Raw genomic sequence first — 71,694 nt, 5'->3', positions numbered from 1 at the left:
GGCTAGTGTCTCTGCGATTAGGGTAGCTTGTCCTTCAATCTCCTTTCTTTTTGCGTGTTTAGGAGGGTTATTGGGGGTTTTCCCTCATCTTGAGAACTTTGTTTTTTAGGGTAATAGTCTGAGCGTCGCATTGGCTAATTTGCTGCCTTTGCTTTGTCAATCCGTTGATTGGTTTAAGGGTTTGGTGAGAGAACAAGGGATTATGTCTGAGGTAAGGTCGAGTGAATTAGAGATTGGGTTGTCCTCTAATGACGGTCCTGTGGAGGTTAGGGGCGATACTGCAATTTCTGCTCCCTGGGGGTTAGGGCTTTTTATGCCCTTGAAAAGGTGTGTGGTTTAGATGCCGAAACGCTGTCTAGATTTAAGGATATGTTTCAATTTCCTGATAGGGTTAGGGTTCATCTACCCAGTGAAGAGGAACGGGCATGCCATTTTTTCCCGGGGGAGGTATGCTTCTACGAGGCTGCCTTCCTGTGTGGCCCTAGGCTCCCAGTCCATCCTTTTATCATGGAGCTGTTAAGCCATTTCGGCATTGCTTCTAGGCAACTTATGCCCAACTCGTGGAGGATAGTAGTCAGCCTAATGGGAATATGGTTGGCTGTTATGGACGGAGACATGATCAGAGTGGACGAGCTCGTCTACCTGTATTGTCTAAAGGAGTCTAAGGAGCATGGGTACTATAAGCTAGTACCATGGGAGAGGAGAGCTAGGATCGTCCGAGACCTGCCTTTGTCCTTTAGATACTAGAAGTCCTGGTTCTTCTTTGTGTCCGGGATGATTGGGAGATGCCCTCTAATGAACTTTGGGGTGATCTCCCAAGGCTGCTCCGTCGGTGGGGTACCCCGACTTTAGGTGCGTCTTTATTCTTCCTCGTCTTTAATTTTCGTTGTGTTTAATGATCGTCACTAACTCTCCTGCTCGTTGTCTGATGCAGTTAAGAGACGGCCTAAGTTCAAAAGCAGGTACGTGAGTTGTGTTGAGAAGGCGGTTGAGCACGCGAAGACGATTGAGGACTGGGATGATCTGGTGGATCCACGGACTCTCGCCTTCTATTGTCTGGGCCCAAAACCGTCTGCCTATGTCCTGCGAAACATTAATATTGAGGAAAAAAAGAGTAAGTGTTAGCCTCGTCATTATTAACTCCTCTATTTTTTTATATTTTCTTGCTTATGAGTGGTTTTTTTTTTTTTAGGAATGACGACGAAATTTAACCAGAGTCTGTATGCCTGGATGAGGGCAAAAAAGAACGAGCCCTTGTCCAATCTTGGGGCAAAAAATGTGAAGGTGACGGATAAGGGTGCCTCTATTACACTTGCAACTCCGGTTACTCCTGGTGTAGAGACGACAAGGATGGCCTCCCCAACCACCTCAATTGAAGAAATCCCTCCTCAACGGAAGAGGTAGCAGACAGGTGAAAAGGAGAAGGAGAAGGCCGACTCTTATTCGTCCAACGTCTGGGATGATGCTGGGGTTGCGATGGCTAGGGCTCAGGAGGTTTTTACTATGGACGAGATAAAGATATTCTCGGGATCATCTCCAGCGCACTTGTGGGTCGTCACCTCCACAAGCTTGTCTAGGTAATGTCCTTGTGCAAATTCCATTTTCCCTTTTCTTTTTTTTCTTTTATTTATTTTATTCAATTTTTTTTTTTAAAGGTGTTAGGGGAGAGCCTCCATCTTTCTTCTAAGTATCTTGCTCAGGAAGCTAAGGTCAAGCCTGCACTGTCTTGAGTGGCGGTCTTGGAGACGGAAAATTCAAAGTTGAAGAAAGAGTTGATAACCGTCATGGGAGAAGCCAACCTTGCCAAGGAAAAGGCCAAGACTCTTAGTGACGACCTCAGGGCTGAACGACAGTTGACTGTGGAGAAAGACGAGCAACTCCTTCAGATTGTCCAAATGAGCAAGTTCTTCTCTACTCTTGACAAGCATATCATCCATATACACCTCCATATTCCTGCCAATTTGCTTGTTGAACATCTTGTTCACTAGCCTCTAGTAGGTTGCCCCTGCATTCTTCAGCCTGAAGGGCATCACCTTATAACAATAGAGTCCCTGACTTGTGATGAAAGCGGTTTTCTCCTGATCTTCTTCAGCCATTTTTATCTGGTTGTATCTTGAGAAAGCATCCATGAACATCAGTAACTTATGCCTGGTCATAGAATTCATTAACTGATCTATTCTCGGTAGAGGGAAACTGTCTTTCGGGTAGGCTTTATTTAGGTCTGTGAAGTCCACGCACATTCTCCATTTCCCATTTGCTTTCTTCACTAGGACGACATTCGTGAGCCAATCAAGATAGTAGACCTCTCGGATGAAGCCTGTTGATAATAGTTTGTCAACCTCATCTGTAATTGCTTGGTTCCGTTTTGGGGCAAAAACCCATCGTCTTTGCTGGACGGGCTTTCTCTCTGGGTCTACGTTCAGCTTATGCTGAATAACTTTTGGAGATATACCTAGCATGTCTTTGTGAGTCTAGGCGAAGACGTCCAGGTTTTCTTTAAGGAACTGGATGAGCCTTGCTTTCATCTCGGGACATAGTGTTGTCCCTATTCTTGTCATCTTTGTTACCTCCCCTTCAACCAATTCTACTGTCTCCAGGGTTTCCACTTTATTCTCTTCTTTCTCCTCGATCATCCATGTATGGCTCTCCTTTGTGGCCAACACGACCTGGTAGCACTCTCTGGTTAGGACCTGATCTCTTTTTACCTCGCCGACAATAGGTGGACGTGGCTGACTTCCACCAGTTGAACATGGCCCTCCCAATGATCACATTGTAGGATGAGGGGCAGTCTACCACTAAAAAGTTTAACTGACGTGTCAACTGCTTTGGGTAGGTCCCCACCGTCACTGTTAAAGTTACTATACCCTTAGGATATACTCTGTCACCACTGAAATTGACGAGGGGGGAATCAAATGGGCGTAATCTCTCTGGATCGAGCTTCAACTGCTGGAAAGCGGGAAGGTAGATGATGAACCAAGGGGTTGTTGTGAGGCTACTTCACTCCCTTAGCATTTTCTTCATTGAAAGACATGTCCTGGTTCATCCGTCTCTATTTAAACGGGGGTGTCATGTGCACGCTGTTCACCTGCCTCTGACATGCTTTCTTGAGAGACCTGAATGACCCACCTGTGGATGGCCCACCTGTGATCGTCCTTATCTCCCCTATCATGGTTTGTGGTCGTTGAGATACGTGATCCTCATCTTTGAGCGAAAACTCGCGCTGGTTTTTATCATCGTCTCTGAACCTGCTGGATTCTCTCTTCTTGATATACTTCTGCAGTTTTCCTTTCCGTATCAATTCCTTTATCTGTTCCTTCAGGTCCCGGCAATCTTCTATGTAGTGACTATGGTCCTTGTGGAACTAGCAGTACTTCTTCTTGTCTCGGACATTAGAGGACGAATGTGATGGCCTTGGACCATTTGAGGTAATGCTCATCCTTAATCTGTGCCAAAATCTTGTCAACTAGCATAACTAAAGGAGTGAATTTTGCTTTTTGAGGAGTTTTTTCGTCTCTCCGTTTACTCCCGTCACTGGTTCGGCGATCTGGACGCTTCCTTTTTTGTCCTTTACGATCGTCCTCCTTCTTTCCCTTGTCTGTTGGCTTCTCTATGTCTCTTATGGTGGCTAGTGCTTCTTCATCATTCATGTACTTCTGTGCCTTCAAGAGCATCTTTGCCATCGTCGTAGGAGGATTCTTCGCGAGTGACATCATGAATTCTCTAGACTTCAACCCTACCTTAAAGGTCGTCAGCTGCACTTTATCGTCAGCTTCGTCTACCTCCAAGGTCTCCCTCGTGAATCATTTCACGTATGACCTAAGAGTTTCTTTCTCCCCTTGTCTAATAGTAAGCAAGTGGTCTGTTGGCCTCTTGGGGTGTTGTCCCCCGATGAAGTGGCGCAAAAAGGTGTTGCTCAACTGCTCGAAGCTATCGATGGACGAAGTTGGCAACTTTGTGAACCACTCCCTTACAGCTCCTTTGAGAGTGGTAGGGAAGGAACGACACAATATTTTATCAGGAGGCTGTTGAAGGCCTAGTGTCGTCTTGAAGGTGTTGAGGTGGTTCTGGGGGTTTTTAAGTCCGTCAAATGGTTCAAGCTGGGGCAATCGAAATTTTGATGGCATTGGGCACTCCAAGACGGTAGTGGTGAAGGGAGAGTCTGTTGCCCTAACCATTCTATCCAGGCTCCGGTTTGTCTTCTCCTTAATGGCGTTCCTCAACTCGTCCACCTCCTTCCTCATCTCTCGAAGAAGATCTGAGTTCTGTTTATCTGGAGTAGCAGACCCTCGACGGTCACTTCTTCTACAGCTATCTCCCTCATCCTCCTAATTGGCTTTGGACCGATTCTCCTCCTGTTGAAGCCGCAGCCTCATTTCCTGATTCTGCCTAGTGAGATCTTCAATGGTGGCCACTAGAGCTTGGACTTGTTGAACCAATGCTGCTGAGTCCTGATTAGATTCCATCTGAATATATAAAAGTTGGTAGAAACTACGTTTTCGAATCAGAGCACGAAAATGTCACAATTCCCATAGACAGCGCCAGACTGATGAAGTGTAGATTCGTCTAGATGGAGTTGGATATTTGTTTGCGTTACCATGGAAGTAGAAATTCCTTTCAATGGTCACTGGTGTAATGCCTACCACAATAGTACTTAATAGTTTCAAAATAAAGAGATTGTACTATATTTTTTACAAAATAAGGGCAGCCCATTTTCCCCTGCAAATCATTGAGTAATTGAGTATCAAGCCCGCCCATTATGGCAGATTTCCTCCTCCTCCTCCTCCTTCTTCTTTTCTTTTCTTTTCTTTTCTTTTTTTTTTTTTTTTTTTTTTTTTTTTTTTTTTTTGAGAAGCATTATGGCAGCTTTCCTAGCCTCCTAGGTCCACACACGTCATAATATATTATCTGCACGCGTCATAATTGAATTGGTACCAAGCCTGCACAATCAAGGCAAACGTGGTGATCTCCAAGGCCCACACACGTCATAAATTAACCCACTTTTGATTCTTCTTCTCTTCCTTTTGTTTTATTTATTTAAATGGTTTTAAGACATTGATAAAATATATTACATTCTAGTTATATATATATATATATATATATATATATATATATATCTTAAAAATCGTGTTTGCTTAAATGTCACGTTTGAAAGTAAGTGTTTGCTTGTGTTCAACTTATTTAGATAATTTTTAACTTTTATGTACTTGTTAAAATGTCAAATTTCTCACTTTATCTTACTTTAATTTTCAAAGTATAAGTATATTTTAAATTATTTTAAAAAAGTATATTTTAATTTTTAACACGCTTTTAACCAAAAAAAAAAAAATCAATAATAAGCTAAATGAGAAGAAGCTAAATAAAAAGATGCTAAATGCATACTAAAGGTCCGTTTGGATACAACTTATTTTGCTGAAAACTGACAACACTATAGCAAAATAATTTTTAAATGTGTAACTAATACCGTGGGACCCATTTAAAAATTTTTTTTTGAACAAAGAAGTTGTGAGTCCCGTGAACTGTGCGTGAATAATGCACAATGTCTATTGTACAGTGTAATCCGCGTGCATGAATAATGTGGGTTATTGTTCATAAGCCTAAATGCATTGTTCATGTCCCATGAATAGTGCCAGAGGCGCTAAAAAAAAAAAAAAAAAAAAAAAAACGCAAACGTAGGGGGAGAAAACGCAAATCCAAATGCTCATTAAGTGTCTATTTGGGAACCTATCTAGCTTTTTTTAATTTTTTTTTACTGAAAGTGTGCTAAAATATACTTGTACGTTGAAAAAATAAGAAAATGCGGGAAAAGCGAAGTTTTAAAAAATTGTACATAATTATTTTTTTTAAAGAACTAAAAATTGAGCTTATAAATTGATGTCAATCAGACACTAAATATGTTTATTATACAACTATGATAACCGCTTATTAACAATGTAAACAACAAAATAGATTCATACTTACCAAAAAGGTAATATACTAATAAATTGAGAATGCAAATTTTATTGGTAATAGGTAGCATGCTAGCTAGGCATACATTTTGCCTTTTACGTAAAACAATACATATACCACAAAATCGTGTAAGGTAACTATAAAACCGCATCAATAGCCACACTTGAAATAGCAAACCATTGGCAGGAAGAGAAGTAATAGCAATTGCCCCCCTTAATCCCTTTGTCTCCAGCCGTGTTTCAAATAGTCAAACCCTGCACATTAAATAAAAATTTCAAAGTCAAGAATAATTCAGTATCCCCCTTTGACAAAGCTTGCATTTGGATGGAGCGTTTTGCCTAATCGGTGCATTTTGTGTTTTTTAGTGGTTCTTATGGGTATTATTTACTTTTTCACCAAATTCAGCAAAATATAGATTTTTAAGTAAATTTAGGTCCTATAGCACTGTTCATATATTTAAAAATTATTTTGTTATAGTGTTTTCCTAACACACCCAAAGTTTGGTTACAAAGGAAAACTTAAAACCAGAAAGATGAGAACTAATGAGGAAAAAGAGTAAATGAAGAAAAGGTATTAATAGAGACTCACTGCTGAAATTCTATGTTAATACATGAGGCTGAAGGTTTGGCAATCATCCCAAATGCAGTTTTAGAAAGAACAATGGTAGCACCATGCCGGGAAGGCCTAGAAACTGAACTGAGTGCACGATCAACGATCCTTATTTGAATTGTTTGGCCTGGAATGCAAGTTCTAGGGTGAGCCGCGCTTATGCACCGCACCAAATACTGCCTCCCACATGCAGCACCATTGTCCCATATCCCCTCGCCGGCCGACGCGAAGAGGTTGCTTGAAGGGAACTGTGCTGCATTGTTTCCATAGCAGGCTGTGGCTGTGTAAAAGGAACAAAAAAAACATAGTTCAAAGTTTTGAAAAACTGTTATGGAAGTTATTTTTGAAGCCACATTTATCGAATGCTACTTACGTAAATATGGGGTTCTGTAGTGGGCAGATGTGCCAACATCAGCAAGAGAGAGTTGAGAGAGATAAATCAGCACTGCCAGAATTACAAATAGGCTTTGAGAGAAAAGTTGAACCTTGTGCATGCTGTGGATCTAATTTGGTTTTAGGACAACAATGAACACTAGTTAAGATGTGATTCAACAGTTGGTAACTGGTTACAAATGTAATGACAAATAATATTATATATATATATATATATATATATAAAATAAACAGTAGTTAAGATGTGATTCAACAGTTAAGATGTGATTCAACAGCTGGTAACAGGATTTTTTTTTTTAAGGGCTACAAGTAAATTATTGTGTACTCCTGAAGTACCATAAATGTGTTCTCTCTTTTCTTACATGAATGGTGACTCCTAGTAATTAAATTCATGATGAGATTTCATGTGAGAGGGAGGACCATATATTTATGATATTCTAAAAGTATCTAATAATTTCCTTTACAAATGTAATGACAAAATAATATATATATATATATATATATATATATATATATAATAGGGTCCGTTTGGATTGAACTTATTTTTGTTAAAACTGAAAATACTGTAATAAAATAATTTTTAAATGTTTGAATAGTATTATGGAACCCATTTTTAATAAAGTAGTTATGGATCCCAAGTGAACAGTACTATTACAGTGAGTGCATGAACAGTACACATACCGTTCATTGAATTTTGTCTCTAAAAACGGATACAAGTGCAGGAAAAAGGAAAAAAAAAAAAAACACGCAAACTTGTAAACGCAGCCCAATCCAAACCGCACATTATGAACAGTAGTTAAGATATATATATATAAATATATATATATATATATATATATGTATATTGAGATAACTATTTGCCTTATATAAGAGAAATTATTGCGTTAATTAAGGAGAATATTTCGTGCAATGGGCCAACGACTCGTTGACCCGTAGGTCTTCATGACTCCTGCGCCGCTGGACAGTCCATTTCCTCTGCCCTACCACCAACCCTAACAATAAGACAACCGAAAATCATGGCGTGAAAACGTATAAAAGTTCTAACTGATTTTTCTTTTACACAATTTGATATCAACTAATGAGTCATATATTATTTTATAATATTTTTAATAATACAATTTGAAATTTTTTTATTAGTTTTTATTTGAATCTACTATTAATATCATTTTTGTATTTATCAATAATCAAGGATGACATGATGCATTTTGGAGCTAAATTCAGATCTTATATATATATATATATATATATATATATATAGAGGCCCCGTTTGGATTGGCGTCTGCGTCCAAGATTGTGAAATATATAGGCTCCGGTCATCGGAAATGATTTTTTTATTGTTTTCAGTTTTCAGTTTTCAATTTTGAACAAAATAAGCGATATCCAAATGCGCACATATATAATTTAAACTCTAATCTCTTGCGTTTAGATGCAAAATTACTAATTAACCACATAGATTTTTTTTTTTTTTGAAGAAAGTTTATGAACACAAAAAATTTGACAAGACTTTTCACATCTATTGATGAGGCAGATTTATAGTAGTAAATAAAAATTAATGTAATGTTAGTGGTAGATGAGAACTAGTAAAAGATTCTCAACTCAATGGTTGTGAAAAATGTTATAAAGTTTTTTGTGTATTGCTTTTTTTTTTTTAGAAGTGTTACATGTACAACATTTTCACAACAAATCTTATATGTTAATTAAGTTATTACTGATTCTAATTTGAACCCACCATTGAAATTATTTTCTATCTACCAATAATAGTTAACAATAACCTACCAAATAAAATTTATTGTGAAAATATTGTGGACATAGAAGAAGGCTTACAGCTTATCGCCAGCGAGATCGAAATAAGAGAAAAGGGAAAGACAAAAATAGATAGGAATACAAAGTTACAGACAGTTTATAGTCTATAGATGGATGCTGTGCTGAACGTGAATGAGGAGGAACCTCCCGTGTCAGATACCACCAATGGTAACGACAAAATCTTTTAGTAACATGCACTCAAATTGTTTGGTAAATTTTCCAAGTGTTTTACAATGTTCAAATGGCAGGCTAAATAAATCATATATATTTATATATATATATATATATATATAGAGGTATGTATAGATGTAAATTAATAATTTCTTTATGTTGTTAAGCATTTAACAACTACAAATAATTAAATAGTCATAAGACGAGATCCATTGATGCAATTATCTCGAGATTCAATAAATAGTAATTCTATGTAGTATTGGTTTCTCTCTTTTGACTCTTTTGATGTATACTTCTAGTTCAGTTAAAATGACTAGATTTCTAATTTACTTTAATCTTTACTTGTTCATTAAAGTAGGAGTCACATTAAAAAACTACTTATCTAATTGACCAATTTGATAAAACACTTAAAGATATGCAATTATATCCCCGTTAAACCTCTAACTTATGACATGCGCCTTATCATCAAATTAATTTACTCTTACATATAATTCACCCTATATAGTACTTATATGGGTTGACTATCTAAGGAGTTCAAATATCTACATTGGTCATTGCAATGTATTAGATCGTTGACTTCTTTCTCCTTCGAATTTGTATCAATTAATTTTATATTTTCTTCTTGTTTGTGGCTAATCAGTAATGTACCTACTATATAATTGTTTTCTTAAATTTAATTTTTGTGTGAAGGAGCTTGGGCAAGCCAAAGCTTTCACCAATGAGATTCTATTCACCTTTTATTTCTGGTCGCCGTAAGTTTCTTTCCATTTTGATGTGTTGGCTATCTTGGTAATGATTCTCTTCATATCAAAATAGTCAATTTTGTACTGGAGATTGTACCAGTTTAGTCAGTAAAATGAAATATTTCGGTACCAGTGTACCGTCTTGAGATTACCATTATTTTATAAAGAGCTCAAATTTAGTTATAATGATGAAGTGTAAAACTCATGTTAGTAAAAGTTGAAGTGCACACAATTTATTAAATGTATTTATAAATTATAAGACATCTCATTTAAATATCTTTTTTTTTTTTGAAAAACTCATTTAAATATCTTTGATCCTTAAATTTTAGTTAAAATGCTATCTTTTAAAATTCATTATACATTGATATTATTTTTAATTATTATTGTTAATAATACAAAGTTTTTTTTAGATGACACATGGTAGTAGGTTTGCTTAATAATAATAATTATTATAATGATAAATCCATTAGATATTTATGTATTTGGTGTACTATAGTTGAAGCTAAAAATAAAAGGCGAAAAACCCATTTTCGTCCCTACTTTTTCACGTGATTCCCACTTTGGTCTCTATATTTTATTTTCACCGCTTTTAGTCCCTAAAATAAAAAAAGTGATCTCGTTTTTGTCCTTACAATTAGTGCCTAATGGCAAAGTCCTAGGTGGCAGATGGAACACCCTATTAGCTGACGTGACGCTGATGTGACGATTAAAATATTATTTGGCATTTTTATATGCCACATCAGCATTTTAATTTTTTTATAAAAAGCCATGTCAGACAATTTAAACCAAAAAAGAGAATAAATTTAAAAACAAAACTTAAAATATATATATATATATATATTTTTTTTTTACTTTCATTATTTTATCGTAAGAATTGAAGTTGTTCTTCGTGTTCTTCCTAAATCCATGAAATAAACCAATCTCTAGCAAACCCCAAATCCAAATCCAGCAACCAAATCTACTCCATCAAATCTAGAAAAACAAGAAATAAATCGAAGAAACCAAACCAAACCATAAATAACTTGAAGAAATAAACCCATAAACCCAGTAACCAATTCAATCTCTAGCAAACCCAAAAACCCAAAATTTTTCTTCAAAAACAAAAAACTCCACGTTCTGAATCTAACCCAACTGGTTTGTGCTTCAGAAGCCACATCCTGCTTACTCTATACACAACAATTGTCCAAAAGGAGCGTAGTTTTTAAACACACACTCTCTCTCTCTAACCTGCCTCTATAAAAACCCACACCCTCACTTCCTTCCTTTCCTTAAACACTATTTTTGACTCTTTCACTTCTTATTCCAAACAAATCCAAATCTCCAAAACTTTTACAAACCCAAATGGCTCCCAAAGACAGATTCGGCTCCGTCAACCTGGATCTGAACTCTAAGGAGATCCGATACAAAGGCGTGAGGAAGCGTCCATGGGGTTGCTACGCAGTTGAGATTCGCGACTCGGGGAAGAAGACCTGAGTCTGGCTCGGCACTTTTGACACAGCCGAAGAGGTGGCGCGTGCCTACGACGCCGCAACTCGCGAGTTCCGCAATGCTAAGGCCAAAACAAACTTCTCGAACCCTTCCCCAAACAATTCCTCCACCCGTAGTCCTCGCCAGTGTAGCATTGTTGACTCCTCTTCCCTGCCACCTCCGCCACACAAACTTTGGGTTTGTTTGTGTTTTTGTTTTTTTTTTTTGGAGAGAATGTTGAGTTGTTTGTTTTTATGGGTTTTTTTTGTATGTTTCTTTCTGAAGAAAAATTTTGGTTTTATGGGTTTGCTAGAGATTGAATTGGTTATTGGGTTTATGAGTTTATTTTTGCGATTTATTTATGGTTTGGTTTAGTTTCTTGGATTTATTTCTTGTTTTTCTGGATTTGATGGAGTAGATTTTGTTGTTGGATTTGGATTTAGGGTTTGCTAGAGATTGGTTTATTTCATGGATTTAGGAAGAACACGAAGAACAACTTTAGTTCTTACGAAAACATAATGAAAGTAAAAAAAAAAAAAAAAAGTTTTGTTTTTAACTTATTTTCTTTTTTGGTTTAAATTGTTTGACATGGCTTTTTATAAAAAATTAAAGGTGAAAACCTCATTTTCGTCCTTATATTTTCATGTAATTCCCACTTTGGTCCCTAACTTTTATTTTCATCTCTTTTAATCCCTATATTGAAAAACACATCTCGTTTTTGTCCCTGCTGTTACATTAGAGATGGAAAATGCATACGTGGCAAAGGGAGTGTACTGTTGGCACACTAAAAGTTGACGTAGCCATTAAAATAATAATAAAAAATGTTATTTGCCACATTAGCATCTAAATTTAGAAAATTAATTTGTTAATTTTAACTAAATAAAAAAAAATCAAAACAAAAATAAAAATAAAAATAAAAATTCACATGAATTAAGATCTAAAAGAATCTTGAACAAGAACACCAAGAACACCAACCCATACTTAAGATCTCAAAATTGAAAACCAAAAACCATAAACCCAGCAACAGATCAACCAAAAGTAAAATCTCCCCTATTAAAAAGGAGGCCTAGGGTTTGATACCTTCTTCTTCATCCTCTACTTCTGCAACAACAAATCACCATGAAAGCAAAGCCTCCTTCAAAACCAAAAACCCATCTTCATCTTCATCAAGAAGAACCCCAAAACCCATCAGAGTTCTCATTCGCCATACCCAAAATAGCAGTCTCGCAGATCTGCCAGTCAGTGGGGTACAAGGCCACCCAGCTCTCCGCACTCAACGCTTTGACCATGGTGGCCACCAAGTACCTCAAGGCCATAGCCAAGTCGGCCTCTTCCTTGGCCAACACCTCCAACCGCACGCAGTCGAACCTGCTGGACCTCATACTTGCCCTCCACCACCTCGTTACTCTCCATACCTCCACTCTCTTCTTCATCTCTTCCTCCAGAGGAGGAATCATCAGAGACCTCGCTGACTTCGTCTCCTTCAATGACGAAATCCCATTTGCCAAGCCAATCCCATGCCTACAAATTACTTCCATTCCTTCCTGGGCTTCTTCTTCTTCTTCCCATGTGCCCAAATGGCTGCCCAAGTTTCCTGATAGTGTTATTAGTTGCTCAGTGAATGAGAGGAAGTGTGGGAAGAGGTTGTGGGAGGATTCAGTTTTGGGTGGTGAAGGATTCGGTTTGGTTGATCTGTTGCTGGGTTTGTGTTTATGTTTCTGGGTTTGTGATTTTTGGTTTTTAATTTTGAGATCTTAAGTCTGGATTGGTGTTCTTGGTCAAGATACTTTTAGATCTTTTTTCTTGTGAATTTTGATTTTTATTTCTGTTTTGATTTTTTTTATTTAGTTAAAATTAATAAATTAATTTTTTTAAATTAAGATGCTGACGTGGCATTTTTTAATGCCAAATAACATTTTTTATTATTATTTTAATGGCCACGGCAGCTTTTAGTGTGCCAACAGTGCACTCTGTTTGCCATGTGTGCATTTTTTGTATCTGATGTAATGGCAGGGACAAAAACGAGACGCGTTTTTCAGGATAAGGACTAAAAGCGGTGGTCATAAAAGTTAGGGACCAAAGTGGAATTGCGTGAAAATGTAGGGACAAAAATGTAGTTTTCGCCAAAATTAAAATGTTGATGTGGCATATAAAAATGCCAAATAATATTTTGATCGCCATATCAGTGTCACATCAGCGTCACATCAGTTAATAGGGTGTTCTGTCTACCACCTAGGACTTTGCTATTAGGACACTGACGGTAGGGACAAAAACGAGATTGCTTTTTTGATTTTAGGGACTAAAAGCAGTGAAAATAAAAAATAGGGATCAAAGTGAGAATCGTGTGAAAATATAGGGATGAAAATGAGATTTTTGCCAAAAAAAAATTCATAAAAAAATTAAAAACTTAATAAAAGGAAGTTAAGTTTGAATTTATCTTCACGTGACTAGGTGTTAGACACACAAAACAATAAAAAAAAAATATAAACTTATTTTATTCAAATAAATTAATAATAAAAGGGCTGAAGTTGGAACTTGGAATTTATTAGTAGTAAAAGTTGGGTAAAAGTTGTCAAGCACATAAATGAAAAGAGAAATGATATGTCTATAACATTTTTACAACAAATCCTAAATGGCAGGTTATTACTGGTTGTTATTGTTGGGACAAAAAAGTAATCTTAGTGTTAGGTTCAAATTTGAACCAATAACAACTAACCACCTGTAATTTGTTGTAAAAATGTTGTAAACGTAGCTTCCCTCAAACAAAAAAAAGACAAAACAAAAGAAATTGAAAAGCCAAGCTAACGCAAAACAAAAGCCAAGAAAGAGGTTCTGGGTTATTTAACGAAGAAGAAGTGGGAGGAGAAGGAGATCAACGAAATGGGACTCCGGTAACGTGGCGGTGATTTTCTGGCGACGGCAGTAGCATAGTGAGAGACTGGAAGTTAATATGTACCTGAAAGAGGGAAGAGATATTGGATCTAAAAATTTTTCTTTCCTTTTGATCTGAAAGTCATGTTCTGGTCTAGTACAATTTTTCTGGCCGAAATATGCTATTTCATCCGATATAGCCGGAACAACCTGGTATAACCGGTATTTGAACTGGAACGAAACACATGTGTTTCGGTACTGTTTTAAGCTTTGGTAGGGAAAATACCGGCCATACCAGCCAATACGGTACAATATTGAGTAGCATCTTTGACTAGCTACTATAAGGTTGGCTTTTTTTTTTTTTTTTTCATTGTTATTAATACCGTTCCGTTCCGGCCAGAACAGCAGAAATTTTTCGTACCGGTATGCAAACCGGTACCAGAATACCCCCCGTTCCACCTTGGGTTAGATTTCGGGTAGTTTCAGGCCATTCCGGTAAATTTCGACAAATTTCGGCCGGTACGCAAATTTCGGCCTATTATTATATATAAAAATAAATAAATAAAAAAATAAAACAGTAAAGGTCCAAACAACACCATTTTGGACTTTACTAAAAGACCTAATCTCAGATTCTTAAATCTATTCTTTTCTTTCATTCTTTCACTCTGAAATACCTCATTCACTGCCGCCGTCGTGTTCTCTGTGGTGTCTCTGTGCTCAGTGTGCTCTCTCATTTCATTGGCTCTGTGCTGTGCTCTCTCAGTCTCTGTCTCTGACTCTCTCACTCTCTCTAATTAAAGTATTGAACAGCCAAATCAGGTATTCTTTCTCTACTCTCACTCTCTCAGATTCAAGCTTCAGCCAAATCATAAATTTTTTTTTCTTATGATTTGTTTTGTGGTTAAGATTTAAGAACTTACTAAGATATGTGATTTGTTTGTTAAGATATGTGATTGAAAAAATTGTGTAAGCTTCATAAATTTTACTCTCACTCTCTCGGATTCAAGCTTCAGCCAAATCGTGTTTTTTTTTTTTTTTTTCTTAAGATATGTGATTTGTTTGTTCATTAACTTCATGCATTTGATTGAATTTCATTTCATTTCATTGAACAGTAAACTATGGCTCATCATAGTTCAGAGGATCCCGCATGGCCTCATGCCCGTGCAGGTACTTCTTTTGCTTCTGTGGGCTTTGCCCCTGCAAGATCAGAGGATCCTGCATGGGCTCATGCCCGTGCAGTGCCTAACGCAAAAAATAACACTATATGTTTGCATTGTAATAAGTTGATTAAAGAGGGTGGTATTACTAGACTTAAGTATCATCTTGCTGGGATTAGGGGTCAAGTTGAACCATGTAAAAAGGTTTCATATGATATTAGGTTTCAAATGAAACAAATGATTGAAGACTTGAAAAAATCTAAACAAACTAAAAAGAGGATTCAATAAGAAATTGGGAACCCATATGATGTTGATGAGGAGGAGGAGGAGGAGGATGATGAGGTTAGGGTTGTTGAAAAGAGTCCCACTCAAACATTAGGTAAACAAAAATCTAGGGCAAAGGATGTTGACACTGATATGGGTCAATTAAGAGGAAAGAAGAAAATTAAGAGTTATTTTGCTCCTAGAACAACCCTTGGTGCTCAACCTTCTATAAGAAGTGCTTTGGCTACAAAAGCAATGACTGATAATGCAAAAATGAATGTGGCAAGATGGTGGTATCATTCTAATGTACCCTTTTATGCATCTCAGTCACCCTATTATCAACTTATGATAGATTGCATTGCTGCTATTGGGCCGAGATTTAAGGGGCCTTCTTTTTATGAGTTGAGGGGACCACTTTTGAAAAATGCTGTCCATGAAGTTAATGATTTTTTGTTAGATATAAAAAATGATTGAAAAGTATATGGCTGTTCAGTGATGATGTCTGATGGGTGGACAAATCAAAAACAACAACCAATAATGAATTTTTTGGTGTATTGTCCAAGGGGTGCCATTTTCTTGAAATCTATTGACACTTCAGGCCTTACAAAGGATGCTGAAACTTTATTCAATATATTTGATTATGTTGTTCAAGAAATTGGTGTGGAATATATTGTGCAATTGATTACAGATAATGCTTTTGCCTATAAAAAACTTGGAAAAAAATTACAGCAGAAGTATGGTACTTTATTTTGGTCTCCTTGTGCAGCTCATTGCATAGACTTGATGTTGGAGAATATTGCTAATCCTAGGTGGTTCCCTTTTGTTGATGAAGCAATTAAGAAGGCAAAAAAGATAACAAAGTTCATTTACAACCATGGAGTTGTTTTAGACTTGATGAGGCAAGATTTTACAAATGGAAGGGAGTTATGTCGTCCTGCAATTACAAGGTTTGCCACTAACTTCTTAAGTCTATAGAGCATGCTAAGGTTCAAAAAAGAGCTTAGACAAATGTTCACTTGGGATAAATGGCTTTCATGCCCCCATGCTAAGATTGCCGTTGGGAAGGAGATAAGTAAAATTGTTTTGGAAGATTATTCGTTTTGGTCTCAATGCAAGAACATAGTGAAAGTTGGTGGGCCTTTAGTTAGAGTACTTCGTCTTGTTGATGGGGATGAGAAACCTGCTATGGGGTACTTGTATGAAGCAATGGACAAAGCAAAAGAGGAAATAAAAAGAAGGTTGAAGAACAAAGTTTCTTTGTATGGACATTATATTAGAGTTATTGATGCTAGATGGAACAAACAACTTCATAGTCCTCTGCATGCAGCAGGTTGCTTTCTTAACCCTGCAATTTACTTTAGGTCTTCATTTAAAAGGCAAAATGAAGTTCAAAGAGGGTTGCTAAGCACTCTAATGAGGCTGGTTCCCGATCCTGACATTCAAGACAAAATAAGTTCACAACTTGATGAGTACAAAAAGTTAATTGGTGACTTTGACACATCACTAGCAATCCGCCAACGAGAGAGACTAAATCCAGGTAAACATTAATAATTTAATAGTATTTCCTTTTAATATGTCTATTTATCCTTTATAGTTGTTATTGTAAGATTACATGAGTAATGCTTATTTTACATTTTTATTTGTTATTGTAGTTTCATGGTGGGAGCAATTTGGACTTGGAGCTCCAGACTTACAATCATTTGCCATTCGTGTGCTAAGTCAATGTTGTAGTGCAACTGGTTCTGAGAGAAATTGGAGCACATTTGAATATGTTCACTCAAAGAAGAGAAAAGGATTGGAACATAAACGAGTAAATGATTTGGTCTTTGTCCATTATAATTTGAGGCTTCAAGAAAGGTAAATTTATAATCGTTATTCATATGTAAATGAAATGTACTTTCAAATAATTATAATTTATAAAATGTTACTAATGTTTAATATTCTCATTGGTAGGAACATTCAAAGGAATAAGTATGCATTGGATCTTATAAGCTTGTATAACATTGACTTGATGGGAGATTGGGTGGCTGAAGAACCTGCACTTCTTAATCCAGATGACATAAATTGGGACTGTCTTAATGAACCAGCACCCCTAGTGAATGTGGAAGAGGATGCTGAACTTGAAACTATTGATGTTGATGATGATGATGATGATGATGACAACAACAATGAACATGGCCTGACAAATCTTCCAATGGGTGCTAGTAGTTCTTGTGGAAGTTCTTTTGATGATGAATTTGATCCTTTTCTCATGGATGATGATGAGGAGGAGGAGTAATATTATGTTAAATGTTCTTATTGCATGATGTTAAATTGATGTTATATTAATGTTTAAGACTTAAGAGTTAAGACTAAATGATTTGTATTATTTGATATTTAGTTATTTATTTATTAGAATTGACAATTTTATGTTCTACAAGAATATATATAAATTATTTTTTCAGAAACCCCAAAACACCCTGAAACGGTATGCCGAAATCGGCCGATACCGAAATATTCCATTCCACTGGATGAACCGAAACAGGCTCCGAAACGTTATTAATAACATTGTTTTTTTTTTTTTTTTTTTTTTCATCTCAGTTTTTACTCAAACTTGCCCATATCCTCCTTCCTCAACTAAGACGTTGATGTTGCCACTATTGATAACGTATGGAATGAGAGGGAAAACGTACGTACATTAACATTTTTCACCCATTGTTTTTGGATCTTTTGAATTTCTAATTAGACTTTATATATTTTTGTTTTCCAATTTGAATGCTAAATAGAAATCAAAACTCACAAGTATAATGCTTTTACTGTGAGGTATGGCCATATATGTCTGTTTTTGTTTTTCTTCTAAAAATTAAACCAGCGATAATATTTTTCATAAATAAATTACTGATCATATTTTTTATTAGTAAAATTACTGATAATATTTTTCAATATTAATCATATGACTCAGATTGTATACATTCATGAAAATGAGCATGAAGTAGAATCTCGTTACTATAAAGTGAAATTTTCGCTTTTCATAATTTGAAAGAACGGTGTTGATTTTGTAATTTGTGCAATATAATTTTGTTTAGTTATGAATATAAGAGTTTTGAAGAAATTCCAGTGAAAAATGTGATGTTATGAATAACCAAATTAATTTTGTTGTCTTCTCAACCAAAAAAAAAAAAAATTGTTGGGCTTAATGAATTTTAGTAAATTGATATTTGGAGAATTTTTTTTTTTGGTCACAATCTTGCATTCTCATTGGAGCAAGCCATTGTAAAGTATAACCTCATCTATATATTATATTGTATTATATATATATATATATATAGGCAAAACTGAAAGAAAATGTATTTAGATTTTAAATTGGAATTTAATTAGAATTTAATTTTGCATTATGTGTCCTATCTAATCTAACGTTTTAAATTTTTGTGCCAAATTAATTAATTCAGTGTAAAAATTAGAATTCAATTAAAGTTTAATTTCGCGTCACTTGTCTTATCTAATATATATTTTTTAATTTTTGTGCAAACTGAGTTAATTCAATATAAAAAATGAGGAGTTCAATATAAATAAACCATAAAAAACCTAATCTCACACACACACACACACACATATAACCAATACTTAGAGAAAATTCAATTAGATTCAAAATTGAATCTTGTTTTTGTTAGCTTTCCAAACAAATTAAATTGTATAAATTTTTGCTGTTCTCTGAACTAATGAGCATATTTTTTATACTATTTCTATTCAGATATTTTGTATTCCTGGATCTTGAATGTAACAAATTGTAATTAAGCTGAACGATCTCATGCACTTATCCCTATTAATTTAGGAGATGTTTTTGGACCAGTTTATTCTTTTATTTTGTGTTGTATTTAGAAGAATTTCACGGACAATAATTGTGAATTGATGTTGTATATGTAATATCTAATAATGATTTTCAATATTATATACATAATAGCAATATAATGAGAAATTTGGCATAATCAATATCATGAAAATTGCAAGAAAAGACTATTATAGTATCTCCAAATGTCCTGGTCAAACTAATATCTTATATGTTTTATAACCCAAGCTAATATCAATAGCACTGTTGCAATTCATCATTCCCGTGCATAAGCACGAGTTACATGCTAGTTTCTTATAATTATGCCTTAATTCTAATTGCATGTGGCTATAGCTATCGTTTCTTTCCCTCTCACCTTTTACTTAGCCTTACATCGATCCCAAATTTCACCTTTCAAAAAATAGTGATTTTTTTGTTGAGAAAATTGCACTATTCAGTTTTGTGAAGATCTCACTCACCGCTTGAACAAGCCACTAAAACCTAGTTTTTGATTTATTTTTTATAGCGATTAAAGTAAGATCAAACATATTACAAACTACACTGTTATATAATTATATATATACATGTTTATACTTTTATACAATAATTCCTAGCTTCACAAACAAGATAATAACCTTTTGAACTTAGAGCACTTATATTAGCCTATCTAAAATACAAAAAGTGGCCAATCACTACAAGAAAAACGGGCTATTGCGGCGGGCTAGAACCGCCGCTAAAGCCCCAAAAAGCGCCGCTAAAGGTACATTCGACTTATAGCGGCGGGCTGTCCCCACCAGTGTTGCAGTGCCGCTATAGGTCGATTGCGGCAGTCACAAAAAGCGCCGCTATAGATGTATCTTTTAGCGGCGGGTGAAGGTTTATTGCGGCGGGTATAAAACCGCTGCTATATGTGTTCAAAATTTGTGGAATTGACTTTTAGCAGCGGGCAAAAGGCGCCGCTATAGTCAATCAACCGAAATAGATTAATTGTACTTTTTAACCTTTAGCGGCGCTTTTTGACCGCCGCTATAGTCGTTTTTTTTTCAAGGTGGGTTTTAAAACCGCAGTTTGCTAATAAATAAATAATTCACAAACCTATTACAAAGAATCTGTAATAGTTTTAATTCTACTAACATAATACCACAAATGTAACTAATTAACAACACCACAAATGTCTTGAAACTAACATAATATTAACATAAAAATATATTATCAAATATATAACATTGTCTATAATCACCATCTTAAAATTAACAAAAAAAAAGATGTGGTCATTTGAATAAAACAACCGCTGAAATTAATCTAATACTATAATCAAAGTTTCAAAGTGTTTAAAAATATCCTTCAAGACTTGAAAAAATGTGGTTCTTCTTCTATAGTTCTTTGTACACAAAAAAGTCCAAGAACTCCAAGATAAAACTTATAAGCTTCTTGGTTGATGAGATGCGGCTGATGATTTGGGGAGAGCTGGAGATTGTTCGATCAGAGGAGCATCCTACATACAAAGTATGATTACTTAATAAGTGCGTATAAATGAAATAGAATGACAAGAAAATATTACCAAGGTAAAAAATGGGAACAAGTTAAATGAAGAGATAGTTTCTTGATCTTTTAGATTGACCATTATAGTTTGTCTTGATCTTTTATGGGAGGACCACCTCTCTTTGTAGCTTCCTAGTTTTGAAAATTTGAAATTACAAAGCAGAGGCATAACAAGAAAGAATATCTTTACACTAATTAATATCTTTACACTTTATGTCAATATATAAGATTGATAAATTGCCTAATTGTCAAGATGATATGGTGCCACTAGAAAGAAAGAAAAATTACATTATGATTATTGTTTCATATAGTACGATATCACTTTAAAATTTCGTTATCTTTCAATTTTTTGACGGTAGAACAATAAATTCTCCATTGGGAATCTTGTAAAGGAGACAATCTTAAAACCCAGAATGATGCAAAAATTATGCACACAAAGCTAGTGTCCCCCTCACCATAACCAAAGGCAACAGTGCCAAAATTGTTGGTGCTACTTTGCCACAACAACCAGTAACCCTCAAGAGAAAATTGGCATTCTACAAGCAACTCATCACATGAACCTCTCCAAAAAAAAAAAAAAAAAAAGGAAGTCATATCAATCCACTAGGTATGCTATAATATAACAAAGGAACTGAACATAAAGGCCTCAACTCAGTAAGAATAACATTTCCACAATAAAATGGAGTTTGCTATGTAATCCAACAATCAAATGACCCCACAATAAAAAGAAATGCGTATTAGCTAACATCAAATTGAAATATATCAATTTAAAAATGTGATTTCATGAAAACACAAACCAAGAGTTAACATACATTTCATTTACACAATTTCACTTTCATTTAAGAAACAAATCATCTTTAATAATTCACTTTTAGCTATGTTCCTAATCAAACAATGAATTTAAATGCATAGAGAAGTTATCAATACATTTGGTAACTATAACATCATTACTAGCAATATTCTTTAGGAATGGACATCTCTTTAAATATGCAATTCCATTTTAGCGTTCCACGTATGAAAAAGATAGAGAGAAGCCCTTAAAATGAATTAAAACTCAAAAACAAAAAAACAACTCAACAACAATCATCTAATATTACACAAAACAGTCAACACTCCCAATATCAGCTAAAACCACCTTATTACTCCATGCAAGCCACCAACTTGTCCCAATTCAACAACCCACCACAAACAGAGAGAGAGAGAGAGAGAGAGAGAACCTTAAGTCTTTCACCAAATTCATTTGCTTTGATTATACAAACTTGTAGTGCCTCTTCTTTTTGCAATCTGCCAACAAGAAAAGAATATATATAAACCTTAGTTAATCTTCAAACAAGACTCACTTCAAAGCAATTCAGCTAAGAGTGAGTCACAAAGGAAGCATATCTAGAAACAACACACAAGTTTGTGTTATGCAAGATGAAATATAAAACAGCTTCAACTACAAACTCATGAGTGCAAACAGAATAATATATATATATATATATATATATATATAATTTTATTGAAAGGAGACAAGGCGTTACAAAGAGAAGCACACCCAACTTACCTGGAGTCTGGTCTTAACAGCACACAATGGATTTGTTGTGATGGAAGTGGTAGCCCTCGCACCCACAGCAGCTAGTATATTTGCACCAAAATGATAAATAAATTAATAAAAGAATTTGGTATGAAATTACAGCATAATCTCTTTGAATGAAATTACTAATAATCTCATTAATAGCATCCAAAATGAAATTACAGAATAAGGACATGCAGTGTTACTTGTATTTCTCTTTATATTCCTTGTATTCTTTCAATTTCTAATAATGAACTGAATGTTACAGATTGACATGCAGTGTTACTTGTATTTCTCTTTATAAACCCTTTTACATTTTTCTCATCCTTTTTTTTCCAATTTCAAAGTTGAAAGTTGAAAGAGCCAGCTCTTGGGGTATTATGAGAGAAATATTAGGCTTACCCATGAAAGAAGGTACTTTCTTGTTGCTGTTTCTCTCTCTTTCCCTCTTCAAACATAAATAATAGCAGTCAAAGTGTCAATCTTTACTACAAAAGCCAAACCACCGCCTTCTTCCTATGCTGGTTTGCAGAGTCTAGCAGCAGCAGTTGGAGCAGAGAAGAACCATTCAATCGCTTCACTACTGCTGCTTTGTTTCTTGGGGTCAGGGCTATTAAGTGAGCAGTGAAGAAGCTGAAAGCTAGTTACCTAAGCACTCTCTCTCTCTAGATTCTCTCTCTTTCTAAACACTACCTCACACAGACACACACTCTCTCCTCTCTCTTTCCTTTGAAAGTATAAAAACAAAAGACCGGTAAGAGTGGCAGTGAGTGAGAGAAGTGTTGGTGTGTTGTGATGTATTGTGTATATTGTACTGATTTTGTGTTGTTTAATTTGAGTTTGGTGCTTTGAGTGGATCCAGATCTATGCTTCAAATATTGCACGTTCACTTGACCCTAACCTCTGACACTCTTTTATTTAAAAAAACTCTATACTATACTATATTATGCATTTTTTTTTTTTTTTTGCTTCTTCTATCTTTTCCCAAGCCAATTTGTAAGAAAATTCCACTCTCAACCATGTGTTTGTGTACCACACGCACCAATGAGAATCAAGGTGAAGGTTTGGGACCCATAATACAGAATACAATGTTTTGTGATTGGAGGAAGTTTCACTCGCTTATATTATAGTCCTTGGCTGGATTGGCTCATCATGTGTTGTTGAGGGAGAGAGTCAATGCCTCCCAATCAAATTCTCTCTCAAAAAAAAGAAGAAAAAAAAAAAAAAGAGAATTCTATTTGGTTTCTTTCTTAAAGGGGAAAAGATTTATAAAAATTTGTTTCTCCATCTAAATGAGCACTAATAAATAAAAAACCTAAATAAAGAAGAATGAAATATATTAAAAACATATAAATTATGCATACAACTAATAGTAATAGCATTTTCAATGTATTTTAGAAAAAAAAACTAAGACCTAAGCTTATCCCAATTCCCAAACCCTCCCCAATAGAAAACTAGTTTAAAGCTTAACTACATCAACCTTCATGATTAGGAAGCTAAAATTTGAAGCTTTTATTGAAAAAACTCTACAATTCACTAATCATGCTTTATAAATCTACCACTTTAAAGCATTGTTTAACGCAATTTGTCAAACACTCAAAAGCCAAAAAAGCTAGAGAGCTTCTCAGTTAAAAAGAGGTTAACTTTTTAGAAAAAAATTCCAAAAAAATCAGTGAATAGAAAAATCCAAAAAAATAAAACCACTGTGAATGATCCAAATGCACAATACCAATTGTAACTATCAGCTAAAACTGTAGTTCCTAAGAATTTTGTTTGAATGTTCACGAGTTTTGGGTCACAGTGAGATAAGTTCCATTGTAGATTTTATTGATTATTTTCCATTTCAATTGTAACTATCAATTTTACTTACTTCAGGACTTCAGGCCTAAAGACACCATCATTTTTTAAAAGATAATAAAATTATTTTTAAACAAACAAAAAAACAGGACAGAGTTCCCCATATATGAGAACTAGACCTGGGTGTCACTCACACAAATAAACACAAGCCTTATCAATGCACAGTCAAGATACAAAAGGTAACACTGCACATAACAGCAATCATGTTATCCCTGCCTGACTAAAAGGCTAAACAAAAAGAGAAAGTTCCTATTCTACTTTTCAATATTTATCCACCAAAAAACTCAAAGTTCATTGCTTGACAACAGATTTATTAACCCAGTTGGTCCTTATTCTCAACAAGAAGGGATGAAGGCATATATGACCTCAGGTTCCGCTGAAACAGACTGCCAATCATTGGCTCATCCCTACTTTTAGACTAAAAACACATATCAGTAGCTTCAAATCCCCATCAAGATAAGATGCCAAAAATAAATTTTGATATGTCAATGTAAAGTTTAAACAATACCAAACAATAACCATTATACCACGGTCTCCATTTCAGCTAAGTAAAACCCCATTTCATTTTCGCACCAATTAATTATGGTAAACAAATACACATCTTGGAGGGGGCCGCCCATGATAAGCCCACCATTATCATGTTTGTTTAGCTTATCATGGTTGTTTCTTTTATGAGCTTATGATAAGCAGAAGGTTTTGGAATCTAGTTTTATACTTTACCAAATGACAGAGATCATAGTACAACCGAAATTCTATACAAATACAGCCAGTAAGTCAGCTGCAGCACAGGATCCTCTCCATTTCATTCAAGAAAGTCCATTTCACGGTTAAAGTTTTATTTCCTTAATCTAATGGTGTACGAACTACAAATTGCAAATTTAAATGACACGACACTAGATACACCTATAGATTTGCACATTTAATATGAATCATGAAATGGATTTCAAATGGAGAGGATCCTTATACCAGCAGGACACTCCAAAATCACAATAATAGTTTTAATAATTATAAATTTGACCATTACTTCAACTCACATCTCAAGTAAAAAAAAAAGAAAAAAAAGAGCAACAACCAAAAAAAATCACATATGCACAGTAAAACACACAAACATGGACAAAAGAAACAGAAAACATAATCACTTAATAAAACAAAAAAAAGATATCAATCCCCATTGATGCAAACCAAATAAACCTATAAACTTTAATTTTTGGGACCCACAAAAATAAAAAAACTCTACTCTAACTATGCCACCAACTATTACTGCTTTGCTCATTCCTTTTTTAGTAAGTTCTTCAACCTATTGCCATAAACCAACCTAAATATACAACAAATTTAACAAATTCAAACACAATCACTTTAATGCATGGCAAAAAGTAAGTCATTTAGGGAAAGTCAAACTGGCAGAGCAAAATGACAGCCTCGATGAAAATCCATAAAAAGTAAGTACTTTAATTGAGAGTTCATAATACAGCTGCATGTGTACAAAAATTATATAAAAAAACCCCTCAAATTCTATTGTGTTCTATAATATTATTCTAACCAACATTTTTATGTACAAATGTTATAAGGAATAGGTAGAAAAGAATAGCTAATAATCAATGGTAAAAATAGACTACAGAGGTAGTTAGATTTAACAAAGTGGAGGTTTAAAAAAGCACCTTTGGTTCCTTCACGAAGTGCCTTGGCAACACGAAAAGGAGTCTTCTTGAGACCTTCTCTATTAATATCCTCCCCTAAACCATGCAATAGAACTCTGACAGCATCTTCAATAGCTATAGTCTCTGGTTAATGGAACCCAGTTTCACTTCACAATCACCAATCCAAGGAAATAAAAACAACATAAATCAATAGTTATATAGATACCAGCTAAAAAATTGAAAGTAAAGTAGTCCACCATTTCAACATTAAACAGCAAGAACTCAGAGGTTGTTATGACATGCTCCCACCATCCCCAAAAAAAAGGACAGCAGTTTCAATTTAACAAATATAGTGCATAGATCCTTCTATAAGGAATTGTTTTGTTCTAATATTTATACAATAAGAAAGACAGAGAGAGAAGGATATTGACGCAATATATATATATATATATATTAATGATATGCCTAAGTGATATCACACCATTCTATACCAACATATAGTTAGTTTACCACTAGATATAATGACATAGACTTCATGCTTTCATCAGACACATAAATATGCATGAAAGAGATACGCAGATTTTCCAAGTGAATGGGCTATTCTAAATTTGAAACTACGACATAAAATTTTAGTTATTTTATTGGTAAGTTACACAAACAGCCAATGGATCTTAAAGCTAGGACCTCACCCTTCACCTTTCTCTTTTCTTTTTTAAGAGGTAAATAATAATTCTATTGACAAAAGACTACTTCAGGTGCACTGAACACCAATAAGTATAAAGAATTACAATGAAATAGTATGTAGAAAAAGGCAAAGACTTTATAAACTCTCCAATGGAGTTACTATTAAACGTTGCTATCAATTGAGTCCCTGTGCTTTCTACGTCCTTAAAAGTACAACAATTCCGTTCCCTCCATAATGTCCACATCAAAATCTAAGCACTTAGCTCCCAACACCCAACTACTTGAGCTCAACAACACAATCATTCATTCACACAACAAAACCCAACAACATGTAAAAAAGGAAACATCAAAACACACTAAAGAAGTGAAATTTTAATTAGCAATTCTCACAACCCAATACTAGAAAAAGAGAAACAATCACAAACCCACATCCAAATTGCATAATAAAACAAAACCTATATAGTCAAACTGCATCCACACAAACAAAAACAGCTAAAATTTTCTCAAACTGAAAAGCTTACACAAATCAATAGTACAAACAAATTCAATGTTATAATACCTTAAAAAATTGAAAGAAAAGTAGAGAGAGAGATACTTGAAGAAGGTATTTTTGGGATTGTGAAGAAATTGGTCTGAGGCTGAACAAACTTTTTCTCTCTATAACCCTAAAGCAAAAAAATGGAAATAAAAAAAATTTGAAAGTGATTTTTAATTGATTTTGATTCGAAATCAGAGCTGTGAAAGCAGACAAGAGAAAAGAAACTTTTACTTATCTCTCGCAGCACATACAATAATGCAAGGCATCTCTTGGGATTATATTATAATCTATTCAACATTAATAAGCACAAATAATAACAAAAAAACCCTCACAAACATTAATAACAATAAGGTCCCCAATAGGACTACAAATCATAGTCACCAATCAACAATCTAAGCAACAAGTTTCCAAATACTTCTCACAAAAATTATATTGAGCTCAATAATATCATACACACCCCATAATTTACGAAAGAATAAATAACAACATCAAAATAGGCCAACCCATCATAGAATCACCACTCAACAATCTAAAAAAGCAAGCTTCCAACAGCCTCTCACAACAATTATATCGATATCGATAATATTATACACACACCAAAATTTACGAAAGAATAAATAGCAATATCAAATAGGCCAACCCATCATAGAATCACAGATCAACAATCTAAAAAAACCAAGCTTCATATACCCTCTCACAACAATTATATATTGGTTTCAATAATATTACACACCCCCCAAAATTTTATATATATTTTTATCAAACAAAAAGGGTAACTTCGGACATATATAATATATTATTATACAACATAGTTTTGTCCACAACATGAGAACACAAACAAAAGAACACTTTTTTTATAAGATTCACACACAGAGACAAATTTATATAATATATAATATAAGAACAATATTCCAAACAACAATATAAATCATTATAAAACGCTAAAACAAAATGTGGGTTTTGTCAATCTGAGGCTAAAAGACATGACAAACATGCATATTTGTTAAGAATCATTAACAAGACATTATCGTTTCAGATCTTTAACAAAAAGAACACATGAAAAACACAAAAAACAATACATACAGAAAATTCTGGCTCTGTTTGGAAGAGCACACGAAAAGGAAAAAAATCAAACATGCAAAAATGAAATTTCTCTTTCAACTTCAAAAGAAACGCAGCTTTTAAAGCTTTTTCTATATTATCTTTGTGAAAGCTTTTCTGTTTCTTTTTTTTTTTTTTTTTTTTTTTTTTTTTCAGAAAATATTTAGAGATATGGATCGGACATGAAAGTATACCTAGCGGAGCTGAGAGAGAAGCGTTTGTGGGGTTGTTTGTGGCCCTCTCTTGCTCGTTTTCTCTCTCCCTCTCACCGATTTCCCATGGGTGCGAGTCACAGTGCTTCGGCGGTCACTGTGGGTCACTTGGTCATGGTGGGTCTGGGTCGTGGGTCACAGTTTGGTGGTGGATCGGATTTGGTGGTGGGTGAAATTTTGTGATGGCTAGATTTTGTCTTTGTGATGGTGGTTGTTTTGTGATTTGTGATTTGTGATGGTTGGGTTTTGTGATTTGGTCGTTGTTTTCTAGTGGTGGTGGCTAGTGGTGGGTTGATTTTGGGTTGGGGTTTATGGTGGTGGCAGGTGGGTGGGTGATGGTGGATGGTGGTGACTGAGTTTGCTGGGTTGGGTTTACAGAGGTTTGTTTTTGTTTGTGATTTGGTGGTTGTGGGTTGGGTGGTGGTGGTGGTGGTGGGTGGTGATGGCTGTGGTTGTGGGTACTGGTAGACACGAGACAGTGAGGAGATTCTCGAAGTGTCTGAGAAAGAGAGAGAGTGTGTGTGTGTGGGGGAGAAATGAAAAGGCGCTAAAAATGAAAAGGGGCAAAAAAACTGAGGGAAAATTTAGGTCGAAGTGGGGGAAATGTAAGGGTCTATTGCGGCGGGTCAATGACCCGCCGCTATATCTAAACTTGGGCCGCTAAAACAGGTCTGTTACGGCGGCTCATTGGCCCGCCGTAACAGTACGCCGCAAATACTAGAACTATTGTGGTGGGACAACTGGCCCGCCGCAATAGATCTCTTCTACAGCGGCAGGCCCAAAACGTGCCGCAATAAACGACTTATAGCGGCAGATTTTGCACCCGCCGCAATAGGTCCGCCGCAACAGCTCATTTTTCTTGTAGTGAATTTTACACATTCAACCCAAAAAATCACCCACATCAGCTCAGGGGCGGCTTGATGCATTTGGGGGCCTAAGGCGAAAATTGATCATCTTATTTAGATGCAAAATTACTACTAATTAACATGAACTACATAGAATTTTTTTTTTTTTTTGAATTTTTAAGACAAAAAAATTTGACAAAAATTTTCATACTTGTTGATGTGGTAGATTGATAGTGGTAAGTAAAACAGTGGTGTTAATGGTAGATTTAGATGAAAACTAGTAAAAGTTTGCTAATTAAACTCTTATTATTATTCTTTTTTTTTTAGAAGTGCAACATTCACAATATTTTTTACAACAAATCCTAGATTTTAAACTGTTTTTTGTTTTTTATTTGAAAATATCATTATAATTATTTTTTTGCCATCAACAATAGGCTGTAATAACTTGCTACTTAGCATTAGTTGTACAAGTGTTGTGAAAAATATTGTGGGCGACGTTGCATTTTTCTCTATTTTTTTATTTTTTTTTCATCTAATAAAAAAATTTATTTTATTTATTGATTATAAATAATCCTATTGGTTAAAATTTAGGGGCCTTTTTTTTACTTGGGGCCTTAGGCAGTTGCATTTTTTGCTCCACCATAGAGCCGGCCCTGCATCAGCTTGTTTAAAATTGTGTAAATTTACATTTGAGTTACAGTAATCGTGTAAATATACACGGTTACCAGTCATTTGGATATCATTATTTATTAATTTCTCTCTCTCTCTCTCTCTCCTAGTAACCAATGTCCCAGATCATAACTATGGCTCTTCAATGGCTAACCACTTTGAGTTCCTCAGACCACAGAAGAAGAGACTTTGTTGTTTGAAGAACAATAATTGAGTCTTTCAAAAGCAGTTGCACCAGGAATTTCCTGGATGTGAATTTCATGATCGTTGTTTTCCTCATTTGTAGTTGCAACCAATTTCTGCAAGCATGCACTCTTGGACAGAAGGCTTTAGAGATTTTACAAATTTTAGGGTGATATGGTCTGAGTACATAAAATTTGAGTTAAAAAAAAAAAAAAAAAAAAAAAAAAAAAAAAAAAAAAAACTAACGTGGTTGTATAGTTTTCAGTTGATGTGGCATGGAAAATCATTTTTTATTATTCCGTTTCATACGTCAGATTTTTCCATCTAGGGGATAATGATAAGTACCAAATTAACACGTCACTGAAAAGGTTAAGGATCAAATTGACACAATTGAAAGGATAGAAACCAAATTGAAAGTGGTTTTACAAATTTTAGGGTGATATAATCTGAGTACATAAAATTTGAGTTTAAAAAAAAAAAAAAAATCTAACATGCTAGTACAAGTTGTAGTTGATGTGGCATGAAAAATCATTCTTTATTATTTTGTTTGACACATCAGATTTTTCTATCTAAGGAATAACGACAAGGACTAAATTGACACAACACTGAAAAAGTCAAGGACTAAATTGACACAATTGAAATGTTAGAGACCAAATTGTCATATGATGTAAAGAATAGGGACTAACTTGATAAAGAATAAATTATTTCATTAGGTATTAATAATGTAATATTTATTACATTAAATTATTAATTTGAGAATTTTTTTACCACTTTGCAGGTAATAATAATGCTTTTTTAACTTTACGATTAAAAATCCGTGGTACTTTATATGTTTTCTAATTTTTTTGTATAGGTTTTGAACTTTAAAATACTAATGATTTTATCTTTTATCTTTTATTTTTTATTTTTTATTTTTTTGTAACTGACGTTTACATATAAAAAAGTAGGTCCATCTATTGTATAAATGAAAAAAGAGATACATCAAACAAATACATAAAAAAATGACGAAGAAACACATTATGTTAATACATTTAGGGCAAGCAAAGGGGAAATTTCCCACCTTCCTCTCGATCCCTTTCCTCTGCACTTGTGTAGAATAATGATGGGCTCTCCCACCTTATTAATCAAATATTGTACGTCCATTTCAAACCCTGCAAATCAAATAAAATTTTCCAATGTCAAGAAGAATAACAAAACAGTTCCCTCCTCCATCGAGACAATTTTAAGGAAAGGGAAATGAGAGATTGGATATAGGGGAAGAAATACAATATGAACAAGAAAAAAATTGAAAACCATAAAGACCAAAAGAAAAATTAAGGGGATAATGGTGAAAAGTGGAAATGAAGAAAGACAATAATATAGAGACTCACTGCGAGAATTCTATGTTAATGGCAGACGCGGTAGGTTTGGCAATCATCCCAAATGCAGTTTTAGAAAGAACAATGGTAGTACCAGCCCGGGAAGGCCTAGAAACTGAACTGAGTGCACGATCAACGATCTTTATTTGAATTGTTTGGCCTGGAATGCAAGTTCTAGGGTGAGCTGCGCTTATGCACCGCACCAAATACTGCCTCCCACAGGCGGCACCATTGTCCCATATCCCCTCGCCGGCCGATGCGAACAGGTTGCTCGAGGGGAACTGTGATGCATCGTTTCCATAGCAGGCTGTGGCTGTGTAAAAGGCACAAAAAAAAAAAAAAAAAAAAAAAATTCAAAGTTCTGAAAAACTGTTATGGAAGTTAATTATTTTTTGGAGCCACATTTGTCCAATTCCATGCACTTACGTAAATATGGGGTTCTATAATGGGCAGCTGTGCCAACATCAGCATGAGAGAGATGGAAAAGCACAGCTAGAATTACAATCAAGCTTTGAAAGAAAAGTTGAAGCTTGACCATTCCTGCAAAGAGATAAGAGGGAAATATGAGAATAATCGTGTCCTATATGTTGTGAAGTGCCAATGAGAATAATCTATTAATAACTTGGTCAGAGGATGTAAAGTTAACTTAGTAAGGTGTTATCTTTGTAAAGAACACAATTAAAAAAAAAATGATAGAATTAGTTCAAGAATACCACCACCACTTTTTATATAGGCGAGGGGTAACAACTTGCTTTAACAATAAACGAGTAATAAACTAATTAACTTCATCACACGCGCTTCACACCTGGCGATGATGCTCTTTTTATTTATTATTATTTTGAGTTTAATGTAATTTTTCAATTTGAATTTATCAATTTTTAGTAAGGTTACACAAGAAGGAGTTTTTAAGAAACTAAAATTTAGGATTTAAAATTGAGTAAACTGTTGGTTTTAGTATGTGCTAATTTTTAGGAAAAATGTATTAAATGTACGTGTGATATATTTAAATAGAGAGTATTCTAATTTTAGGAAAAAGGTTTCTCTGGTAGTTTTTTTTTTTTTTTTTTTTTTAATTTTGTTAAATTACAATTTTAACCTCATTTTTAATTTGTAAGAATAAGAATTATTTAATTAAATTAGGCATTATTTTGACATTTTTTGAAACCATAATTAACTTTCTGAATCCTCTTAACATAGAGATTACCATTTGTTACTATATAAAACACTGCAAGAGACTCGGTCAAGATAACAACCTCCTTAATTAACAACTAGAATTATCACACGCGCTTTGCGCGTGCAATAATACTATTTTTTATGTATCTATTTTTTTTTTTTGATTTAGTGTTATAATATTTAAAAGTGATATATAAATGAGATAGAGATAGAGTCCTAAGTTTTAGGTTGAATGGAGAAGATAAAGGAAAAAACCTAAAACTTAGGAACAATAAATTACACTTTTAACCAGTTTGTGTTTTTTAATTTAAAATTATTTAACTAAAAGATAAGGGTATTTTAGAGAGTTTAAGAATTTGTGTGAGAGTATTTTAGTACATAAAATGTTGAAAGCCAAATAGGAAATCCCATTATTAACGGTATAGATTAAAAAATTGGAAAAAAAAAAACTTATTAAACCCTTAAAAAAAGAAACAAAAACCCTTAAACACAGCAACTGGCTTAACACAAATAGTAGAGCTTCTACACGTTCGCTACAGGGACCGCACCCATTCAACTTACTCAATCCATGCACGTATCAGAATATATATAATCTTGAATCCTACATACTTGTGTTATGTTTGATTCAATTTTAAGTTTTCTGAGAAAATAATTTATTTTTCAAAAAATATTTACTAAAAAAGAATATCATTTTCCTGTGTTTGATAGCTATCTTGAAAAAAAAGGTTATAGAACCTTTTGTTTTGTTTTGTTTTTGTTATTTTTTTTTTTTTTGGTGAGATAGAGTAAATTTCTGAAAAATTTTAGTGATGCAAAAAATTATCTTTATATAAATTTTTTCAACAAGATAAATGGAGAGTTCATACGGCGGAAGATTAAAATGTTTATTTATAGGAATTTTCTTGTGTGCAATATATCATGAAGAGCGACGTTGACAATTTTTAAAATTAAAAATAAAAAAGGAATTAAAGAGATTATTTATAAGAAATTAATACAGCCAAAATAATGTCGTTATGTCGAAATTTCAGGCGCTTTTGCATGTCCTATTTCCGATTATTTGCCATGCGGTCCATTCTAACGTTAAAAGTTAAAATTGCAGTTCCCAACTTCGAAATCTTTGTCAAATGTTACTCTTCGAATTTTCCGTCAATCCCAATAACGTTGTGTTGTAAATGTCTAAGACAATGATGTGTTTCAATATTTTCATTCCCTGACGTTTCTTATACAAATAAACTTATAACTCACTGCTTCAACATACAGCTAGCTAGAGCTTAAAAAAGTCGTAAGCTGCCGCCATATAGCGCAGTCACAAGGCAACAACCGTTTTGGTATCTCATAGTTTATTCTGTAGCTTATTTGCATAGTTCAATACAGAAGATATAATTTTTGGTAGTTTTTAGGTTAAATATGTAACAAAAAAACTAAAAGGTAACATTAATTTTTTTTAAAAAATCTAAGACAAAAAGTAAAAAGTTAAAAATCAATAGCTTTAAGCCAAATAGACATTTTAGTCAGCAATTAAGTACAGGATGCCAGTGCCCAATCGGCAACAACAGCATGGCCGTGGAACGCTCGAAATAAGTTCGTACGTGGAGAATTCAGGTTTAAACCTGAATTTAGCCAGGTTAGATATTGGACGTTGGAGCGAAGTTCTAGAGAGATTTTCATAAGGCCAATCAAAGCAGAAAGTCAAGTTCACAATCGTACGTAGATGCATGAACCCCAACACGTAAAGTAAAGTTTATTATCTGAAGACTGAAGCTTCCAATCTTGACACGTCGTACTCCATTTTATTTGTTTAAAAAGTTTATGGGATCATTGATTCTAGTACGCTCTTTATTTACATTTTCCATAAATCATTCAATATTCCATGGTTTAATTTTTAATTTTTCGTATAAAAAAAATTTATTTTTATTTTTTGGAGGGTGAAAATTGAAAAACTATAACTCATCTTATTAAGAATCCCCGGCTAAATCAACTTGAAAAATAGGAACAAGAGGTGAAGGAACAAATTCCATCAAAACCTCAAAATCAGAAATACTAATCGAAAAACGTGCTAAACTATAAGCTAACTTATTACTTTCTCTCCTAGTATGCGAGTAAAGTAATTTAGAGAAAGATCTAGACAGGAGTTTGACATCCTCAATCAAAAGGCCACAAGCTGAAAGAGACCGGTCCTCCCCCTGCAGGGCTTTGATAACAGTGCTCGAGTCCCCTTCCAAAATGATATTATCAACACCTATCTCCCTAGCAAAAACAAGAGCCCTGGCAGCAGCTAGCACCTCCACTTCTTCTGCACTGTAAGCTCTTGGGAGCTTCTCAGAGAGCAAGGCGATGACCAAGCCGTGACTTTCTCGAATGGCGACTCCAATACCAGATAATTCCTCCACTTTGAAAATGGCACCATCGAAATTGATTTTGAGGCAATCAACCGAGGGGGGGAGCCACTTAACACGGGCGAGGAATGATTGGAGTTCTGGGTTGTTGCATTGCAAGAAACTTGCCATGTCGTTCCTTTGCGAGTTGAGTTATCTGGGAGAGATTGCAGCAGTTCTGTAAGAGACGTACTTGATTCCTATGTGTCCAAACTGACCAGGCGATAGTTGCAAACAACTCTAGGTCCTGGTGATTAGTAATCATCCAAGACAGTAGCTCCTTAAAGTCCACAAATTGTCTGGTTCGTCTAGCACTCCACAGGATCGGGTTTGACCTGTTAGAGATATATTAGCCCATTAGCATAGGCCCAAGCCTAATTCTATTTTGTGTGCAAGCCAAGTCTCCTACTTGTACTAGAAGTCTATTAGTCTAGGGTTTAGTCTACTATATATACACATGTTATGATTCATTGTAACATAGGATTTGTACTACACTCTAATATATTATTAATGTAGCCCTTTAGGGTTTTTTTCCGTGGATGTAAGCCGTTAGGCTGAACCACGTAACCCTCGTGTGTTATTGTGTTTTATACTTTATGCTTTCGCTTCCGCATCTATACTAGCATATTCAACATGGTGTATCAATGCTAATATTTAACATGGTATCAGAGCCACCTTCCTGTGGTCATGGTTTTCTGTCCTTATGGTATATTTAAGAGCAATCTTTGTCTTCCTCGGTGTTATTTTTCGCTGCGTTCATCTTCTTTGGCTTCCTACTGCTGCCGTCAAAACTCTCCGGTATAGTCAAGCCACCGTTAGAAGTCGCATCAACACTGCAAGACCATTGCCTTCCTCAAACTACCGTCACAGAGCCAAACTTCATTCAAGGGATCTTCTCAACCTTATCAAATCTCAAGATTTCATCAAGCTTCCATCTTGAGTTTGAGAGGGGGTGTTAGAGATATATTAGTCCATTAGCATAGGCCCAAGTCTAATTCTATTTTGTGTGCAAGCCAAGTCTCCTACTTGTACTAGAAGTCTATTAGTCTAGAGTTCAGTCTACTATATATACACATGTTATGATTCATTGTAACACAGGATTTGTATTACACTCTAATATATTATTAATGTAGCCCTTTAGGGTTTTTTCCGTGGATGTAGGCCGTTAGGCTGAACCACGTAACCCTCGTGTGTTATTGTGTTTTATATTTTATGCTTTCGCTTCCGCATCTATACTAGCATATTCAACATGGTGTATCAATGCTAATATTTAACATGACCAAACAATATCGAGTCCAGGGCAGGACCAAACAGCATGAATGGTCGATTCTGCATCTTGCAGGCGTCGGTCACAGCTTGGGTTATTCAGGATAGTTCGTCGTACCAAGTTAACCTTCGTAGGCAAAGAATTACGACAGGCTCGCCACATTAGATTCTTGATTTTATTCGGACAATTCAAAGACCAAACACCTTTCCACAGCTGATTGTTCGTAGGTACCACAAACATGTATTCAGCCAAAAAAAAAAAAAAAAAAAAAAAAAAAAAAATTAGACATGAATAAAAATTGTGTACATCGTGTGTAAAATTATAAACAATTGTATATGGAATGAATATCAATGAGTGTGTATGAACAATTCCCCAAAGTTTATGACACTTTTATTGTGCGCATGGAATAGGATTGCCAGATGTAACCTTGCAAAATTGGATCCACACCAGTCAATCTGCCCTGACCTTTAAAAAAAAAGGATATGGATAATAGAAATAGCGAGCAATTTGTTTTAATTAAATAAGTTTCTAACTTGCACCCAATTTTGATATGACACCTCGATCCTACTGGGCTGAACTTGTATCTAATCCATTCAGCAAACTTTTATTATAAAATTTTAAACTTAATTCCTTTTACTCATTTTCAATATGTGTTTATGTGTTATATATTAAATTTTTTATATTGTAGACACTAATGACACTATTTGTCAACTTGGCAAGCAAATCTCAAATATAAATGTTTTCAGTATCGACTGCTAATGTTGAGGATTTTTTTTTCTATGTTCATTATAGGTTTTCATAATAGCTAACTCTTATTTTACATTAAGATATGTTGTTGCATGCAATAGGTAATCTTTTATTTTACATCAAATTATATTATTGTAATAGGTTAAATCCTTATTTCACATCAACCTTCTTAATTTGATGTAATAGAGGTGAATAATTGACTAGCAGGAAAATTTGAGAAATTGGCAATACTTATTATTATTTTTTCATCTCAGTTTCCTCTCTCACCCATGTCTATCATTTTTTTTTTCTCATTTCAATTTCTCATCTCACCCACACTTGTCTCTCCCCCCCCCCCCCCACCCACTTTTTTTTTTCTCATTTTAGTTTCCCTCTTTCTCTTACCCACATCTCTCTCTCTCTCTCTCTCTCTCTCCTATCTATTTCTTATTTTATTTTTTTCACGTCTTAGTTTCCCTCTTTCTCCTACTCATGCCTATCTCAATATTCAAATTTATCAACTAACTACAAATTTCATCTCTCAAATTTCCATCTTTCTCTCATATCTACTAACTCCAAATTTCCTCTCAAATTTTAGTCTCTCTTTCATAATCTACTTGGAGAGACTTGATCCCTATTTCTCAAATTTCTTTGTAGTTTTGATCATTGGTTTAAGAATAATCTCTATTACTTTCAGGTAATCTTTTAGTTCTCTTTAAATTTTAATTTGATTTTTCTTTGTTTGTACAGGCTTCAAGTAGTAATGGTGATTTTTTTTTGGAGAATTAGGGATGGTATATATTGGTGTCATCGTGTTTTATATGGTGCTTTTCAACTTTATACTTATTTTGTTATTCTTTTTTCAGAGTTTGTTGATATTTCTTCTGAGTCTTTTGCAAGGTTTCCTTTCAATTTGGAGACAACGATGCTTCATGTGACTAGCTCCTCGTAACTTTTCTCCACAATCTCCATACAACTTGGGATCCAAGTAATGCCTTTTGGGATCTTAAGTAATTTCTTTATTTGGATGCTTCAATTATCAAAATTTCCTTTGATAAGTTGGGGAATTTGGAATGACTTGATCCCAATGGCAATAGTCATTCTCTCTACAAACTGGTATGCTCTAATTATACCATTTTGATGGGAATTAGTAGGCCTTTCCTCACTTGCAATCCCAAAATCTCACACACCAGCCAAAGAAAGTGACTCACACTCACAAAACACACAAAAGAAGAGAGTGTAGAAGGGAAAGAGTGGGAGAACTCTTTGAGATTGACAGATGCAGAAGGTATATATATATTATATGCCATCAAATCTTTTGACTCCCAAGACATTTATTTTCTATACCCATACATTTATAAAAACCCACACATAACTTCAGGAAACCACCAACATGCATTTGGTAAAATCTTGTTTAATTTATTAATGAAACTTTAATTAAAAAACAAACAAGTTTAACTTCTAACAAAGGGGGCAACCCTTGGCTCTGCTATGCCCTTATGTAAAAAAGTGATGGGCTCCCTCACCTCATCAATCAAATACTGTGTTGACTTCAAGCCCTGCACATTAAATAAAAATCAAAACCATAAAGACCAAAAGAAAAATTAAGGGGCTGATGGGGAAAAGTGAAAATGAAGAATGACAACAGAGACTCACTGTTGGAATTCTATGTTAATGAATGAAGCCGAAGGGTTGGCTATCATCTCAAATGCAGTTGTAGAAAGAACCAAGGTAGCATCATTCTGGGAAGGCCTAGAAACTGAAGAAAGTGCACGATCAACAATCTTTACTTGAACTGTCTGGCCGGGTTTGCAAGTTCCAGGCTGAGCCGCGCTTATGCACCGCACCAAATACTGTCTCGCACAGGCGGCACCAAAGTACCATATATCCTCGTTGACCGATGCGAACAGGTTGCTCGAAGGTAACTGTGAAGAATCATTTCCATAACAGGCTGTGGCTGTGTAGAAAGAAAAATAAAATAAACAGTTCAAAGTTTTGAATCGCAGTCATGGAAGTTATTTATGAAAGTCACATTTGATTTGTCCAGTGTCACTTACGTAAATATGGGGCTTTATATTGGGCAGCTGTGCCAACATCAGCATGAGAGAGACAAAAAAACGCTGCCAGAATCACAAATAGGCTTTGAAAGAAAAGTTGAAGCTTCGCCATTCCTGCAAAGAGACTGAGAGGGAAATTTTTGGAAAATCGTTTCCTTTGTGAATACCAATGAGAATAATCTCAGAATTTGTTCAAAGGATCGATGCAAAGTTAACTTAATCAGGTATTGTGGGCCAATAAGTCCAGATGTAATACGTCTGGTTTGGAAAGAACACAAAGAAAACAAAGATACTCATAGAATTAGTGGTAAACTAGTTACTGCCATTTGGCATCACTAGCTACTAAAATACTGCAGCTCTGTCAAAGTAACAACCTCCCTAATTTGCAATGGAAAATAACTTATTAAACCCTCAAAAAACGAAAAAAACAACTTAAACACAGTACTAACAACACGTGAAGTACTATATTCAGCCTAGAAATAATGTTATCAATAAACACTTGTCTTATAGGTTCCAAATAGCTCAATTAGTAAAATTTTCTGTTGTTAAATAAAAATTTGAGATTCAAATTCAACTTTCTACTGTTAAATCGATTGATATCGTAGTTTAATGAAAAACAAAAATCATTACCATAAGTTAAATTCTATGTCTACCAATTCAGGAATCACAGCAAACGAGCAAAGCAGGCCACTAGATCATACATCAGAGTAATCAGGCATTGACCCTATTTTTGGAAGTGAATTATGAAAGATGGTGGGTTTTTGTTAGCTCAACTGGTAAATTTTTTTTTAATTTTATTTTTTCTTATCAAAAAATTAAAAATACATTATGAAGAGTGGCGTTGTCAATTTTTAAAATACAAATAATAAATAATAATAAATTATTTAAAAACATAAAATACAGCCAAAATAATCAGCCATCCCATCTTCAATTATCTGCTGTCCGCTTCTAAGTTCTGACGTTAAAAGTTAAAACTGCCGCTCCCAACTTCGAAACCCTTGTCAAATAATTATACTCCAAATCTTCCACCAATCCAATAACATAGTGTTGTAATTATCTAAGACAATGATATTTGTCAATATTTTCAGTCCCCAACATTTATTAAACTGAATTCAAAATTTAATCGTGAGAAATAAAGTGTATAATGAAAAAATCAAAGCCTCCACCGCAATACATCTAAAACCATTTCATTGAAACTATATGCAAATTTTGCATTTGGATGGAAATTAGAAATTCTACTATATTATTAAGAGTTTTGTAGTCTGATGGCATTACACAATCTCCTTTATAAGAAGAAATATGGTTTGAATTCTTCTTCTAAAATTTATTATAACAATTGAATCATAAAAAAGTGCAACTTCAATAATCTATAGGCATAATACTGCATGTCTAAGTGCAAAAAGAAAAAGAATTAAAAAGTGAATTGAATTGATTTGTTGAATGACACTCAAGATGTTAATTTTGTTGTTAGAAAGACACTGATATATCTCAATTTGTTAAATTACCGATTATCCCAAAAGTATAAACTATTGTGATATGGTAAATTTAATCATTTGATCACATAATTTCAGAACTCAAAATTAAAAACAACAGAGTAAATCAATGATCAAATTAATATATTATTAAATATACGAAATATATATATATGATGCAAAATTGAATTTTCTAAAAAATATAGAACTATATTAAAGAATTATTAAATAACAATCCGATCTGAGAAATGGAGGAATAGGAAAAGAGGGTTTATTGTACATTCCTTTCAATAAAAAGTTTTTGAAAACAGTAATGCTATATATACAGTGTTTTTAACAAGAAGTTTCACAGTTGTTTAGCAAAAAAAAAAAAAAAAAGTTTCACAATTATTGGGTTAATAAACTGTGAGTGGAAGATACAACTAACATTCATAGATCCACCTCCGTAAGTGATGGAATGTAAAATAAAAAACCTCTTGTCCTCTCTATTTGAAAATTACTGACAAGAAAAAAAATGGATACAGGAAACTCATTAGTTCTTTCTTTAGGTAATTCAAATAGAAAACATACATGATATCGTGAAACTGATCTGGGAGTAGGAGCAAGAGGCACGGATTGGCAAAATAAAGGTGCAGACCTAACCCAAGTTTTGCGTAGAAGATTTCTTTATAATATAATATATGAATGTTGATAATAATGGCAGTTACTAATATGTATTTATTATGATTATGCTTTTATAGATATTTATTATGATGATATTTATGGTAATCTTTAATATATATTTGTTTTGATTGTGTTTATATATGAAACTATTTATTTTGTTAATTAAAGAAAAAAACGATGTGGCAAGATTCTTTATTTATTTATTTTAAGAATACTAAGTATTTTAACACACACACGGGAAGATGAGAGAATGTCATAAAGAAACTAACAATGGTATATGTATGGCACTGTGATACCCAGGCCCAGGTGGGCCTTGGATCTTTAATCAACAGTGTGGCCAATGGCATCAACCTCTTTCTACCTAAGGCCTCAGCTTGAGCCCACAAAAGCCACAATCCCAGGCCTCATATCTCCCAAAAGCCTAAGGAGTAATAATCTCAATTAGCACGCACCCTATTCCGCTGCCTGGGCCTTGCTCGGCGAATCATATCCCGAGCAAGAAGAAAGGCGCTCGGGGACACTATCTCTTATATGCCCGACAGTGCCTTGGGGAATATTGTTGTCGAGCATATTTACTGAAGTGGGAATCATTTCTAAAACCACTCTCACCACACCCTACTCCCACCTAAACACCCACTTATAATTAACGACATTGGACCTCCCATTGCACTAACCATGGAAGTAGTCATAGTCTCTCCACTAATTTTGGGCTATAAATATGAGAAGTTAAAGGAGAGAGGAGGAGATTACAGAGAGAGAGGGAGAGAAAAATTTGTTGAGTCTCTGTGCCAACCCAAAGTAGGAAACTCAAGCCCACAATACAAATAGATTGTGAACCTGAGTGAGGCCCAACCCAATAGTCTCGAATTTTGGCGTGCATAATATATATCCAAGAAACTGGGACTAGGCGCAAGAGGCATGGATTGGCAAAATAAAGATAAAGACCTAACCCAAGTTTTGTGTAGAAGATTTCTTTATAATATAATATATGAATGTTGATAATAATGACAGTTATCAATATGTATTTATTATGATTGTGCTTTTATAGATATTTATTATAATGATATATATGGTAATCTTTAATATATATATATATATATATATATATATATATTTATTTATTTATTTATTTTGATTGTGTTTTCTATTTTGTTAATTAAAGTAAAAAATTGATGTGTCAAGATTCTTTTTTTTTAGAATACTAATGGCATGTTTGGTAGACTGTAATATGTACTATAATGTAATAGTTATTCTTATGGTTTAGTTATTCAGTATTTTGTTTATGTTTTTGAAAGTTAAAAAAAAAACGTGTACAAAACACCTTTGAACGTTTAGACTCCCAAAATACAACTTAACCAACTCAAGCAATATGTCAAACACTTAGTGTGCGGAAACTTAACACATGCTATAATATGAAATTGGTTATAAACTATCTAAGCCATAACAAAATAAAACCATAGCAGATAATGTAAAGGCAAAGATAGAGAGAAAGGAAGATGCAAACACAAAGACAACACGCGATGTGTTATCGAAGAGGAAACCGAAGTCCTCGGCGAAAAACCTCTCCGCCGCCCTCCAAGCGATAATCAATCCACTAGAAAATACAGTTGGGATACAAGGACAGCAATAGACCCTCCAAGCCTAATCTACCCAGTGCACCTAAGCCCTCCAAGCTTCTTACTCCAACGAGGTTGCGCCGAACCTTTTTCTTTTCTAGCTTCCCGGATTCCGCTACTAGACCGTAGCATCAACCAATGAAGATTGGCTCCTTCCTAACTGCTTCCCAGAACTCCAAACGACTGTCTCACAAAGATGATGATGGTGAGAACCAGGTTTGGTATAATGCCTCTCAAGGTTTTGACAATGGAGAGGAAGAGAGTAAGGGAATTTGAAGAGACTCTAAGGTATAGATTGTGGATGAAGCAATCTGGTTTTTCTTTAGGGTTTCTCTCTCAAAACTCTCTCTGGAAGCTCTCTTTCAATCGTGGGTTAAAGGGGTATTTATACTAGAGTGGAGAGGAATGTGAAACGTCAGGTTTTGGCAAAACAGGGGTGGCCTGCGGCTAGACCTCGCGGCTTGACCAAGTCGCGAGATAACCGTATGGCCAGTTGTCCTGTTTTGTCCTGTAGTGCTCCAGCTAGCATGACTGTTCATCTTCCAGCATGCTTGGCACGTGTGCAGCTTCTGGCGGCTTGCAGCCGCGAGTCCACCCGCGAGTCCCAGCCGCGACACTCTGTTTTCTTGTACACTCTTGAGCAATCTTCACTCTATCTCACTCACTACCCTTACAACAAACCCACCTAGATACAGGGTTACTAAATGCTGAATTACAAGCAAATTTGGCACGGAATAAAGCCAATTAGATGGTTGAATAAATTCAACCTTACAGTTTTTATTAGAGAAAACAGTCATTCCTTATGAATAGTTATTCTTTAAAATGAAGAATAATTATTCTTCTCTCAAAGGGTTGTAATAATTATTCCTTAGTAGTTGTAATCATTTCTAACATTAATATATTTCTAAATAAAAAAAAACTTTCCATATCCACTTAACAATTATGGAAAAATAAATCTTAAAAAAAAAAAAACTTATCTCTCTCTCAAATTTAAAAATATTATTTTCTAAGAAATATAATTGTATGAGTAAGATATTTCTTAAAATAGATCTTAAACTTTATTCTAATGTTATAATTCACAACCAAACTCATGAAAATGTTTAGTTATTTCATTACAACACATTTATTCCCGGTAATAAAAATTACTATTTTTATTGTAATCTACATTCAGTGTACCAAACGTGTCATAAGTATTTTAACACACACAAGCCTAACCCTTGACAAGATTCTAATTGAGAGTTTAAATATATAATAGAATTTAAACTCAATTAACTACTCCATCTGTCTCAAATTGTTGGTCATGTTTAGAAAATTAAACTTTTTAAGAAAATATCATTTAATGCATTCTCTATTTGGTAAAAATGTATAAATTTTCAAAACTATCCTTATTAATTTAAACAATAGAGATTTTTTTTTTTTTTTTTTGAGAAAACAATAAAGAAAGAATGTTATTGACTTTTAAATAAAGTAGGGGTAAAGTAAAAATTTTATTTATTAATTTTGGAAAGAGGACTTCATTTTGGGGCATCCACAAATTAAATAGACGGCTAACAATTTAATGTCCTCAATGATATGGGCGTTATTGCAATGCTCCCCACACTTCAAAATAACAATTTAATTTTCTGACATTCATCTCAAAAAAAAAAAAAAAAAAAAAAAAACAATTTAATTGCTAACCTCCACAATGTTTACAGCCAAAATCTGTCTTGCGGGATATGATTTGTATACACAAGGGCAAGGTAGAGGGGAAATTATTACATAGTTGATGGGAGAGAGGAAGAAGATGATGACATGGAATTCGGATAGTTAAAGCTGCATTTATATATATATATATATATATATATATATATATATATTTTCCATTTTTCCTTTTAATCAAAAGAGTTAATGCCTTAAATTACTAATTTTTAGAGAAGAATAATGACTTAACCATGAATTTTTTTTTCATGAAGTTGAAAATGGAAAAAAAATTATGCACATAGCAAGTTATGATTGGTGGAACATTGAGCGGTATACAAAAAATGGTACAGGAGATTTGTATTCAAATTAATGAATACAAATCCTCTATACCATTTTTGTGAACCACTTTATATTCCACTAATAACAACTTACCATTGATTTTACTTTCCTTATAAGAATAATTGGAGTTGAAAATGGAAAAAAATCATACACATAGTAAGTTGTGATTGATAGAATATAGAGTGGTACACAAAAAATGGTACAGAAGATTTGTATTCAAATTAATGAATACAAATTCTCTGTACCATTTTTTGTGAACCATTCTATGTTCCACCAATAATAACTTGTTATGTATTGATTTTACTTTTCTTATAAAATAATTGGAGTTGAAAATGGGGGAAAAAAAAAATCATACACATAGCAAGTTGAAAGGTTGTGTACCACTTTATGTTCTACCGAAGTTGAAAGGTTCATTTGGGTAATATATATGAATTATGTTTAAGTTACACCTTATGTAAATTTAAGTAATGATATACCATTCAATATTTTTTAGCTGAATGCGAATTTTGACGAAATTTGGATTACATTATCTTCTTATATTTTCTATGTTTGCAAAATTTCAAGGTGATAAAAAATCAATAGTCATGTCATCAATTAATTGTTTAAATTTAAGTTTTTGTAGTTTAAAATAATTCATACAAGATAAGTTTATGAATCGAATGATAAATAACATCCAATTGATATAAAAATTGGCATGCATGTTAAGAACATATAAAACATGTAATCTAATTGTTGAATTTTCAAAATATGGGATGCACATCCGCTATCTCACATTGTGCTTCACCTGTTTTATTATGACACACATCTAGGGTGTCAATGTTCAACCCAACTCATGAACACGATACGAACCCGACACGGGTTATTTCGGGTTAGGGTTGGGCCTTAATGGGTTTGGGTTATAAATGGGTTGACCCAAAAGCGACACGATAAGAAACGTGTCATAAGCGGGTCAACTCACGTAATCCGCAATAAACACGTTTGACACGCCAATTTATTTGTGTCAATACAAAATGACCCACTTAACACAACCTGTTTAACTCGTATAATAAATAAATATTCATCTTATTTTAGATTTATCAAATACCTTTTATATTCAACATATATTTTAAATTTAAAAAAGAAAAGTGAGTAATTACAAAAATTTACAAGGAATATAATTGAAAATTGAAACTTTACAAATCCTAGATCTCTAAACCTTACAAATCCTAAATCTCTAAACCTTCTTATAAATATCTTCTTCTTTTTCTTCTTCTTCTTCCTTTTTTCTTCTTTTTTCTTTTTTTTTTTTTTTAAATTTCAACCGTACTAATCTTCTCACGCCCAATTCTCAAACTCAAAGTGTCAACTCTCAAATCGGTTATTTCTCTCTCTCCAATGTGTTTATATTTTCTGCATAATGCTTTTGTACAATAAACTTTGAACCCATGTGCCTTGTGTTTTTCTTGATTGCATGATATGACCCACTTGTTTTTGTTGAACTATGTTATTTTATTTTTGTTAAACTATATTGTTTTGAATTTGGGTTGAAGTGTGTAAAGTGGTGGGCTGTGCTAGTGGTGTTGGGCTGCTTCCTGCGGTACTAGGCCCAAGTTTCACTACAAGAAAAACAGGCTATTGCGGCGGGCCAGAACCGCCGCTAAAGCCCAAAAAAGCGCCGCTAAAGGTACATTCGACCTACTGCGGCGGGTGCTATTGCGGCGGGCCATCCCGTCGGTGTTGCAGTGCCGCTATAGGTCGATTGCGGCGGTCGTGAAAAGCGCCGCTATAGATGTACCTTTTAGCGGCGGGTGAAGGTCTATTGCGGCGGGCATAAAACCGCCGCTATACGTGATCAGAATTCATGGCATTGACTTTTAGCGGCGGGGTGGTGCCCGCCGCTATTGGTGTCTACCTTTAGCGGCGGGCAAACAGCGCCGCTATAGACAATCAATCAAAACAGCTAATTGTACTTTTAGCGGCGGGTTCATGCCCGCCGCTATATGTTTCAACCTTTAGCGGCAAGCGATAAGCGCCGCTGTAGGTATTTATTTAAAATGTAAAATATGCACCTTTAGCGGCGCTTTTTGACCGCCGCTATAGGTATTTTTTTCGTGGGTTTTAAAACTACTATTTGCTAATAAATAAATAGTTCACAAATTTATTACAAAAAAACCTATAATAATTTTAACTCTACTAACACAATACCACAAATGTAACTAATTAACACAACAAATGTCTTAAAACTAACGTAATATTAACATAGAAATATATTATTAAATACATAACATTGTCTATAACCACCATCTTAAAATTAACAAAAAAAAGTTGTGGTCATTTAAATAAAACAACCGCTAAAATTAATCTAATACTATAATTAAAATTCTAAAGTGTTTAAAAATATCTTTCAACACTTGCAAAAAATGCGATTGTTCTTCCGTAGTTCTCTGTACACAAAAAAGTCCAAGAACTCCAAGATAAAACTTATAACCTTCTTGGTTGATGATTTGGGAAGAGTTGGAGATTGTTCGATTAGAGGAGCATCCTACATACAAAGTAGGATTACTTAATAAGTGCATATAAATGAAATAGAATGACAAGAAAATATTACCAAAGTAAAAAATGGGAACAAGTTAAATGAAGACATGTTTCTTGATCTTTTATGGGAGGACCACCTCTCTTTGCAGCTTCCTAGTTTTGAAATTTTGAAATTACAAAGCAGAGGCACAACAAGACAACTGATGGGATCAAATCAAAATGATTGGTGTTGGGAGGTCCCTTGATATAGAATTCAAAGGATGCAAAGGTGTCACCACATAATTCCATAAACATCTATTAATAACATGGTGCTTCTAGAAATCTTTTTCCTTCACCAGCCTTTAATCATTCACTTTTAGCTATGTTCCTAATCAAACAATGAATTTAAATGCATAGAGAAGTTATCAATACATTTGGTAACTATAACATCATGACTAGCAATATTCTTTAGGAATGGACATCTCTTTAAATATGCAATTCCATTTTAGCATTCCACGTGTGAAAAAGATAGAGAGAAGCCCTTAAAATGAATTAATCAAATAAAAACAACTCAACAACAATCATCCAATATTACAAAAAACAGTCAACAATCTCAATATTAGCTAAAACCATTTGAAAGCATTTATTCATGGTTGTTCTTTCCCTCAACATCTAATCTTCAAGCCTAACCTTCTCTCCCTCAAACACAAGGGGAGTGTCAAGGATTATGAAGAGGTCCTTACATTATCATCAACCAAAATATTTTCTGAAATCAATTCCAGATGTTAATAGCAAGTATGAAACTAATCCATATATCACCCCCACGAATTCACCTAAAAGTTAAAACTAAACTGAACTTTGAAATGCCAAAATAGATAATAAGTTAATGACAGCTGGTAAGATCAAATATTTCATAGAAAACTCATGATACGACCAAAAAAAATGCAATCATATAGAATATCTCAGTACATGACTTTCTTTCTGTACCTTTGTAATAAAGCATAATAGCAAGACATCAAAATTTAAAACAATTTCACAAGAAGCAAATTAATATGTATTCCAATAATTACAAAGTTTGGACTTTGACAACACATTATCTTAAATTCAAAGAATTTCATTCTTTAATTATCTGCGAAATCAGAAACTTCCACAACTGACCCCCAAAACAACTGTTAAGTAAATTTAAGAGAACAAAATCATTTCTACAAACACAAGTCTCAAGCTTTCTTTTTCTTTAATTCAGCATCCCTTTTTGCCCTCAATCATACCCCAATACAAGTACTAAGCTTCCTTCAGTTCAATTTGCCATTTCTTTTGGAAACCAAAACAACATATAAAAACATAAGACACCAATTTTCTCTTCCTTTTTTTGTGGATAAGCCATAGTATACCAATTTTCTTTGCTACCCTTTTCCTCACTTTTCTCAACAACTATATTTTCTTGATAAGTTTTTCTTAACAAGTACATTAAGTTTCATTGTAAATCAAATTTCCCACATTATTGCATATGGAATTCTTGAGTATAAGATTCTCCCCTTTTCATTTCCCAGAGAACCAAACAACATTAAAAACCAAAACTTTCATTCATATCCCAACAAAATAAACTGACTCAATTTGAACTTACAAACCTGTTGGAAGCTCTTGACAGTCTTGCCAATACTCTTTCCTACTTCAGGCAACTTCTTGGGCCCAAAAACCAGAGCTGCATCTCCAGCAATAACAACCAGCTCAGGCACTCCAAGACCGAACCAAGCATTACAAGTCAGACCCTTTCTTGCTCTCTCAACTCTGGTCCTGGTTGTAGCTCCACACAGTACCACAATGTATTCATTGATCAAATAATCATTCCCTAATAAAAATCAGTCTAAGCAAAATCAGTAACGCGTTTGTGCTCTGTATAACATTAGCACCATATATAGTGATACTTTTCTCATTCATAAAAATAATTAAAATAAAATAAAAATAGTGATACTTTTCTCTTCTGTCAAATGCAGTCAAATGCAGTCAAGGGAATAATCAATAGCTAATTAATAGCTCATAAGATCTTATTACATATAGTTATTCTAGAAATAAAAAAATGAAATAGTTTACTAACATGCCCATCTACTTTTTAAAGGTAAAAAACTAGGGAGCACAGGGATTAACTTTTATTTTAGTGACATGGTCATATGTTTTTGTTTCCTAAAGTTAGAAAATTCTTTATGAGAGAGAGATAGAGAGCTTTAAACATGTTGCGGGGTTGGAGTGAATGAATAGAGAGTCATTGTAAAGACATATGTGGTAGAAGAAGAAGCATAATAGTCTGGTGGTAATGGCTTTCACAATGGAGAGGTGTGAAGAGATGGTGTTCTCAGTGGAGTCTCAAAAGACAATGCCAGCACCATTTCTGACAGACATACCAACTGGTTGATGACCCTCGCACTGATCACATTGTGTGGAGGCCTCCTGAGTTTGCTAGAGATCTCCTACCAAACTACTTCAAGCACAACAACTTTTCAAGCTTTGTTAGGCAGCTTGATACCTATGTGAGAATACAACACTAATCTCTCTGTCTCTCTCTCTCTCACACACACACACACAAGTCTCTGGTTAACCTGGTCACTCTATTTTGACACCATGAAAAAGTCTTTTTCCAATGGGTGATTTTCAAATCATGTTAATTGAGATAAGTAAGCTGGATGGTGCTTTTTTCCCTGTCTTTTTCTTTTCAGTTCAATTGGCATAAATACCTATACACCAAACACACACATACAGCTTTATTTATCGATTATATTTTTCTCTATAAACCATACCTCTAATTAGTTTCTGCAAACTGTTTGTGTTTGATGAGTTGGTTTATATCAGTTTGGATACATTCTAGTGTGTTTTTCACTTGCTCTAGCCTTTGATGACAAGTGAACGTCAGAAGTACGTTTAAAATATATATTCCTTTGGATGGTTTAAAGACTAGTAGTATCAGTTAAAAGAGTGAGAGAGTCAAATCATTGATGGCTTTGCTTTATAAACTGTAGTCCTAAGACCATTGTTCTACCCTTTAGAAACCTTAAGAAAAATTGAAGTGTGTTTTCTTTTTTGGAAAGACATGAGATCACCCAAATGGAGATCTTAGTGTGCAAAATGCAAAACATCTCTCAAAATAAAAATTTTGTATCCCCTCTTAGTGTTATACTTTATATTCCAATAGTGATAGTACATCACATCATAAAAGAACCAAAGTTTAAAATAGAGTAAATGAATAAAGAATTAGACACAAAATGAAACATCAAGAATGTAAACTGAGGATACAAACAGTACTGTCAAGCTGTTTGGAGTCCCTCTTAGTGGCAAGAAGAGATTGCATTCTAAAGAATTGAAATTTGGGGTCTCTAATGTTTAAACTGTTGGTAGGCTCCAGTTGTTTTGGCTAAGATTTATTAGCAAAAATGTTATGTACAGTTGAGAGCTCAAGTTCAGTTGAGCTAATTAAGCTACTTCATGATTCAGTAGCAATTCTTGGAATGAGCAAGTTTGGCTTCTCCTCTACATTTTTTCCTAGGAAAAAATAAAATTAAATTAAAGACTATGAAACCTTACCAAAAATTACTAATATGCAAAGCCATCTTTCATTTTTTTTCTTTACCCTGAGCATAAGCTGGTATCTATATTGTTAGCAGATTAGGTACTATTGTAAAGAAGTAATCTTGAAAATAAAGACAGATAGAGAAGTTAAAAAAAGAAACATGTAACTGATAGTAGTCTACTATATGATATATTTATTAGATCATTCACAGTAAAAGAGGTCCATCTTGACCCATATCACCATCAAATCACACGAGCGACATTTATTTTTGATAATTCGAAAGTTAGAACAAGGTAGTCAAAGGTGAAAGGCGCCCTTAAGGTGCCAAGGCCTTGTATCGCCCGAGGCGACGAGGTGCCAAAAAGGCGTTAGCCCGAGTGAAGCAAGGCGCCAAATTCTAAAAAATTAGTCTCCATCCAAATATCAACAGTCAACTAAGTCTTATCAAATATCAACAGGGGGATTAACTTTTGGCATGGCAAAAATTACAGGAGCTACTTAAACCCATATAACACAAAAAGTCCATTGTTGAGGTGCTTATGCATCGAATCCCAGACAACAAAACACCCCAGATCCAAAAAAAATAAATTTTAGGACCACAAATTTCTTTTTCACAATTACAGACATATGGCCTGATCTGGTTTGTGTATATTAAAAATAGTATTTTTTTTTTTTTTTTTTAGAAACTATTAAAAATAGTATTACTTGGTCGATTCCTACTAATATCATATTCGCATAATAAAAAAAAATATATTGAAATAACGAAAGAATATGATCACATATCCGATAAGCAAATAAATAAATAACCAACTAAACTACTTCATTATCTAAAGACACACGCAACTTAATCCTTAAATAAACAACTAAATAAAAATCAAAGTTCTTGTTTTCAGAGACAAACCCAATCACTACAGTACAGTACAGAAATCCAACAATAAATAATAAGTATACCCAGAAAGCAAACCTGGAGCAGAATCGACACCCTTTGAGTCCACCTCCTTATTCCTCACCACCCTTTCCTGTGTAACCCAAACAAACATATAAAATACAAGAAGTACAAGAAGAAGAACATCACTCACTTAGTAAAAGAGAAAGGGATGTACAGGCAAGTTTTGAACTACACGTGCAATCAATAGACCAAAAAATTCAGCAACAGTTTCACAAAACTATTCCAATATCTGTTTCCTAACTAAGAATATCTAACAAAATTACAGATATCATTCTTATAGAACCTGGTAGAAGAAGCTCAAGCTCGTATAATCAATGACATAAGCAAACTAACTCTAGCCACTTTATACCATGAGGTCCATGAAAAGACAAAATAAACGAATAAAAAATGCCAAGAAGAATCTCAATATAAACCCATTAAAGGGGAGCAAAGGCAAAGTCCATACACTTTTCTTTTCACCAATGAGTTCAAAATTCATTCAATTATCATCCATACAACTAAAGTTAAACCAAGTGCCCATTTAAAAATGTTAAAATATTGACATATATTTATGCTCCCAATTGAACAAAGTGATGGTAACACGAATCTCAAATGGAAGTCAGCAAATATATCCTCCGAAACCAAATACTCCATTCCATTAATCCCCAAATCAATCACATCATTTCTCGCCACCTTGACCCCTATTCATCTCAACAATTAATCCTCACTACCCCATGCTGACAACATTTGATTCCATATTCTACACAACACACACACACACACACACACACAAAATTAATCAAATCAAGTACAAGACATTGGGCCCATTCACTGAATTCCCTAATCCTGCATATCAAAACATGAGGATGTCAGCTTTTTTTTTTTTTTTTTTTCATAAAAATATTCTAGTAAGGGATGATAAATTGTGGTTTTTCTACACATGCTACAAGGAATTTCACTATTCAAACTTTTTTTTTATCCACCATTTACCAAAAATCTACAGTATCTATGGTACAAAATGACATTCACTCTGTAACTTCAAATGATTCTTTTGTATATATAAGTAATACTTCAATGTTATCATCCCATGCATGCAACAAGGCCCTTCTTCTCTACCTGTCAGATTACAATCCAGCAGTACTAGGGAATATCATAATGGCCACATAGCAGTAAATTGATTAAAAACATTGTAATCAAAGTTTTCATCATCCATGTGTAATATTGTAATTACCACAATCTGCTTCAATCAAATAAGCAATTCTTGTTCATGTATTCTTTCACAAGAACAATCCACTAGATACATTTATCAAACTTATTGAGCTCATATAATAGCCATGGTTATTAATAAAAGAAAAACACAACAGAACCAATAATTGTGTTAGACCCAATTAGAAGTTAAAATAGATGTTATAAAGATATGGTTTTCCTTAAAATAATTCACAGATTTATCGTAAATGCCTAGGCTATGGAACATACCGATTCAAAAAGTAGTAAACAACCAGCTTGCCAAGCAAAGCTTCTCTCTCCCTGGATGCTTCCTCAGAGGTACTTGCTTCTGCACTCCAATCCCTTGTGAATCTAACGGTCCCAGCTCAATTGCTCAAACCACCCAAATTTATTTAAGCCCCCCAAAAATACCTTAAAAGTAAAAACCCACTTCAGCATATGAAAAACAAGTCTGAAACAAACAAATATAGTAATCAGAATTTTCGAATTTCAGCTAAAAAAACAGAAGAAGAAGCATCTTTCTTTAGCTCAATTGGAAATATCTTAAATCACAGTGGGACTGTGACTGGGTTTATGAGAGAGTGCGAACGAAAATGATAAGTATTTTTTTAAAATTATTTTTGGTCACTGCAGCTTCTATATAAATTCTTGGATTCTTCAAATCCTATTCAAGAGCTAATCTGCGTTTGAGGGGAGAAGGGGAGAAAGGGAGATCAGCGTTTGAGAGGAGAAGGGGAGAAAGGAGATCTGCGAAGGAGATTACTTTACCGTTGGCTGGGGGTGTGGCGGCGGCGTCGTCGAGATACTGTGGTGGCAGTGTCGGTTTGAGGTGATGAGATCAGGTAGCTCAAGCAAAGAGGGAAGGTTCTAGATTAGGGGGATGAACCACTAGGGTTAGAAATGATAAGAGAAATGGGTCAGGCTAGACCTGACCCATTTGTTTTTGGACCTAACTAGGCTCGATTTTTGAGTGGTGGTGGTGGTGGTGGTTGTGGTTGTGGGTGGTGGTGGCTGTGGCTGTGCGTAGTGGTAGAGATGAGATAGTGAAGAGATTTTCAAAGTGTCTGAGAGAGAGAGAGTGTGTGTGTGGGAGACTAATGAAATATTGAAATGGCTAAAAACGAAAACGCGCTAAAAATGAAAAGGGACAAAAATAAACAGAGGGAAAATTTAGGTGTAGGGGGGGAAATGTAAGGGTCTATTGCGGCGGGTCATTAACCCGCCGCTATATCTAAGCTTGGGCCGCTGAAACAGGTCTATTACGGCGGGTCAATGACCCGCCGCTGTAGCACGCCGCAAATACTATAGCTATTGCGGCGGGCTATTGGCCCGCCGCAATAGATCTCATGTACAGCGGCAGGCCCAAAATGCGCCGCAGTAGGCGACCTATAGCGGCTGTTTTTGCACCCGCCGCAATAGGTCCGCCGCAACTGCTTGATTTTCTTGTAGTGTTTTCTGGATAAGGGAGTTGGGACCGGTCCAGCTGCAACTTAAGTTGGTCCGGCTTGTGCGCAAACTAGGCCAGGTTTGCTAGGAACGTGCTTACGGCAGGCAGAACTGTTTCAGACAAGTTGTGGCAGACATAATAACAATAATAAAATAAATAAAATATCTGGTCACTCAGTGGAAAATGACTAAACGGCCCTTGAACACAATTACAACAGCAATAATAATCATTTTTATGGAAGGGAAAGAATAGAACAGAAGTGAACAAGTATTAATATGTATGGGTTAATTATAATGTTAGGAAATCAACTAAAGTCCGGTCTGCAGGAGCAAAGCCAGAAAGGAAAGAACGTTCCTTCTCAATGCAATTAATCTCTCAGGAAAAGTCTTACCATGGAGATTAACTGCCTTGAGGGAAACAGACCTAAGTGGTTTATGCATAGAGGCTCCTTGTGGTTTTCACAGAGAGCCGGACTTTATGAGGGACAGAGAGAATCAATCTACTGGTACATGCCTACCGTTCTAATTCTCACTTTGTTTTCTTTCTGGTTGTTTTCTTTTTTTCTTTCCCACTCGTTTCTTTTTCTATTTCTTGATTTTTCTTTTCAAATTCCTATTTCTTAGTCAAGGTTCCCGTTGTTTCTGTCCTCTGTTCACGGCAAGACCCTCTTTTTATAGTGCTTGCGGTGACCAGATTTTACTGTTTTAGCCCTTAACCTCCTTTGTCTAGTTTGGGTGTATTGGCCGACCATTACTGTTTCGTCTGTGTGCCACCCCCCATCACCAGACAAAGAAGGGTATTTTGTTTGCTTATCTGCCGTGGCACCCTTTTCTGCTACAGTCTGTGTTCTTTCTCTCTCCCTATCTCTCATGGCATGCATCTAGTGGTTCCAACTCAGTTTGCTTCTTTTGGATAGTAAGTCATCCTAGTAGGACACCTCCCCGAAAGAGCCTGAGCTGGAACCTTAAAAATAGATTTTTCCCCTTTTCCCACCACCAAACCATGCCCTCTGAATCTCTGACCCCCGACCTCACCATGCTCTGTATTGGCTGGGTATAAGTTGGTGGTGCCTAGGCCTTGTGCGTGCCTTCCTTTCATATGTGTCCAAAATCTGCTTGTTACCTATTCGCCTGCCATCTGTTTTCTTTGACCTTTTGTGTGGGCTGCTTTTTGATTTCCTACTCCTCTTAGGAGCTGGGCCTTATTTGATGATGGAACTTATATTCCTTTGGCCCACTTCTTGATTTCCCTCATTTCCTGTCATATTGTTCTGTTATTCCTGCTGTAATGACTCAATCTTGCTAGGTCTCTTTAAGCCAGCCGTTTACTCTTTCTCCCAGTGGCTTGGTATGGCCATTGGTTTTTCCTACTTATGGGCTCCTGTGTCCCTTTTGTCTTTCTCTTGGGCATCCTTGGCCCGCTTGCTTTCTTTGGGCTTCCTTGGCCCAATTACCTCACTTGCCTCTTCAAAACCCATTTGTTTATTTCATGGATCTGTGATTCATTATTCCTGCCACTTGGCCTAATGATTTTGCTATTTGCTTGCCAATTCTTTGCTACCTTTGTTATTGGGCTTTTCTTCTTTCTACCTGGATTCTCACAAATGGCCCTCAACATTTAGCCCCCTGAACATATGAAATGTTCCTGCGGTTCATATGTGAATGAAAAGACGTTTTTGTCCTCTCTCCCTCTCTTTTTTCTTTTCCTTCGCGGGCCTTTTTAAGCAGTAGACCCCTCCTCATATACATATTATTTTTTTCTTTCTTCTCCTGCCGCGAATAGGGTTGTCTCTTCGAATTTCTCAGTTTGGCAGTTATTCTTTAAGCATAGCCGTCGTTTCATTAATTTCATCCCATTCTGATGGCTGACCCGTCGCCTTCCTTCGTGCCGTTATTAATGACCTGGGTATTTAAAGAGGAGTCCCTCTGCACATTAAACATAAACTCCTTCTTTTCCAAGAACACATTCTCTCCGTCTCCCTCTCTTCACTGTCTTTTTCTTTTCAAACACTCATACCCATCTTCTTCGGTCAAGCCCTCTTGCCATGACACCAGTGAAAAGTCAAAGCTTTTCCCGCCTTAAAGGGAAAGAAATCGCTTCCAACCCTCCTTCCGTACCTGATGTAGGTGAGGAGGCAGAGTATTCTGAGTCAGAGCACTCCGTTGGGGAAGAGATATAGTGCAACCCCGACAGTGAATGCGACCCTTTGATCGATCCGTGGTACGAAGTCCACCTTCACTTCCCAAAGATTCTCGGCGACTATGCGCCGCTGCCACCGGGTCGCAGGTGGCTCACCCTTTGTCGGTGAAACCCCCATATCTCTTGGGCTCTGTTAGCATCCTCAATCCCTGATCTAGCCATTCGCCAAGGCATCTCACTTCCCGTATCCATCCATTTTGAATTTGGGTCGGGTACTGCCTTAGGTTAGAGAGAATGGGTAGATAATGAGTTATATGATGTGGGTTTCATGGAGTTATTGCAACGAGCCGGTGTCCTGTAAGCCATCATCTCATCTCATTGCCTTTCATACTTCCGGGACCTCTACAACCTTCGACATTTGGTCCGACGGTGGTGTACCACCACCCACACCTTCTTTTTCTCATGCGGCGAACTCACTGTTACCCTTGAAGACGTGGCCAATCAGTTACTCCTACCTATTCTTAGTGATGCCGATCCTGCCACTCTAGAATTTTCTCTGGAAAAAGAGGCTATTGAGGCTGAACTGACGAAGAGGATCGCCGAGAACGCCAAACTGTCGTACTGGGTTAGTTCGTCTTCTAAGTTCTCTGTAGTTGCCCGCCGAGCGGCTTTTGTTGTGTTTTGGCTTTGTAAATTTGTTTTTGAGTTCCACCCCCATTATGCCATAAAACCTTTATACTTTCGTTTAGCCATCAAAATATCTACTAGGGTGAGCTTGCCGTTGGCCCCATGTTCTTGGGCATCTATATGTCCAATTAGACATCCTGCGGAGTGACGAGAGTCAGGCAGATCCTGTCATATAGTTACCTCTTCCGTCCACTGTACTATTCTACAGCAGTTGTTATTTGAGCATTGTGCCCAATATTTGACAAAGTGTAGACCTGCTCGTTTTGCTAGATAAATACCAATCATGTTCGAGGGTAATCACTGATTTCTATGGTAGATTTAAGTCTGATTTTCTGTTGGCTTTCCGCTGGTCTAGCTTGCAGCCTATTGGTTATTCTGTTGTTGAGTCTTTTGATGAAGGCGTTGGTTTTTCTTGGAAGGCTTATAGAAATTTGGGTGCAAATTATACATGCATAGATTCTGCCATGGGTTTGTTTGTCGATACTGTTGGGACTACTACTCCCTTGACTGGTTTTGACGAGACGAGGATCACTTATCTGGCGGCCACTAACGTCAGATGGCTGCCTTACTTAGCCGATGAAGGCATCAAGTTCGTTCATTATCCTGCTAACCGAGTAAGAAGACAGTTTGGGTTAGATCAGGATATTCCCGATGACATTTCCTTCCTTATAGAGTCTCCTACTTCGGTTCATCCTTTTCTGCGGCATACTGCCTTTGAATTCTGAAGGCAGCGTTTCAGTGCAGTTACAGTTCCTGGTTCACTAAGGGAGGGCCTCTGCACTCCTTCTATGCATGGTTATTGGCAAGCGGTGATGACTACATTCGAGAATGAGCTAGTGGGCAGGTACGACTTCTCTCTTATTCCCCCTGATGGGCTCAATATGGTTATTTCGGTTAACCTTTGCTTGCTTCTTCCTTCCAAGTCTGCTTTGGTATATGCCAGAAAACAGAACCGGTCAGTCATCTTCGAATGGGATGAAGAGAAAGAAGGATGGTACTGGCACGCTGGCGATTATCCTCCCGGTTGGGAGAAAAAGGTTAAAGTGACAAACATTTCTACACCAAGTAAGAAAGCTCCTGTCAAGCTTAAATTTCAAGTAAATCCAAGCTTGCCACTCTATTGCCACCTACAAGTGCTCTCCTTGCCAATAGAACCCGAGACAGCAAAAGGAAGACAAATCCTCATCCTGTGTCTGCTGCTGAGCGGAGGGTAAGTTATCTTTTTTTATTTATTTATTTATTTTTATTTATAGAAAATACCTCTTAACTTTCTTTCGGCTAACCTTGCTAACTTCCGTCCCCCTCTATTTTTAGTCTAAGCATAAGGAGGAAACGTCAGTTACCCGTCCTATTCTACTTGATGAGCTCGAGTTTGAGGTACATCTCTTTTCTTCACTTCTCTTTTTTTTTTTTTTCTTCCTCGTACGTGCTCCCTCTGCCACATGTCTTTTGTTTGCCTCATATAGTTAATAGTTCCTTTGGTCTTCACATCAGTATTTATATTTCCCTTTTTTTTTTTAGGAGGAGTCCGAACCTCTCTCCGTATATCACCCTACTGCGAGGAGATCTTCGCCTCCATGGGTGTACCCATGGAAGGCTTTTTTGATGGGGCCGATGTGGCATTTACAAGACCTACTCCCTCTACTGCTGCACATAAGGTTCCTGCTAAAGCTCCCACCCCTTCCGTCGAGTTGGTACCCAGAGAAAAGGGTACTCATACTGAAGGGGTTGGTGAGACTATACCTCTTTCCGCCAAGACACCTGCTCCTCTAGAGGGAGCCATTTCTCCTGCTACCGTTCAGACCAAGACCGCTTCTTCTGTTCTTCCACTTGTTATTTCCACAAGTGACCCTTTTGCGGCTCTCTCCCAGGCTGCAAAGGATGGTGCTTCTCTAGTTGTTACTCCTTCCTCCATTTCCAATTCCGCTACACGTGGTCCTGACACAGACTTATCCTTTGAGGGGTCCGATAACATTCTTAAGGATCCTGATGATATGCCTATCCTGAAGAAGAGAATTTCTGATTCTGACAAAGAGGAGAGTGCTCCACCCGAGCCTGACTTTATGGGTATGTGTTTTCTCTTCTTTTTTGCTAAGTTCACTCTTTTCTTTTCTTTTTTTTTTTTCTTTTTTTTTTCTTCTTATATGTATTTGCGTTTCATCTGTATGCCTATCTCCCTACTTGCAGAGACTTTTGAGGGGCCAAGAGTCGCAATAGGCGTAGGAATGCCTGCTCCTGCCATACCTGTAGGGCGTATTCCTGCTGCACTTTCTGCACTTTTTTCTGTTGTATCCACTGCACCTATTCTGCTGTGCCTACAGTACTTGTTTTTGCCGTACCTGCAGCCCCCATTCCTGCTGGTCCCGGTAAGTTTCCTTTCCCTTTTATCTTCCCTTTCATTTTGTTTTTTTTTTTTTTTTGTAAGTCTTTTCTTCCCAAACCATGGCTTCTCATTTTACCTTGCGTTTTTCTTAATAGGTCCGCTTCCCACTGCCCTTTCTTAGTTTGAGGTGGGCAGCAGTTCTGCTACCATCCTAGAGCCTGCAAATGATACTATAGCCTTCTTCATCCGCTTTGATCAGCCAGAGGTTAATGACCTTGACTCGGCAGACTTCTAGGCTTCTAGTCCTCCTTACGTGGATTTTTATGGCTTCCGAGTTCCCGAGGATTGTGTTTCCCACTTAGTGATGATCTACAGCAGCCGTGGTGATTTTATGCAAGGATTCTGTCTTGGCCGTTCTACCAGGGAGCACTTCTTGAAGATGTTGGGATGTGTGCTGAACGACATTAAGCACAGCTTCATTGACACTGTCTCTACCGAGAGGATCCTGCAGTGGAGGGCCGCGATTCAGGAGCTTATCAGTGTGGGTTTTGCTGTGGGGTTTGTTCTAGATCACCTCCGTGAGGTTGCTCGAGCCCTTTTTATGAGGAGAGTTTAGCCAGTTGTTGATGCTATAGATGCCCGAATCGAGATTCTAAAGAAGGAGGTGGCGGACTTGGAGGGTCGTCGCGAGCGCCTTCTTTCTAACATTGGTGGACCTAGTCATTTTGGAGATCAGACTCTCATTTCCGGACTCCATTGATGATGATGTAGTTCCCTTACCTTTTTTTTTTTTTTTGCTTTCCTTCTTTTGTTATTTCCTCTAGAACACTTATATGTTACCTATAGCACTTATTTGGCATGTGTTTGCCACAGTTTGGGTTTGTAATTATGATGCTACACTTTGCTACTACTTTTACTATTGCTATGACATAGTGCTAATACTTCGTACTTTTTCATTACATATTCATGAAAGCACGTTATAATTTTTTGTCCTGTGACCTAATCACTTGAAGGAAAAAAGTAAAGGAAACATAAAAACTTTTAGCAAGACAAAAGAAAAGGACAACCACATAACTCTTTTCCCTAGGCATAATAACGTTTCAGCCACTTCCCATTGATGGGATCCATTAAGTTTCTGCCATCCATTTGAGTTAGACGGTAATACCTACTTCGATGTGCCTCCCTTATCACAAGGGGTCTTTCCCACTTCGGTGCAAACTTAGATGGTCCTGCCATGCCTCGCTTGACATAGTCTGCCACCTTTAGGACAAGTTGTCCTTCTGCGAACACTCTCTCCTTGGTCATCCTACCATAGGCTTCAGTTATCTTTTGTCTGTATCTGCGGCTGCGTTCCTAGGCCTTTTCTCTCTTTTCATCAAGTCCTAGATCTTCACACCTTTCTGCCGCAAAGACTTCTCCCTCCTTTTCTTTTTCTCGCATCTGCACAACTCTCAGGGACGGAGTCATTATTTCTGCTGGGCTTGCTACCTCAGTTTCGTAGACTAAGGAAAAAGGTGAGAAGCCTGTGGCTGACTTTGGTGATTTTCTATAAGCCTAAAGAGCGTCTGGCAAGTGTGTCGCCCATCCTCCTGTATACTCTTGGCTCATCTTACTGATAATCTTTATGAGAGTTTTTTTTGTTGCTTCTGCTTGCCCATTCCCTTGAGGTTAGTAAGGCGACGACCGGTGGTGCTTGACTTGGTAGAACTCTAACATCTTCCTCATGTCATTGTTGACAAATGGTGTGCCATTGTCACTGATGATCCTGTGGGACATCCCAAACCTTACAATTATATTTTCGTTGATGAAATTTGCCATTGCTCCTCCTGTGGCCTTACGGAGTGGTACTGCCTCTACCCACTTAGTAAAATACTCTGTAGCCACTAATATCTATATGTATCCATGTGATGGTGGGTTAACTGGTCCTACTAAATCTAGCCCCCAAGTGTGGAAGGGCTATAGGGTGACCATGCTATGTAAATTTTGCGGATAGGTATGACCTACTAAATCTAGCCTCCAAGTGTGGAAGGGCTATGGGTGACCATGCTATGTAAATTTTGCGGATAGGTATGAATCAAGTTGGCTTGTATTTGACAACTGTGGCACTTTTTTATAAATTCTGTCATATCTCTTTTCATGGTAGGCCAGTAGTAGTCCATCTATCGCAGGCATCTGTAAAACTTTTTCTTCCCCTAGTGTTCACCACATTCCCCTAAATGTACTTCTTTTATCATTTCTTTTACTTCTTCAGGGCCCAAGCACTTCAAAGGGTCTCCATTATATCCTTTTTTGAAAAGGACCATGTTATGCAAAAAGTAACGTGTTGCCAACCTCTTAAACTTGTATCTTTCATTGTGCTTTTGTGGTAGGATGCCTTTTGTTAGGTATTGTATGAAAGGGTTTCTCTAGTCTTCGCTGATGAATACAGCGTAACTTACCTCTCTGTCTGCCGCAAGCTGGCAGTTCCTACACTGGGTTTGGACTTGATTTGCGTCTTTACCCATACTTGACCAATAGAAGCCTGCCCTTTGAAGTCTGCGGTAAAGACTGACTTCCCCGCAGGACCCGCAAGTCTTGTCGTGTACTTCTTTCAATTTTCTCTGGGCTTCCTCCTGCCCCATGCATCTGGACAAGACCCCACCTAGCATCCTGCGGTACAACTCCTCTCTTACCAAGGCGTAGTCTTTTAGTATTTTTAATTCTATAGCGTCTTCTCCCTTTATTAAGACTTCCCTTATGGGGATCTCCCAATCTCTTTCGCATTGTTCCTCCTAGAACCTTTCCTTTAACACCTCAATGATGGATTCTTCCCTTTTACTGACTTCTATCCTGGTGCTATCCCCTTTGAAAACTATTTGCGACCCTAATGAGGCCAATGCATCCGTAAATCGGTTTTCATTCCTTGGAGCATGCTCTATTTCGAAGGTTGAGAATTTTCCTTCCATCCTCTGGGCTATTGCTCTGTATGGGGCTAGACTGGGCTCTTTTAAGGAAAAGTTTCCCTTGGTCTGGCAGACGACCAGGTTTGAGTCTCCCAATACTCTCAAATGTTTGACTCCCATTTCGAGAGCCGTGGCTAGCCCGGTTAGGTAGGCTTCGTATTCTGCTGTGTTGTTTGAACAGGGGAATTCCAGCTTGAACAATCGTGCCACCGCCTCGTTTTCTTCATGATACAAGACTACTCCCACCCCTCCAGACTGGATAGTAGAAGACCCATCGAATTTCATTACCCATTGTTCTCTGACCTCTTCCGCCACGGCTACTTTCCCTGGAACTTCATCATCCAGCGAGAATTCTTTCTCTCCCGGAAACTGTGCCAATAGATCCGCTATAGCCTGAATTTTCACCACCCTAGGTGTCCCCATTCTCAAGTCGTACTGTGACAATTGTAACAACCACTGGGATATTTTGCCAAAGAGGATCGAATGTTGTAACAAAACTTTGATGGCATAGGACTTAGTCATCAGCCATACTTCATAGGCCAAGAAATAATGATGCAACCTTTGCGAAGCATATACAATGGTCAGGCATGCTCTCTCCACCCTTGGATAATGAGTTTCTGCATCTTTTAAGGCGTGGCTGATGTAGTATACTGGCTGCTCGATGCCACCTCCATCCTCCTGAGCGATTAGTGCACCAATGGCATACGAGTTGGTGGCTAAGTAAAGTAGCAATGGTTTTTTGTGGATAGGGGCCTGTACCGTAGGGAGGTTCACCATTATCTGCTGTAGCCTCTTGAAGGCTGTTTGCTGTGCTTCCCCCCACTCAAAACTTTGCGCCTTCTTGAGCAACTTGGTGAAAGCAGAGGTGATTGATGCCAACACAGGAATAAATCTTCGGATGTATGGGACTTTTCCTAAGAAGCTTTTTAACTCTTTTACCGTGACCGGAGGTCTCATAGTTGCTATAGCCATGGCTTTGGTTGGGTCCACATCTATCCCCCTGCTATGAACCAGGAAACCTAAAAATTTCCCAAAGGACACCCCAAATGTGCACTTGAGGGGGTTCATTCTTAGCTTAAAGGCTCTGCATCTTTCGAATACCCTTTTCAACATGTAGAAGTGTTCTTCTCTTCTCTTTGATTTAGCCACTATGTCATTCATATAGTCCTCTAGTTCCTGGTGTATCATGTCGTGAAATATGACCGTCATTGCTCGTTGATAAGTCGCACCTGCATTTTTTAACCCGAAGGGCATCACAGTGTGGTAGAAATTGCCCATAGGTATTTTGAAAGCAGTTTTCTCCACATTCTTTGGTGCTATCTTGATCTGATTGTATCCGCTGAACCCATCCATGAACGAAAACATGGCGCTTCCTGCCGCAGAATCTATTAGTAAATCCATGTTTGGCAATGGGAACTCGTTCTTTTGACAGGCTTTGTTGAGATTTCTGAAATTTACACAACATCTTATCTGGCCGTTCTTTTTCTTTACTGGTACTATGTTAGATAGCCAGTAAGGATGTTGAATAGGCTTGATGAATCCTGCGGCTAGCAATTTCTGTACTTCTTTGACTATCTGCCCTTCTATTTTTGTGTGAAATATCCTGGTAGGCTAGGCCACCGGCTTGGCCTCTGGGTCTACATTTAATGTATGCGCAACTAGCCCAGGGTCTAATCCTGGCATTTCACTGTAGTCCCAAGCGAAAACATATTTGAACTCTTTCAACAGGAGTATCAATTCTGACTTCTCTTTTTTTTGTCAAACTTGCACTAATTGAGATAGGCCTTGGTTCTTGTGAACCAGACCCTAGGTCAACTTCTTCCAATTCTTCTTCTACTACAACTTGTGCGTCTTTTTCTTCCATAACTTCCCCATTCTTTTCTTCTTCTTTTCCCAAACTTTCTTGAGCGACACAACATTCCAAACTCCCGTGCTGCCATTCTTGGGTGGGGCCCCCTTGAATCTCACTCGTGGGCCCCATGCGCCTTCATAACTTATACACAATCCTAGCATCAAGGCCTCGGACCCTGATGCACTAGGGTGTGTTATCTGATTCTGCGACAGACGCTTCTTTTCTTTCTTCTTTCGTGCCAGTAACTCCCTTAGATCGGGTTCTGGGTCACCTTCAACATCTTCCACCTAAGCACGAAGGTACCTCGTGGCTTTAAAACCTAGCTTTCCCCAGATGGAGTCCATTGGTCGTAAAACATGGTTTCCACTAGGTGAGCTTTTGCTTGCTCAAATGGCGAGGGGTTTGCAGCTATACGTATCATCTTGTCATTTAATCTTCCTTTCACACACTGGTGATAGGTGGACGAGACCAATCGGTGTTTGTGCAACCAAGGCCTTCCCAAAAGCACATAATAGGATACTTCCATTCTGACCATATGGAAACAAACTAAAGAAGCTATGGGACCTACTTTCGACCACAACTGGATGTAGCCTGCGGTGTACTCGCCCTTTTCGTCGAACCCAGTCACTTCGATTGGGCATCCTTGGATCTTTCTTTCTGAAATTCCTGCCACTTGCAAGGTGCTCAATGGAATGAGATTTACGGAAGCACCTGTATCTACCAAAGCTCTCTTGATGGGGATTTGGTTTATGGATGCTACCAAATAGAGAGGCCTTCTGTGATCTGGGTGTCCCACCGCCATATCCTCATTGCTAAACGTGATCTCGGTTGATTCCTGTAGGAGGGCTCTGTCTTTTGGTAATTTTGTTGATAAGCACTCTACCCTTGCCCTGGAGGCGATACTCACCAAAGCCTTTGTGGCTATCTTTCTTTCCTTTGATGTGAGTCCCAACTGGTCAAACAAATTTTTGAATTTGACACTTTGCTATAAAGTGGTAATCGCTGCGGCAGGCAGGGCCAAATTCTCCTCCATGTCCTCCCCCGAGGCTGTGTATATTACCACTGTTGCTATACCCTTTCCCTTGTGGTTCGAAAGTGGGTTTCTTTGGACCTCCTACTAGGTTAACTCCAGTGTACCTTCCTTAATCCTACAGTGCACCAATCTGTGGAGCGTCCAGCATTCTATAGTGGGACGTTGTACATAGTTGTGCAGGTGGCAGAAGCGAGGATCTCTTCTTTCTTCCTCCGTGGGTTCTCTGGAAACCTGGTTGGGTTTAAAGATTTCGTCTGCTATCCATTTGTCTAGTAGCACATCCAGCTCCTTAGGAGTATATGGTATGGGTGGGGGCGTATCATATTCTGTCCCTTCAGTTTTCCTTCTTCGTTCTCCAGTGGACACCGCCATAGCCTGCGGGACGTTTCTTTTTTCTGAGCTTGGTTTTACAGACTGGGCCATCTTCCTGGCTTTCTGCAACATGTGTGCAAACTGGGAAATTTCTAGATTTTCTAGGACTACTCTGAATTCCCGAATTATGTTAGTCATACACATTTCTACTAAGGTTCTTTCTTCACAATGGTTATAGCAGTCAAGTGCTATATCCTTGAACCTCTTGATGTATTCCATCAAATTTTTGCCATTCCTTTGTTTGGTCACTTACAGGGTTGCAAGCGTTACTGTTTCCTCTCCGTGGAAGTAATTAGTGCAAAATACATCCACCATGTCATCCCAAGTTGGGTTCGATCCTGGTTTTAGGCCAATGTACCAGGTGTATGCCCGGTCACACAGTGACTTTGAAAATTCTCAAAGACATAAGTCTTCGTCTGTGGCGTAAGGACCAAGGGTATCAATAAACTTGCTCATGTGCTCAACTGCACTTCCCTTCCCACCATTGTATTGTGCAAAGGCCCTCGGCTCATACCTCTCGGGGTATGGTTTGCTGAGTACTTTTAGTGGGTAAGGAGGCCTTCGTGCGTAAAACCTCTCCTTAGGTGTTCTGGCTCACTCTTGTTCCAGGAAAGCCGCTACTTTAGCCATAGTAATGAAACGCTGTTCTACATTCCGTGGGACACCTCCTGCTAGTGTCTCTTCTTTATCTGTCACATGTTTTGGGTCATGCTGGCTCCCTTTCTCCTTCGTCTTGTCTGCTTTTAGTTGACGGATTTCTTCCATCATTTGTTGCTGCGAGTGCTGCGGTGATTGCAATACTTCAATAAAAGTACTGACATTGTCCATGGGAATTCTTGGTTGCGGTTGAGGATCAGCCCCCGTTCTGTTAGCACCCTCTGTTTGGGTAAGTTGCTGTTGGTGAGGTGTTGTTGGCCTGGACTTTGCTTGCGAGGGCATGACACTCATATTTCGTGTCATTCTAGACTTTGATGGAATTGTTTGCGAGGGGTTTTGTTTTTTTTTTTTCACCCCTATCTATTTCCCAACTTCCTAGTGGAGTCGCCAATTGTAAAGTGGTGGGCTGTGCTAGTGGTGTTGGGCTGCTTCCTGCGGCACTAGGTCCAAGTTTTTTAGATAAGGAAGTTGGGACCGGTCCAATTGCAACTCAAGTTGGTTTGGCTTGTGTGCAAACTAGGCCAGGTTTGCTTGTCAGGGACATGCTTACGGCAGGCAAAACTGTTTTAGACAAGTTGTGGCAAATATAATAATAATAAAATATCTGACCACTCAATGGAAAATGACCAAACAGCCCTTGAACACAATTATAGTAGCAATAATAATCATTTTTATGGAAGGGAGAGAACAGAACAGAAGTGAACAAGTATTAATATGTATGGGTTAATCAGAATGTTAGAAAATCAACTAAAGTCTGGTCCGCAGGAGCAAAGCCAGAGAGGAAAGAATGTTCCTTCTCAACGCAATTAATCTCTCAAGAAAAGTCCTGCCGTGGAGATTACCTGCCCTGAGGGAAATGGACCTGAGTGGTTTAAGCACATAGGCTCCTTGTGGTTTTCACAAAGAGCAGGACTTCATAAGAGAGAGAGGGAATCAATCTACTGGTGCATGCTTGCCGTTCTAATTCTCACTTTGTTTTCTTTCTGGTTGTTTTCTTTCTTTCTTTCTCACTCGTTTCTTTTTCTATTTCTTGGTTTCTCTTTTCAAATTCCTATTTCTTAGTCAAGGTTCCTGTTGTTGCTCTGTCCTCTGTTCACGGCAAGACCCTCTTTTTATAGTGCCTGTCGTGATTGGATTTTACTGTTTTAACCCTTAACCTCCTTTGTCTGGTCTGGGTGTACTGGCTGACCATCACTGTTCCGTCTGTGTGCCACCCCCATCACTAGACAAAAAAGGGTATTTTGTTTGCTTGTCTGTCGTGGCACCCTTTCCTGCTACAGTTTAAGTTCTTTCTCTCTCCCTATCCCTCATGACATGCACCTAGTGATTTCAATTCAGCTTACTTCTTTTGGGTAGCAAGTCATCCCAGCATGACACCTCCTCGAAAGAGCCTGAGCCGGAACATTAAAAATAGATTTTTCCCCTTTCCTCACCACCAAATCATGCCCTTTGAATCTTTGACCCCCGACCTCACTATGCTCTGTATTGGCTGGGTACAGGCTAGTGGTACTTGGGCCTTGCGCGTGCCTTCCTTCCATATGTGTCCAAAATTTTCCTGTTGCCCATTCGTCTGTTGTGGTTTGGAGGCTTGCCTGCATAGCTTGCCGTCCTTTTTCTTTGACCTTTTATGTGGGCTGCTTTTTGATTTCCCACTCCTCTTAGGAGCTAGGCCTTATTTGATTATGGACCCTATATTCCTTTGGCCCACTTCTTGATTTCCCTCATTTCCTGCCATATTGTTCTGTTATCCCTGCTGTAATGACTCAATCCTGTGGGGCCTCTTTAGGCTAGCCGTTTACTCTTTCCCCCAGTGGCTTGGTATGGCCACTGGTTTTTCCTACTTATGGGTTCCTGTGTCCCTTTTGTCTTTCTCTTGGGTAACGTTGGCCCGCTTGCTTTCTTTGGGCTTCCTTGACCCTTTTACTAACTCTGCATTCCCATTGGCTTTTACTAACTTTATTGGGCTTCTCTGACCCAATTACCTTATTCTCATCCTTGGGGTTCGTGGGCCTGCTATAAACCCCTTACTTTCTTAGTTTGCATTACTTTGGGCTTGCGGTGGTCCTTTCTCACTTTTCTACATCATACACTGCCCATGGGATGCTATTTCTCCCTTTCTGGGCTTCTTTGAAGCCGAATTGCCTCTTCAAGATCCATTTGTTTATTTTATGGTCCTGTGATTCATTATTCCTGCCGCTTGAACCTAATGGTTTTGCTATCTACTTGCCAATTCTTTGCTGCCCTTATTATTGGGCTTTTCTTCTTTCTACCTGGATTCTCACAAATGGCCCTTAACAAAGTGTATGCACTTCTTTTGGAATATAAAGAACTTATTTCTAAATGAATATTATATTTTTGTTGAACTATATTATTTTGAATGTGGGTTAAAGACTTGAAGTGCATGCACTCCTTTTGGGATGTAAAAAAAATTATTTCTAGATGGATGTTATATTTAATATTATGCAAGTTGAAATAGATTGTGTTACATTCGTGTCAACCCAACACGACTCGTTTATTAAGCGTGTCAAATGGGTTGGGTCAGGTCAACCCACCTTATTAACAGGTCGGGTTAAGGTTGAAGGATCATGACACGATTATTAAATGGGTCGGGTTAGGGTTGAGCCATTTAGTCGAATACTCCTACCTCGACATGACACGAACCCGACACGCTAACCCAAATTGACACCCCTACACACATCTCTTTTATTTTTTATTTTTTTAATGCTAACGTTCATTTGTCTTCAAATTTTAACTCTTTAAAATTTTCCTTTTTTTCTTTCACTTGGAGCCCTCTCATCTTCAACAGCTTCAGCCACATTATTCTTCCGCCGTGAATCTGGATAATGTTGATAATCTTTTCACTCTTGGTGAATCTGCAACTATAGAAAGAGCAAAAGAGAGAAAATAAGGTGAAAGAGAAGAAAAAAATGGCTAGTGACTATAATATTTTGGTATTTATAATTTATCTCACTTGAATTTCTTTTCATAAGATATTTTTATAAAATCTTAAGATTCCTTGAAAATAATTAGGTGAGTCATTTTGATAAAGGTTCGTTCTTGTAGAATTATTTTTTATTTTTATTTTTTGAAAAACTTACTGCCACGATTTTGTTAGACCAAAAAAAAAAAAAAAAAAAAAAAAAAACCCACGTGATTTAAGAGTTAGACAAACGGAGGTCAGTTTTAGGAAAGAAAAAAAAATTAAAAGGGCCATGTGTTATAATGTCATTGGTGAAGCACACAGTGAGACAAAAAAACTGGAACAGAAGATATGTGTTCTTAACATAAATTCAATAACAAGTGATTGGGTAGTATAACATTTTGTTTTTTTTTTTAAGGGTAGTATAACATTATTTATAGTTACACTTGGTGCAACTTCACAAGAGCTACATATTTTTTAGATCATAGATATTTATGAGATCTAACGGTTGGCCAACTATCCGTATTATCATTAAACAATTTTAATTGGGGTTTTTTGTTCACTAAAGATAATTTTTAATTGGATTTTTTTTTATACTACCAAATATTACAAAATATGGAAAATTATCTATAGGGACACGATTTTTAACGACCCAAGGATAACATTGGGTTCGTATATAATGGGCCCGAACAATATGATTTGTAGAGAGTGGGTTTGAAAGGCTTGCCCTTGGTCGTCGGGAAGCAGTCTGACCTGATTTTTATGAGGACTCGCATAAAGGTAGGTTTGGACTGAATAGCTAAGCCTTACATCGATGTTGCTTGAAGGGTTTGTCTCCTCGAAATTAGTCCGAGGAGCATCACATTCTCCCCATTCTTCTTTTTTGTAGGGTCTTTTTGTCCCCCCTCCCCCCCCCCCCCCCCCACTCTGTCTCAGCTCCCTTTCCCTTTTATACTAGTATTCCCTTCCCGTTTTTCACCTACGTGTCAGTTTTTCCTTTTTTGGGGTAAGTACTCGTCCTATCAATCCATACGTCAGAGTGGTTGAGGGTGGTTGGGGAAAGTTGAATAGCAGGGTCTGGAGTATGGGTTTGTCAGGTGTTGGGCTCCAAATTACGGTGTGGCAGCTTTCTCCCTTGTACTGCTCTGGTACTGAGTTTGTTCTTTACTTCAGGCGTTTTGCGAGGTGTTGAGCGTGAGATCGTCCTCGGTCACATCCTTGGGCCTTTAAGGGGCTTTCATCAGACATCCTTGGTAGTAGGGCTTCTCGGCCTGGGCTTTGGGCTCTTAATACAAGGTGGGCTGGGACCTCAGATTTCGGACCCCACATTATCTTTATATAAGATTTTTCAATAAAATAAACGGAGAGTTCATATGGCAGAAGGTTAAAAGGTTTATTTATAGGAATTTTCTTGTGAGAAATATATCATGAAGAGCAACGTTGTCAATAAAATACGAAATAAAAAATGAATTAAAAAGATTATTTAAAAGAAAATAATACAGCCAAAATAATGTTTTTAGTCAAAATTTTGGGCGCTTTTGCTTGTCCCATTTCCGATTATTTGCCATCTGCGGCCCATTCTAACGTTAAAAGTTAAAACCGCAGTTTCCAATTTCGTAATCTTTGTCAAATGTTACTCTTCGAATTTTCCATCAATCCAATAACATTCTGTTGTAAATGTCTAAGACAATGAAGCGTTTCAATATTTTCATTCCCTGACGTTTCTTATACATATAAACTTATAACCCATTGCTTCAACATACAGCTAGCTAGCTTAACAAAGTTGCAAGCTGCCGCCATATAGCGCAGCCACAAGGCAACAACCGTTTTGGTATCTCATGGTTTATTTTGTAGCTTATTTGCATGGTTCAATACAGAAGATATAATTTTTGGGTAGTTTTTATGATATATATGTAACAAAAAACTAAAGGCAACATTAATTTTTTTTAATTATATAAAAAAAAAAATCTGAGACAAAAAGTAAAAAGTTAAAAATCAATAGCTTTTAGCCAAATAGACATTTTAGTCAGCAATTAAGTATAGGATGCCAGTGCTCAAACGGCAACAACAGCATGGTCGTGGAACGCTCGAAACAAGTTCGTATATGGAGAATTCAGGTTCAGTCAGGTTAGATATTAGAGGTTGGAGGGAAGTAATAGAGAGATTTTCATAAGGCCAATCAAAGCAGAAAACCAAGTTCACAACCATACGTAGATGCATGAACCCCAACACGTAAAGTAAAGTTGATTTTCTGAAGCTTCCAATCTTTGATACATCGTACTCCATTTTATTTTGTTCAAGAAGTTTATGGGATCATTGATTCTCGTACACTCCTTA

The 71,694-nt window shown here is 36.5% G+C and overlaps 5 protein-coding genes and 1 long non-coding RNA gene across 11 annotated transcripts; 1 reads left to right on the top strand and 5 right to left on the bottom strand.

The window, feature by feature from the left end:
- Nucleotides 1-5,981: 5,981 nt before the first annotated feature.
- Nucleotides 5,982-7,147, bottom strand: LOC126712999 (EG45-like domain containing protein). Its single transcript, XM_050412583.1, has 3 exons — nucleotides 6,929-7,147; nucleotides 6,535-6,835; nucleotides 5,982-6,200 (listed from the first exon to the last, which is right to left on the bottom strand). Exons 1-3 carry the CDS (start codon nucleotides 7,047-7,049, stop codon nucleotides 6,194-6,196), a joined length of 429 nt encoding a protein of 142 aa, XP_050268540.1. The 5' UTR covers nucleotides 7,050-7,147; the 3' UTR covers nucleotides 5,982-6,193.
- Nucleotides 7,148-16,432: 9,285 nt separating this feature from the next.
- Nucleotides 16,433-17,702, top strand: LOC126696531 (uncharacterized). The gene is made up of 3 exons (XM_050393255.1): nucleotides 16,433-16,961; nucleotides 17,077-17,281; nucleotides 17,378-17,702. The coding sequence occupies exons 1-3, from the start codon at nucleotides 16,433-16,435 to the stop codon at nucleotides 17,700-17,702; spliced, it is 1,059 nt and encodes a 352-aa protein (XP_050249212.1).
- Nucleotides 17,703-20,401: 2,699 nt separating this feature from the next.
- On the bottom strand, nucleotides 20,402-28,963 carry LOC126712997 (uncharacterized). Of its 6 annotated transcripts, none has more exons than XR_007651245.1 (7): nucleotides 28,338-28,962; nucleotides 27,100-27,169; nucleotides 25,842-25,964; nucleotides 22,729-23,641; nucleotides 22,318-22,388; nucleotides 21,989-22,055; nucleotides 20,402-20,724 (listed from the first exon to the last, which is right to left on the bottom strand). It is a non-coding gene; the product is annotated as an uncharacterized LOC126712997 (long non-coding RNA). The 6 variants fall into 6 exon arrangements; XR_007651241.1 differs by having other exon boundaries at nucleotides 25,842-25,987; nucleotides 28,338-28,961; XR_007651242.1 differs by lacking the exon at nucleotides 22,729-23,641 and adding an exon at nucleotides 21,227-21,333 and having other exon boundaries at nucleotides 25,842-25,987; nucleotides 28,338-28,952.
- Nucleotides 28,964-31,418: 2,455 nt separating this feature from the next.
- On the bottom strand, nucleotides 31,419-31,948 carry LOC126696523 (putative EG45-like domain containing protein 1). Its single transcript, XM_050393247.1, has 2 exons — nucleotides 31,837-31,948; nucleotides 31,419-31,723 (listed from the first exon to the last, which is right to left on the bottom strand). The coding sequence occupies exons 1-2, from the start codon at nucleotides 31,946-31,948 to the stop codon at nucleotides 31,419-31,421; spliced, it is 417 nt and encodes a 138-aa protein (XP_050249204.1).
- Nucleotides 31,949-38,603: 6,655 nt separating this feature from the next.
- Nucleotides 38,604-39,120, bottom strand: LOC126712996 (EG45-like domain containing protein). Its single transcript, XM_050412582.1, has 2 exons — nucleotides 39,009-39,120; nucleotides 38,604-38,908 (listed from the first exon to the last, which is right to left on the bottom strand). The coding sequence occupies exons 1-2, from the start codon at nucleotides 39,118-39,120 to the stop codon at nucleotides 38,604-38,606; spliced, it is 417 nt and encodes a 138-aa protein (XP_050268539.1).
- A 7,870-nt stretch (nucleotides 39,121-46,990) lies between these two features.
- LOC126696511 (sec-independent protein translocase protein TATA, chloroplastic-like) lies at nucleotides 46,991-52,051 on the bottom strand. The gene is made up of 4 exons (XM_050393237.1): nucleotides 52,043-52,051; nucleotides 51,795-51,849; nucleotides 48,900-49,120; nucleotides 46,991-47,299 (listed from the first exon to the last, which is right to left on the bottom strand). Exons 1-4 carry the CDS (start codon nucleotides 52,049-52,051, stop codon nucleotides 47,162-47,164), a joined length of 423 nt encoding a protein of 140 aa, XP_050249194.1. The 3' UTR covers nucleotides 46,991-47,161.
- Nucleotides 52,052-71,694: the final 19,643 nt, after the last annotated feature.

Source organism: Quercus robur, chromosome 2 (assembly GCF_932294415.1).
Source record: "Quercus robur chromosome 2, dhQueRobu3.1, whole genome shotgun sequence".
NCBI lineage: Eukaryota > Viridiplantae > Streptophyta > Magnoliopsida > Fagales > Fagaceae > Quercus > Quercus robur.
Note: the sequence above shows the minus strand (reverse complement) of the source record. Positions and strands in the feature narration are given on the sequence as shown.

Bases quoted from the DNA above. Each gene is read 5' to 3' on its own strand.
- LOC126712999 (XM_050412583.1), bottom strand. From the start codon at position 7,049: ATGCACAAGGTTCAACTTTTCTCTCAAAGCCTATTTGTAATTCTGGCA. The intron at 6,836-6,928 runs GTAAGTAGCATT...CCTTTTACACAG, and splicing joins CTACAGAACCCCATATTTAC to CCACAGCCTGCTATGGAAAC.
- LOC126696531 (XM_050393255.1), top strand. From the start codon at position 16,433: ATGTTCACTTGGGATAAATGGCTTTCATGCCCCCATGCTAAGATTGCC. The intron at 16,962-17,076 runs GTAAACATTAAT...TTGTTATTGTAG, and splicing joins ACGAGAGAGACTAAATCCAG to TTTCATGGTGGGAGCAATTT. The intron at 17,282-17,377 runs GTAAATTTATAA...TCTCATTGGTAG, and splicing joins AATTTGAGGCTTCAAGAAAG to GAACATTCAAAGGAATAAGT.
- LOC126696523 (XM_050393247.1), bottom strand. From the start codon at position 31,948: ATGGTCAAGCTTCAACTTTTCTTTCAAAGCTTGATTGTAATTCTAGCT. The intron at 31,724-31,836 runs GTAAGTGCATGG...CCTTTTACACAG, and splicing joins TTATAGAACCCCATATTTAC to CCACAGCCTGCTATGGAAAC.
- LOC126712996 (XM_050412582.1), bottom strand. From the start codon at position 39,120: ATGGCGAAGCTTCAACTTTTCTTTCAAAGCCTATTTGTGATTCTGGCA. The intron at 38,909-39,008 runs GTAAGTGACACT...CTTTCTACACAG, and splicing joins ATATAAAGCCCCATATTTAC to CCACAGCCTGTTATGGAAAT.
- LOC126696511 (XM_050393237.1), bottom strand. The intron at 49,121-51,794 runs GTTTGCTTTCTG...GATTTTTATTAG, and splicing joins GGGTGTCGATTCTGCTCCAG to GGAATGATTATTTGATCAAT. The intron at 47,300-48,899 runs GTTTGTAAGTTC...CTTTGTATGTAG, and splicing joins CTGTCAAGAGCTTCCAACAG to GATGCTCCTCTAATCGAACA.